General features: G+C 41.7%; 2 protein-coding genes across 6 annotated transcripts in view; both read right to left on the reverse strand.

Moving 5' to 3' along the window:
- Nucleotides 1–429: 429 nt before the first annotated feature.
- CHKA (choline kinase alpha) lies at nucleotides 430–22,381 on the reverse strand. 2 transcript variants are annotated; one of them, XM_068683366.1, is made up of 12 exons: nucleotides 21,949–22,381; nucleotides 18,420–18,531; nucleotides 11,403–11,456; nucleotides 7,669–7,782; nucleotides 6,961–7,094; nucleotides 6,629–6,733; nucleotides 6,230–6,288; nucleotides 4,525–4,612; nucleotides 3,522–3,630; nucleotides 2,940–3,046; nucleotides 2,599–2,680; nucleotides 430–1,850 (listed from the first exon to the last, which is right to left on the reverse strand). In XM_068683366.1, exons 1-12 carry the CDS (start codon nucleotides 22,266–22,268, stop codon nucleotides 1,791–1,793), a joined length of 1,344 nt encoding a protein of 447 aa, XP_068539467.1. In that variant the 5' UTR covers nucleotides 22,269–22,381; the 3' UTR covers nucleotides 430–1,790. The 2 variants fall into 2 exon arrangements, with proteins under 2 accessions (XP_068539467.1, XP_068539468.1); XM_068683367.1 differs by lacking the exon at nucleotides 11,403–11,456.
- A 29,076-nt stretch (nucleotides 22,382–51,457) lies between these two features.
- KMT5B (lysine methyltransferase 5B) overlaps nucleotides 51,458–72,089 on the reverse strand; it is a 28,775-nt gene continuing 8,143 nt past the window's right edge. For 2 of the 4 annotated variants that reach the window (XM_068683369.1, XM_068683368.1), the window contains exons 3-10: nucleotides 71,519–71,666; nucleotides 62,348–62,513; nucleotides 60,992–61,101; nucleotides 59,361–59,527; nucleotides 58,668–58,687; nucleotides 58,349–58,485; nucleotides 55,549–55,745; nucleotides 51,458–54,164 (exon numbers count right to left, since the gene is read on the reverse strand). In XM_068683369.1, coding sequence (XP_068539470.1) covers nucleotides 52,696–54,164; nucleotides 55,549–55,745; nucleotides 58,349–58,485; nucleotides 58,668–58,687; nucleotides 59,361–59,527; nucleotides 60,992–61,101; nucleotides 62,348–62,513; nucleotides 71,519–71,666 — 2,414 coding nt within the window. In that variant the 3' untranslated portion in view covers nucleotides 51,458–52,695. Of the gene's footprint in view, nucleotides 54,165–55,548; nucleotides 55,746–58,348; nucleotides 58,486–58,667; nucleotides 58,688–59,360; nucleotides 59,528–60,991; nucleotides 61,102–62,347; nucleotides 62,514–71,518; nucleotides 71,667–72,089 lie in introns of those variants that run through there. The other 2 variants (XM_068683371.1, XM_068683370.1) reach the window with 2 other exon arrangements.

Here is a 72,089-nt window from a genome sequence, read left to right on the forward strand (position 1 = left end):
CATGTGGAATGTCAGTAAAACAATACATGCTCACAGATTTCACCTTTGTTTTTAGCATGGTTAACAGGACAGTGTTCAAACTGACCCATTAGCCATTTAGTGTAGTTAATGGGACAGAAAACCATTGAAACTTAAACCTTTAAACTGAGCTTTAGAGGCAAGTGTATAGGTTTAATCTATCTTTCATTATTTGCTATAACTGCCTTTCTACCTCATTCTTTCTATTAGTAATCAGTTATACAATAAATGCTAAAGATAGATTTATGTAGAGCATTTAAGTAGAAGGGATATCCCACCACACTGAGCCTGAAGTTTAACTTAGTCTGCCTTTAAGATAATCAAGGAAGTACTTCCAAGCACAGATTAAGGCTAGAAACAGCAAGTGGTTTATCCTGCAAATACAATGAAGACTTAAGAATATCAACTATGGCATTTTTAAGTGCTTTATATTTATTATAAAGTATTAATAGTTGCATATGCAAAATGATTCTCTATACTAGAGAATAAAATGACAGCTTTTACAAGTTATGCTATACAGTACATGAAATGCTGCACGTTTTCTTCAACTGCTTGGAACAGTATTTGCTATACAAATGAAAAAGGGTAGACTTAAAAGTTTATTATATTTATAATACAGTGTTAGAAAGCACAAACAAATAACGTTCAAAATAAAACGAGTTCCCCCCAAAATCTAAAGAAATCTTTAGATGACATGTACACAGATTATACTCAAGTTTCAATATACACATTATTGTTCCCCACAAGACGCTCCACTTTACTGGATTGCTGGAACATGAAAATTGGAGGTACAAGAAAAGCACCTCCCAAGCCACGTAAGCATTGGATGGGCAGAACAGCAATTTCCTGAAGTGTTCTCCACAGTCTTTGGCTCTACTGTTCCTTATAGCCATATACTGTGGCAACAAGTCAAGAAGAGAGATGGGCTCCAATTACAAGTATTGTCAACATCAATCCAGTTGTCTGGGGAGTAGCTAGAGTAATTCAAGGCACTCTTCCCAGTGCTGCCAGCCCACAGAACCCCCTGTGCAGGAAGCAGCATTTTAAGAGACAACCAGGTCGGGTTAAAGCATGTTCTCAAAGGATATGGAATGAACAGTTCAAGACAAACTCCTTCAGAATGTCCAGTTCAAAGTTCATTCATACTTCACAGGCACACCAGCTTAAGAGAAACATTCATGTCTATGTAGATAACACCTTAAAGCACAACACTTCAAGGTGTTTAGCTGTTTTATGGTTAAAGTGGTGTAACATATCAGCAGCTTTGAAGATAGTGTTCACGGGGCATGTTGAATCTAATCTCACAGTAAGATTTGAAGCCTACTTCACAGTATAACAGTTGTCTCCTTTGCTTTTCCTTCTCATTAAGAGGCAGTGTCTACAATGCATCATTACAGCTGTTCTGCTTCCAACATTCACCCTAATGTCAGCACACCCCTAGAAAACATACTCAGAGTAACACTGTTTGCTCTAATGCACATGGTATTGACACTTAATTGTAAGCTTCTCCCACAATATAAAATACCTTCTAGATTAAAAGCATTTAAAGATATTGCACTGTTGTATTTTTACTTTTGCCTCCCCACCTCATTCCATGTATTTATGAAACTGTAAACAAGTCATTTCTATACAGCCTTCAGTATTGTACACCTGCCTTCCAAGGAACTGGAATTCAGTGACACCTTCGTTACAGATACAGTAGCCTAAGCACAGTGAAAGTTCTGTCCAGCTGCCCTCTTCATACAGTAACCACCAGGCCGCTCCTCTCACATTCACACCTTCAGCTTCTTCTTCTGATCAAAGTATGCATCAAATCTGGATAATGCATATTCCTGGGGAAATAAGGAATGTTCATACAGTGAACAGTTTTCTTTATTTGGTATGGGGAAACAGTGAAGATATCTGTGGTACTTTAATCCATCATCTCAAGTAATTAGATCTATTTGAGAAAGATCTCCAAAGGTGGTCTCACCTCTAGAATTTCCTACGGTCTTATTTCAACTCTAACACTGTTAGATGCTACCAGAACATCAGAAAGAATAGAAATTTTATAAGGACAGGATTTCACTAAAAAGAATGGCTTCTGCAGCAGTTCCCACAGGATTTTCTACATACATGAAAGTTATATCACTTTGCAGAACACTAAGCATCTTGTACCATGAATTACTGATTTGTAAGCAGAAGCTCCCTGCCATTGATACTGTTGCACAACAGATACGAACCTGTTACACATGCACTTGGATAGTGTTCACTTCACGAATTCACACCTACTGTATGGTAGCTTCCCTCTTGCATGAGACCTCTTACTGCAGAAGAATCGCTGCACTGCAAGACAGTCATGCCACTGCAGCATCTGCCACATAAGGCTAGTCTATGTAACAATGGCAATCATTTCTGAAATTTATAGAATCTTAAGTGTTATCACACTAAGGAAAGAGCACAAACTAGTACCAAGTTGATTTAAGTCTGTTACTCCACTTAGAAGTTTAGTTGTGTCAAAAATCCATTTCATTTAATCTGATGTGTCAGGTTCCTTAGAGCATACATTTTTAATTAAAACTTTATGATTAAAGATCTTACCAGGTAACCAAATTCAATGGATGAGATCTTTGCTTGTATAATAGACCACAGACCCCAGAAGAAGTGTGATGCAAGGGCAAACCTGAAATGACAAGACTGTATTTACCAATATACCCAGCTAGAGTCACAACACTTATTTCAATATCCCGTTACAAATAATTCCATTAGTTCCCCCACTGAGTAATATTTTATGTACTCCACTAAATGCATGTCACATGTCTAATATTTGACATTGACAGATTTTTCTTTACCATAAAGAAATAGCTTAGTTTCTCCACCCAATGAGGTATACATGCAGGCAGCAAGAAAGTTTCAAGGCAGAGCTGAGAACAGTAAGTTACCTGTTAACTTCTATCAACATTTCCTCTTCTAGCTTGAACTTCTCTTCATTGCTCAGATTTTCAAAGCCATCATGGAATGCAGACAGGTAACTGGAAATAAAGTGAAGCTAGAAGGCAAGGAATCAGGAAGTTACAAATTTGTCTCAAAATATATTTGACTTCTTTCAGAACTTAGCAGGCCTTTTCATGTGTTACTTACATTTTCCAAACATTGACACTGTTGAAGTTAGTTTTAAGGTTATCAGCAACTCCACTAGTTGCTTGGAAGTTTTGTTTACCAAAGGCATATTAAGACAACTGACATTTTGTTACTGCCAGCTTGTTTCAGTGCTGTACTCCCCAACTACAGGATTTTGGTTTTGTGGTGCATATCTACGTGGCAAATCATATTCTATCCTGAATGGCTGCTTGTAATGAAGTTTGTAAGGTTTTACAGCAAAGACAGTCAGGGTTGTATCAAGTATTATACATGAGGAAGTCATGGAAGAAAGGGTTTGTGACAAAGCAAGTCCAAACCAGAATCAGAGGGTTAAGATCTGAAAACTGTGAACTCTGGCTTTTTACTTATTTTAATGTGCCTACCTGTTGCTTCTTTGAAGGATATTTCAGAACGCTAGCTTTGAAGAATGGATACTTCTCATACGTGTAATCATACATCCATTCACAGAAGTGATTTCCAATGTCAAAACCTCTGAAAAAAAAAAAGAGCCTTTATTTACACACTACTCATCTGTTCTTGCTTAAGCAAGCCTAAAATCAAGTTTAATAGCGCAAGGCTACTCAGTAGAACTTGCTGCAGTTTTTGCAAAAGGAGGTAGAGATGAACTGCACCTTTTTTTTGCAAGTTAAGATCAATTAGTAAAAATGAGCAGTTACAAATCAGAACTCTACCATGAAAGTTTTACATCAACACAGTCACTTAAAATACCCAAGTATGCATTACTTCTTAGAGCTAAGTCGGATGCGTCTAACATCAGCATTCTTGCAGGCAAGATCATACTGATCAAGCTACTTAACACATCCCACTTTTATATTTTAGCATTCAGAGTTCTATTTATGTTTCAACTCTGCTAACATTTAAGCATGTTGAGTTGTTGGGATCATTAAGTCATCCATAAACACACAACTGAGATGACTGAGGTAAGAACAGAAAGCATTTTGGGTAACAAAAATCCTAGGATCACTGTTAGCATTGTTTGCACAGATGAGAAAAACATCTGAAAGAACTGCACAAAGTAGAAAAGGAAAGCTTTTCCTATATATATATATTAGGTACACACAATCCACTATTATCATCTTGCCACTAGAAAAAAGTTTTGATGGGCAGACAAGAAGCTATTTGTGTGTAAACAGGCTCTTTAGTCCAACAAGCTCCAGCAACCGCGACCATGCTGTTGCTGTTACGCCTATGCAAAGCCATCAGGACCAAAGCTATTTTGACTGGTTACATTTCTTGTCCACCACTAAGAACAGAACACATCTCATTAGAATGAAGAGATAATCAGCAGTGCAGCACTTGCTCTCACTGTGTCTTTTAAAAGGCAATACACCTGTTTGCTGATCAGAAAAGACTAAAATGGGTTACCGGTAATTATAGCTGCTGTATTCAAAGTCAATGAGCATCAGCTTTTGTTTTTCTGAATTCTCTCTGCCTTCCAGAAGCAAGACATTACCTAAAAATGGTAAGATAATATTAAGCAAGATAGTGTTAGGATGTACAGCATATTCAGTGAAGTCATATGAACATTACAGAAAAGCAACACCACTTTAAGAACCATTGTTCAGATCATCCCAGTTATCCTTTACATCCACACGGATGAGCAAAAGGAGTAGTCAAGTTGCACCAGCTCACTGGAAGCTGAGATAAATACTACAGACCTTGTGAAGCTGAAAGCAAGGTTTTCTTCTGTACAGGCAGGGAAGTAGTTTCCCCAAGGGTCCTGCTTCTCCAATACAATGTTTAGCTTGCAGCTAAATCAGGTGACACCATCAGCCTTGGCAGCCCTTGCTGAATTGCTTCTTTCCAATGCTTGAGGTCTAAATTATGCAGCACCTCTCATATGTGCACAGCACTATCACTGATCACACAACACTTGGGACAGGAATTGCTTTTTAGCAGCCTGAAAGCCACGGCCTTGATTGCTTCACTGCTCCATGTTGCACAACAGGTACCCACTGAAAAGCTCAGCCTTCTGCTGTGTAACATGGTTTAACCATCCTTTCAATTCACTGTCACTACAACTCATCTAAAAGTCACTGAGACTGCCTGTGCCAAGTGATAACTTTTTACTGCCAGTAAATCAATTTATACTAATTCTAATTTCTCCAATAGTTTGCCCCCTACCCATATGTACACCTGTCTTCTATGCCCTACCTTTGCACCAACAGAACAATCACAGTATTTTTCCCTGTGCCTTCAAATACTTTACTTCTGCCTTGGAAATTTAACTTGCAAAGCTCACCCCAGCCCTGTCATGCTCAACTCCTCTGGTATCACACCTTGCCCACACCAGCAACGAGAGCCTGAACTCCACCACTACTGAGCAGGCTCTTCAGAACTAAGACCAGTGACTTCCCCCATACCACCACCTCATGCTACTTATCCCTCAGGACAACCCTTTTCCAGGCCCATTCCTCAGCCTTAGCTACCAAGGCTGGGACCCACAAGAACATGACATGACAGCCCCACATATGGTCCTAGTACAGCATCCTTCCAGCTCAGCCCAGCTTACCCTCCATACAGGGTAAAGGAAGTCCCGGCACAGCATACTCAGCACCTTGAGCCCTGCCTCCTCTTTCCTCACCTCCTTGGAGAACTGGTTCAGAAAATGTATTATTCCCTCCATGACTCCCAGAGAAATTATTAAGAACCAGACAAAATCCCATTTTCATCAGTAAAAATTGACAACTGCTGACAATCTTTCCACATCTCCATTTTCACCATTCACTGTACTTTTCCATTATTTTTCTTTCAAAAGGGCTACGGGATATCCTACCCTACTCATATTTCAGACCACTTAAGAAAGGTATACAGTCTTGATAGGAATCACCCAAGGCTCCCAGCATCAGCTGACCTGCACTAACAGCAGGTGTTAGTACAGGTCACACGCTTGGTTTAACACAGTTATGACACTATAACCTGTCTCGGAGGGCTGTTAAAGTCAAAGCATTTTGCCTTGCCAGTGCTGCCAGGGCAGTACCAGGATAATGGGACTACCTCTCAGAGAGCAAACAAATAATCAGAAAGAGGCTGAACAATGCATCATTGATCACAGCCATTGGTAGCTTACCTTCCTGACAGTCATTGTGGCAAAATACAACCGGTGATGGAGTAGCTTCAAGCATAGCTCTGGAAAACAGCAATAGAGAATCTAGTCAGCAACAAATCCTTACATTCAGTTCAACTTCCAGGTAAAGGACAAGTTTTGTTGTGAGAATTTTAAGTACTATTCATTTCTATCAAGACCTTATTTCCTTGATTATGAGCACAAGATCAGGACTGAAGTTGGACAGTGATCAGCAAGTGATTATCAATTTGTAGTAACATTAGACTCAAGTTGGTCATAGAATCACAAAATCTCCAACTTGTCAAGTGAAATTAATAGGGTATTACGCTGTTCAATGTGTTAGAGCAAATATACACATTTGTAATAAAACTGTGTGAGGTGGAAGATAGTAGATAAGCTTACCTCAGATTTTTCATTTCCTGGGGTAGATTGTAACTGAGGAGTTTGTTCAGTTTCCTAGTTTTGGATTCCCTGGTAAATTTGATCCTCAGCACTTGATTTAGATACCTGTTAAAAATAGAGAAAACAGTACAGTGTTTACGTCAATAGACGCATCTTCCCATATTACAGTAAGATTTAAACTAAAAATAAGAAAGTTTAAAAGAGTGACTGAAGAAAATGCCCCTCCACCCCCAAAGTTATTTTAAATTCCATGGGTAACTACAGAACATTTTTTGGGTACTCTGCTTACAAGAAATCTTGTTTCATGTAGTTTAAAGTAACATATAACTTACTTTTCCATTGTCCCAAAAAGCCACTTCGGTTCTTTATTAAATGGCATTTTCATGCCATGAAATCTAGCCATCTTCTCAGCTATTTCAGCGGATATGTCAGGTAAGCTTAGTTCCTCAGTACTTAGTTTCCTGCTCTGTAATAAAATGCAGTATTCTTAAAACATGGTTGAGAAATACAAGTACTAGCATGAGATAGTACTCAAGCAATACACTTTTCTTCCATCCCAAATGAACTTTCAAAACTGCTGCCTTTGGAAAAGCCAAGTTAACCAGCCTACCTTACTTATAACGTAGTCAATTTCCTCCTAGATCAAGACCTGGGGAATATCAAATCTCACACCAAGAATATCCTCAAAGCAGACTGAGCATAAGCATTTAAGAACATCAGAAGTACCTGCTCTTGCTGCTGTTAGAGGAAAGTGTTACTCTATAGCTTCCAACGCTATGTTTGGTATCTAACAGCCTTTTTATCTTCATTTATTAGTCCCTGCTACAGCTGAAGAGGTTTTAGATATCTCTCCCTGGCAAGAGCTATAATTGGGCTCTCCAACACCCAGTATAACTGTATCAAATTACAGCCAGCAATTACTACAGACTGCCAAGTATTCCATTCCCACATCCCTGCTTTTCCGGGCAGTCCAGAGACCTTCTTGTCACAACCAATTAAAACAACTACCAGCCCAATAAATAATCATGAACAGGACTTACGGGAATAAATTCCTCCAGTCGCCCTTGTGGAAAGATTCCATACAGCTTTGGACCAAGAGCTCTCTCTGCAAGAATGGCAAACATAACACTTTCCAAAACCATGGCTTCTGCCCCCTTCATTAAAAAACAAAATAAAAAACCAAAACACAACATTAGCTGGTGCTTCCACAACAATAACTTAGGTATATGCTACAGCTAAACCGCTTCAGAGTAAGAAATTTTAGGGCTAGCTTCAAGAGGAGAACTTGGCATTTTACTAACTCAAGTTTCCTGACTAATAACAAGTGGTAATTAACATGGCAGCAATACAAATGTGTTACTTTCAAGTTTAAAACTGGGGAGGAAATAAGTATGACTTCGATACCAATGCATGGGCCAGGTCAAAGGAAGACTACGCAAAAAGCAGACTATTCTCTCCTCTCTAACCTGTGGGAACTCTGCAAATTTATTTCCTGAAGCAGCTTATCCTACTGAAGCACATCACAGAAACAATAAATATTATTCTTAGCAATTTTAACACAAACTTTGGAGCACTGCCTTACAAAAGGACATTTTAATTATGCAAGTGAATGAAGCAAGTGACTGAACTAACCAGTTTTTCATTCAGAAGAATGAATTAGGATTTGTGCCTATTAGGCATATTTTAGGTCTTTTTTTATTAAAGGGAGAGAATAGTTTAAACTCCTGCTAAGGAGAGGGTGAGTGGGTGTGAATAAGCATTATTCCTTTGTTATCTTCAAACATGCCTCAATCTTAAAGTTTTCCTTAAATTAATAAACTCGTTCTGTAACTATCACAGGCCAGACAGCTTTCTTCATACAAAGGCTTTAAAATTAATAGAAATATGGTGTATGTCTCAAACTACTGAAGTACAGCTTTCTTGACATGTAAGATTAGTTTTAAGTAAACAGAAGCCGCAAAATAATAAATCAATACATCTAGCCATTATATCAACAGGCATCCAGCCGTACTTAAATCCTAGAAGTTTGCTAATTCTTCCCACATTTGTGCAGCTTGCCTCAAAATCTGACCCACAATTCTTATTATAAGCAGTAAGAGCACAACACAAGGAAAGCTCTCAGGTATTCTGGACTACAGAGCATTTTGCATTACTATCTTCACTGCAGATAGTCATAGACAGTAAATAACTCAAGTTCCACTCCCAAGAGAACTTTGGGCAGTTCCATTGCTTTTTTATTGCTGTCCCCTATCTTGTTATTGCAGTATCTTCTAAAGAAAGTCTAGCATTTCATTACAAAGTACTGGCACAGCATTCTGAAGTTTTAACTCTAATAAAAAGTGAAAAGGCCATCAAGAATCAATTGAGAACGTAGGATGCCTTGCATATGGATGCATTACACCCATGTCCTCCACGGCTTTTCCATCTCCTTGAGGAGGAATGCACGCACCAAAATGTACTTTTAATCATTTCACATGCACTCACCACTATAGCTGTGAACTTTTCAGTTCACTTCTGAAGCCCAACACTAAAGACCAAAAAGCAAATTAGATGTAGGTTACTAAACGTCTACCCCAGTGCCAACAGACACTAAACCTGTGTTACCAGTACAGCTACAGGGAGTTTTAAAAATCTTGAGTAGAGCAATCCTGTTGGCTGTGTCCACTAAGATGTTAGTTCCTTGTTTCCACATCTTACTAGAAGAATCCATGTTTGGATAACAGCAAGTGCCAAAGAAAAGGAATAACCCGACATATGACCAGATTTCTCAATTACCCTTTATCTCTGAGAATATACTATGAGTTCCTGTCACTGCAATCCACTTTCTGCAGGGGAAATGTTTTTCTGTTCCGATTTCAAACTTATGTATTCCTTGAACCCACCTAGTTTGACACCTTAGCCCAAAGAAAATTCAAAGAAAATGTATGATTCATTAACAAAAAAACCTCTAGAATGGTTTATAATCCTAGTGTGTTTCTATAGTCCTTCACCTACAGAGTAGAACTTCAAGTCATATTTTAATAGCAGAGCTTAGAGGGGCCATGTTTTTCACAAGCCATGTGCCTGTTCCTTTTTAAGATGTTCCTTAATACATCAGGAATGACAACCAGAAAGGGTGAGATTTCCATTTACTTACAGTTCACTTCTGGGTTACTTCTGCCATGTGTCTGCCTAATCCTGTCATGTAAAACACTCTAGAATTTAGAACATTAAAATAATCCAAAACTATGTGCTTGCAAGTTTGTAAACTTCTGTTTCAGCAGTATTAATGACAGCCTCTCTCCATGAACAATCTGCTTCAAGATAGAAGTACAGGCAAACACTACCTAACAGCAGCAGAATGATGACATTTGAGTTCAAATGCTCTGGGGCCTGACTCTTAAGAGGAAAAAGGTTTAAACAAAGCTGCAAAAGAACTGACTGTTTTAAGACTGGTCACTTGAGAACAAGGACAGTGAGAGCTCTGGAGTAATATAATCTACACATCTCTGGTGCCAGGCTTCTTCCTTTATAATATGTGATGGACCTCCACTCCACACACTAATATCAAATATAGGTGTGGAAATAAACAGCTCTCTCCAGAGTATGCCATTGACTCCTCTGATCATATCTCACTGCAATTTTTACCTAGACTCAAGAAAATTATCAAGTGCCTCCTGAAAACAAATTCACCAATCCAACAGTGAAGTTCCAGCAACATGGAGTTCCTAGCAGAAAAGAGTCTACCAGCACTGATCACATCTTAGAATCACTATTTTCAGGCAACAAATGAAGACAGTTCTGAAGTTCAAAGCCTTGCTTCCTGTACTGCAAAACTTCCAAGTTGCTGGCACCAGGGTGGAGTTGGTTTTCTTTTACAAGTTCAGGAACATTTTTATTGGATTTTAGTGGTGGGTTGTAAAAAAAAAAAAATCACCTCCATAACTGAAAATTCAACAAAGCTTCAGAAGTAGTCCCACATGAACAACATTAAAGCCAGTTTAAGCTGAGTTGAGTTCCACTCACTAGAAAATAAATGCTTGAGCTGTTTTCAGATGGTATTCCCAGAAGGTAAATAGCAGAAAAGAAAAAAGCAGCACTTAAACTCAAATAAGATGTACTTCTCCCTCATCGCTATCAAAACCATTACAGAACGGAGAAGTGACAGCACATAACAAGGAAAGCATCTGGCTAACATGCCAAAATTATATTTCTTTGGAGAAATATCAGGGTAGAAATCTAAACTACCAAATTCTATTCAGATACCTGTGCAATATTACACTCAGACATTATGCTGGATGAGCAGAAATGGTTCCAAATGCAAGACAACCAAAGTTTGCAGAATGCAGATGATCCAAGCGAATTGCTAATCAAAACCACTTCGTGCTCAAAATGAAGTTCTCTCCAGCTCCATATCACTTTCCTCAGAAGAGCTGAATGATTATAAAGTATGGATTAGGTAAAGCAGAGTACCAGTATTCCTCTACCACATAAAGAGCCTAGTACCCAAAACAGCTGTAGTGGTATAAGGGTTGGAATCAGTAAAAAGCCATTTAGTGTTGAAATAGGGATGTTTAGTGCAAGTGTGGAATGCTTAAAACTTTCTAAACTATGTACAGATACTCACATTGTGTCTCTTCTGTGAGCAAATAGATTTGTTTTCTTCATTACTCTCTATGGTTTCTAGAAATCCAGCCCAGACACCAGGCTACTACTAACTACTGGTTCAGAATGAGTAGACTCGTAACATTTCTCTACTATTTATAAAATTCTGTCAAGTAAGCAAATTACTTACTTGCAAGTCATTTTCCTTCTGAGACTGTACAGACTCTCCTTTATTACAGGACCTCTATGAATGAGAAAAAACAAACACAATGAGAAGATGAAATTTAACATGATTAACCTGCAACCACCAGAACAAAGGGAGTAGAAGTGCCAGCTACAGTTAACTAGATGTCTCAACATTGTCTTGATCTGTGACAACTACAATACTAGTATCCATCTCATCTCTGACCACAATACTATTTCACCAATTCCAAAACCTTTCGAAAGGATGTGCCACTGAGACCACGCCACTCCTGTAAGTAGCCCAGGAGCTGGGTTTCAGCTTTTTTCTTGTTGTTCCCCAGTATTTCAGAACTGGAGTTCAATGTATCAGAAGCTTAGAGGAATGTTTTTAATTAAGAGAAAATTGAATTCCTCTGAATGACATCTAGGATGACATTCCTCTTGCAGCTAAAGCACTTGTGATAAATTACATAGATTACATAAAAGCTTTAGAAGGACTATTAGTAAAGGCATGTTTTGAGGCTTGCAAAGCACTTGCAGCTACCTTATTTTCCAAAATTCTCATGGCTAGGATTTCTTAATTGTAGACTCTCCAGGCTATATGTGCATGGACCATGATGCACTGGCCGTGCAAGTCCAGGATTTTTCTTTAGATGAAATGCCCACATAAGCATAAGTATACTGCAGCTCTTACTGCTGAATCAAGCAAAACTTTAACCAATTCCATGTATAATGAATTGTGTTAGGTTTGATAACGGTCATTACAAGGCAGTTTGAGTTATTACAACATACCCTCAGTACCCAAACCTTCAGTGGCACATGCTTTCAATGGAGCTGCACATTTAAAATTCAAGATGCAATAAAAAACCTTGTCCTTTAAAGGTCTGAAGGTAAGGAGAAGAGAAAGCAAGTATTTGCTTAGATTTAGTGACAGTTTGTGGCTGCTACTTATGTTGCAATTCCACCGTTGACTGTTTAAACCAGACTAGGTTCAGAGGCCCATAAAGGTAGCCTGCATCTCCACCTTCTGAACAAAAGCATTTCATTGCCAGAACCGGGTGCATACCTTTCTGTTCCAACCTTCTAACATGTCCAAAACAAGGGTGGAAGTAGGAACTTAATAGAATACAGTTAAGCAACACCAGCTGCCTTAAGTACAGTACAACGAGCTAATGATTTACACAAGCTATGCAGTTACAGTACTTCAGAAGCTATAGAAGAAGTATAGTTAACAGGAAACGATGGTCTTTCAGCAAGTACTTCCCATTCCACTAGGATAATAAGCTTAAAACAAGACAGTAGGAGAACTACTATTAGTTTATATTCCTTTCAGGGAAATTAATAAAGTCAAAACATTCACTAAAGCTAAATATGTAGCTACACAGTAATATTAAAGTAATTTACAGAGGGCTTCTCTGAACAAGCATGTCCTACATCAATACCACTATTGCATCTTACAGATTTTTCTTGAACAGTCAGAAAGTTACTCACCATCCAGGAGTCTTTCCTGATTAATGGTGCTCTCAGAATGGGTCAGTTCATCAGAAGGTAAGCAGATTAGGCTTTTCCCTAGAACCTGAACTGGCATTTGCTTTACAGAAGTCATACTGTGTAAAGAGCTAGCCAGTTCTACGAGTCCACCTCAAATTAGCGTTGGAGATATCCCAATGGCACCTACCGTGCCATTAGAAAGAGACAGGGATGTGCACCGCAGAGTCATCAGAAAAGGAGACTTCTGCAGCATCCCTTCCTCTTTTCTGTTCCCTCAGCATAGAGCATTATTGTCAAGATGAGAATGAATACCAAGTAATTTGTAAATAACTTGAAAATGTGAATGGGAGCTTGGAGAGGATCAGTCTTCACAAGTGGCCATGTACTCAGCCTAGAATTAGGAAAGCCTCTAGTACATGTGGTCAAGGAACACAAAGTAAAACAGGTTGCAATTTTATATAGCAGGAGTTTTAAGAATTAAACTCAAACATTTCATACCATGACATTTTTCATCTACATTTCTAGCTTGTGTTCTTGGCTGAAACTCCAATAGCACGCTAACTAAAAAATCTGGGAGCTATTTACATCTACAGCAATGAGGACATTTTATTTACCCCAGAGAACAATTAAGTAACTCCAGGTTTTTAATCATTCCCTCTAAACAGAAATATCAACTAGTAAGGGGCATGCTGTCTACATCTTTGGGAGCAAACTATTCAAAATAGTTCAGTGTTCTGTTGCTGCAATAAGGCTTATTCTCAAAGCACATTAATAAATCTCACTACAATCTTAGCAATTGAGGACAACTAGATGACAACAACATCAGAAGTTGTTTATAGTCTTTACAATTCACTGATCATGTACATTGATTTTAAGGCAGCACAATTCAGGTATGAGATTGAAGTCCTAGAAGGGGTGACACTCCACAGTACCTGATCTGACTAGAAAAAGATGACCAGACAGTGCTTACACATCTGGCAGTTTGAGAGAAAATGGAGTTCTTCCAGCATTTTCTCCTTTATTTTATTATTCTCACATTTATTTCTCTTGTAGCTAGATCAACGCTACATAAAAACACACCAAATGGTGTGTGACAGAAAAATTCTGTACAAAGGAGGGAGGAACTTCCACCTTTTTCTAAAATAATTGTTGGCTCTGCCTCCAAATTTAATTCTTAGGTTTTAACTCCACTTTTTTGAATATACTCAGCTGTATTTGTGTTCAAGTTGGTCTAAATCAAGGTAGTGCACTATTTTCAAATCCTAAGGAATTACAACACCAAAAGGAACTGCTTAAGAAGTTACAGAAGCAACCTATGCAGGGGAAGCTTTTTTTAATTTCAGAAGCTAGTGGAAGACATTTATTTGAACGGGATAGGAATGCAAACAGTTTTAGATTCAACAATACCTGTTTCTTCTCCTGAGGACCTGCCCTTGATCACTGATGGGAACTGAAACTAGCCTGCTGAACTCCTAGAGCATGAAATATTCACAGTTCAAGTCCTACAAAAGCCACAAAGACATCTCTAATCCTCTTCATTTCAAGTTACCATTCTCTTTTGAGGGAGCAGAGGAAAGGAAGGGGCAGTATTTTGGTATTTTGTTATTGCACTAAACATTCAGATGCACAGATAGTAGCTGGTGCTACGGAAGCCTTATTTTTAAACAAATGAAATCCAGTACTAAAGAAAATGAAAGCTGTAGAGAACGCTCCAACTTCAGAGATCTCATACTATACCGTGAATCGTGTCTGTCACCTGGAAACCAGAGTGCTCTAGGCACGATCGCATGGGCAAGCCTGCAGCAGAGAACACATGCATATACAACTAAAGTGGTACATTACCCCCAGAACACCCTTAACTCCACCCAACACAAATATATCCCCGTAAGAGGTGCTTGGTTTCTTTCAAGCCGTCTGCCAGTGCCAGGGATTTGTAGTTACTCCATGCTACAAACAGACATGGACACCAACAACCACAGAAGACGTTGATAATTACAGTTACACAGCAGTCTGCATTTTATTTAGTTAAAAAAAATAAAAGGCAGCAAGGCAGGTATGGGAAAAGATCTACCACAGAACAGTGGCAACCATTTATACTTATTGTGTCTGCTCACAGAGAAGTTGAGAGAGCAGAGATGAAAATTAGGTACACTGGTTTGGTATTCCTCATTTATATACAAGATTTTGGTTTGGCTATTGCAAAGTAACAGAGCCCCAGTGAATCGGAGTTCAAGGTTCTTTTGACATGTGTAGAAGACTGGGAATCAATTCCCATTTTATCTTTTGATAGGTGAACTTTGAAGAAATTCACCTTATTTTGTGCTTCTCTGTTGTTGACACTAGCACATGTTGCAATCCTATTGGCATTTCTAAGACTTGGGAATTTTTGATTGTTCTGAAATTAAGTAGAACCACTGCAGTGATCTGTACAAAATCCAATCTTCAAGTCTGAACATTAAATATCACTGTTGGAGAACCTTGTGTCAGTCGTTTTAACTGAACATAGCCAACAGTTATGCCATTTTGCAATGAGGAAGTTTTACTTTCAATGCTCCCCATTCAATTTAGCTACTAAGCTGGAGCAAGAATATAAGCAGCAGAGTAAGACATTTCCCTTTTTCCAATGTATGACATATCTGCATTGTGCCTCAAACATTTGAGTTTTAATGTGGTTAGTACTTTAACCTGTCACAAGCACAAATTCTTCTCTTAAAAAAAAAAAAGTTCTGCTCAAGGATATACTCAAGAGAAGTCCTTGATTTTGAAACATCCATGCCAGTGCGACCATTCATAGTAATGGCCAAGTCAGGTCAGTTCATGTCCCCCCAGCTCCCCCCAAAACATTCATGCACACAAAAAAATTGGCTTAAACATATCAGCTATGACAGAGGAAGGCACAGAGCCTTCCCTGTGTGGCAGCTTTAGCCAACTGGCATGGTTTATATTGGATGAGTTTCATGTACTGACATTTGTGTCTTCCAAGATTCATAATAAGCAAACTGGGGCTATTTTCAAACTGCAAAGAAAGGTTCTTTTAACAGGTGGCTTGGAGAAAATGATGGATTATTCACTCTTCAGCTAGTATCAGGTATCTATTTTTCATCTCTATGCTATTCGGTGTTTTAACTTAAACTCATCAACTGTACCTATATCAATTTGGTATGGATTGCTACAGATCTATAGTATTTACAGCAAGGAATAAGAGGAGCTGCTATCACTGTTTTGCACTCCAATTTCAACAGGAAATAAAATGGACAAGAGTTATAACATGCTACAAAGGCTCAAACAAGCAGTAACTACTAATACCCAGTGGCAGTTAAAGTTAAGTCATTGAGAACAAAGTTTCAATTTTAACATTAAGGTCTCAGAACTCAACTTGCTAAGCAGTGTCCCTTAATTTCTACAGGGCTTTAAGCTTCAGTGACATTAGTAAAAAAAAAATTGTCAAATCACTCCCTTATGACAACAGGCTTGTCATAAGATTCTGCTTATGCCACCTTGAAATTCATACAAATCCTAAATGAGGCTTTCAAAATACCCCAATAAAACAGTTTGCTTATATTTTAATTTGTACTTAAGGTATAGGGGCTGGAAGAGACAAATGTTTATTGACAAAAATTGTGAACCTCAATGCAATCTGAAAGTTTTACCTTGGGACTTTCTCTGCTTACTTAACCTTTAGTGAACTGCACCAACAAGAGCAGTCATTTCACTGCCACTATGGAAATAAAGGAAGTTAGACATCTCAAAAGATCCTTCAACACCAAGAGCAGAAAGGTTAGAAAGTTATGAACACACTTTCAATTTTCAAACCAAATTAGTTCTCTGATTTTAGAGACCAAAATTTTGTTTTGATTTCTTCAGTGAATAGGGGCACAGAAAAGACAAGTTAAGAAAAACCCCGAGGGAAGAGAAGGGCAACCAAACTCTGAAATCTACATTTCCTTTAAAAAAAAAAAAGGGGAGAAAAAGGAGAAAAGCTACATTTCTTCACAGCTCTTGGGCAACACAAGTTCTATCACTATGTAAGTTTTACAGCCCATGATCCTACTGAAGCCTTCTACATATCAAGTCAGCATTGCATTAAAGCCATTATTATGAAAAAAATGTTATCAACCCTAGTGACTTCAAAAAGTTTCCCAAAGTTTTTTTCCTCCACTTTGCTTTTGATTTCTCTTAAGCCAAAGGACAGACTATTTAAGCTGAAACTAATAAACTTCTACACACTTCTCTTGTTTATCAGTTTAACTTTCTCAACACACGTATGGTGTTGTAGCCAAGGGTTACTTGTTATTTCAAGCCACTAGGATCTTTTACATATTTCTGGTAGTTTGCTACCATGGCAAAGTTAGTATCTCACATTACATAATAAAATAATACTTTAAAGCAAGTTAAGTGACAATATCACTGGTATTTTTGATAGTATGCTTGATCAAGGCAGCAGATGCAGGAAGAATGGGCTGAAATTTCAAGAACAACCTCCTGCAGATATTGGATCAGTTACTCAAAGCAAGTAACTGATAAAGCAAGTAACTTTGATAGATACTGAGTATTGGAAAATATCACAAATTTATAATAGATAATGAAACCAGACCCTCAAAGTCAAATTGACAACATCCAAATGTAATTTTACAAAGCTGCAATTTTTTGTAAGGTTAAACACTTGTTATGATTTATTATGGAAGAATCAAATGTCTAGCAGAGATGGGTAAGAAAAGATCTGCTGTATAGTCCTATAGTAATAGCCTGTAAGCTTTAGAAGAGATCACCTTTACAAAATTGTCTTGATTTTAAACCTTGCAATTTGAAACTGATTTGCCAACCGTTTCTCCCAAGGCTTGACAAATTTCAATGTTATTTCCGTTTTGCTATTTTTACTGACCAGATAAAAGAAAAGGAACAGTAGATGATTTTGGTAAACGTCTTGTTAAGTTTCTACACCAACTACAGGGCACATCACACACTTAGGAAAGCGTATTTTGGAATGAGATAGTTATATGATATTGATGTTTGTGCTTGATTTTTATTCTAACACTACAGATCAAGTTTTCCAGTAACAGTTACTCATGTCCCTGAGAAAATGCTTGAGCATTGTATCAGTTAAGTTTGACAAAAACTTCAATCTCATATTCGTAAGTGCTACCAAGATTAAAATTAAGCGGTTTAGTCTCTTGCAATCTTGCTAGTTATGCCAGAGCCCTACAATACTGTACAGAAGCAGATTTTAATAACTTTTTTGAAACACCACAGTCCAAACTTAACACCACGAACAAAACATTACTGATCAAACGGACAGCAAATGAGCCTTCAGCTGATACACGCCAGTCAGGATCTGTGTAGAAAGGAGTGTAAGTTCTAGGCAATATCAAACTATAAAGAACTGCCTTAAGCTAACAACCTACCCCACTGCCACTAAAACATTCCCAAATGGATAAAGCAGCACACTTGCAGTGTGTCACAGATGAAGATCTCCAAACATAGCACAATTAAGCTACAGAAGCCCTCCCACTCCCAAAGCACTCTATGTACTCACCATCTGCAGGATTGCACCATATAAGCGCAGGAGAACTTTCCGTGGTTCATCTGCAACTGTCTCAATGGTATCGGGTAGAGAGCACTGAAACAGCATGTTGCTGAGGCCACCTCTGCAAAGAGAAGAGTGATTAGTGATTATCTAATTTGGATGAGCATGTATGGAGACATACTAACATACCTATCACTACACATGACAGATCTACTCTCATGAGAAACAATTTTCCAACACTACCAGTAACCCATAAGACTTCAGGAAAAAATGGGCAGCCCCATGCTTCCTAAAATACAGCTCACCATAATCCACATTACGGTTTGAGCTATGAACAAACTGTAGCGAAACACATTATACAGCTAAGATGTGGATGTCTGTTAATGTAAATATTTTCAAGACTCCTAACTAGAGTCTTGTCAGAAATACTTTTTTGCACAAATGATCGAGATGACAGGAGTTTCACATCATGCAGTGCATACAAAACTAGGTGTGAATTAAGAGCTGGGATCACTGAGCTGCCAACTACAAGAATTAGCTACAAAGATTTAAAAGCTGACTATCTGTGGTACTGATGCAAGTCATACTGTGCTATCACTCTGACTCATTTTAAAAGTAGAAATAAGTTTTAAATTTTAAAAAATTCTTTAAAATAAAGAAATCACCCAGTCTTATCAGATAGGATACAAACTGGGGAGGCCTGTGCTTCAGTCATTGGGGCTTACACAAGTACGCTGGCTTTTCATATCATCAGGGAAAAAGTGACAGCATCTTTGTATGCTAAGGATTCATCAAACAAAATAGATACTACATCAGAGGTGAATTTCCTTGGTTTCTGGTAGTCACATTACAGTCTAGTCAACTTTTTTTTTTACTACGTTGTCTAGCTGCATCACCATTTTTCTTAATATGTTCACAAAAACACTTTCTGCAGCAGATTTTTTCCTATTTCTACTTCCTCTTACAGTAGAAAGAGTACCACCAGAACGTCTGGTTTACTTGTAGAACAGAAATGCAAATCAGTTCTACTGAAACACTTGTCGCATCATTAAAAAAACCCTTCAAAATCAGATACCCTTCAAAACCAGATACAATCCAAACACAGAAGCTACCAGTAAAGGGATGAGGAAGCACAGATTTAAAAGCCAGGTAAAGAAGCATGCTACAAGTGATATTTATCCCCAACCCGATACTCATCTCAACATTTTTTAGGGATTTTCTGGATTCTCTTACAATCTTTGTGGAAGTAGTAAAGACTTTTAGGGGAAGGCTACCAATAAAGTGGCAGACAGTTATTTACTGGGAGATGACACAGAAAAGCTGACTTACAGACCCAAAGCCAATGACTGAGAAGGAAAAAAAAATCAGAAGAACAGGGTAAAACAGCAGCTGTGCAACACGCTCAAGAAAGCAGGCAGAGGAGAACCAGGTGGCTTGGCAGGCATTCAAAAACAGATGTTTAGAGAAGTAACATGGAGTAACTTTGAGCCATGAAGGTGAACAGGTACAAAAAACAGATGGAAAGGGTATCAAATGAAGATCAAAACCCTACTTTCAGAGGGGATCAACACTGGTTAGTTATACCAGCTACACTTTGCGGTTCACTGGAACCATTCTAAGACAGGTTTTGAAAATCATCTTCCACCTTTTCTAAGTCCATAAGGAAAAAATCAGTATTTAAGTAGGAGGGAAACACATTGGAGCTGACTTCATAAAAAACACCGGGCTAGAGCTAAACACAGTATGAACACTTAAATTACTTGAACACACACTACCTGCATTAGAAGTTACCTCTGATCAAGGAAATTAATACAGGAAGGTAATAAAAAGTATGCTCCTTCTAAAAAGTACTCAGCAGCTTAATACAGTTAAAAGACCCTTAGATAGATAAGCTACTAGTTAGTCTACTACCAATTAATGAAGGGCAAGCACTTCCAAAAGGGTCACCTTTTTTTCACAACTATTCATGACCTCCCCAAATAACCACAGCAATCAGGTGTACTTATGTTTGCATTCTGATTAGGCATGGATTTCTTTCCTCTGAAACAAAGAATATGGACTGCCTCATCCTATGATATCATGTACTTACTTAACTGGCGTTCATAAGTGTGATTTGTACTAACACAGCCAAAACAGCAGCAGCGACTGGAGAACACACTGCTCAACTGTTGTGAAACCAGAATCTGCAAACCAACGTGACTGTGTTCTCCTTACAGTGGTGAAAAGGCTTTTGCCAAAATAAATGCAACTGCCAGTTCCCGTGAGCTAACACATTCTTAAAGAACAGCCCATCTTCTCTTCCTCCCAATCAGAAGATACCAAGCAATTTCTCAAGTAGTATTTTAGAGGGGAAGTTTCCAAGAAGCACAGTAGTAACTGTGCTAAAACCTAAGGCTTTAGAAAGTATTAGAGTCACCAGCACAGACTACTAAGGATGAAAACAAAATCAGGCAAGTCAGATTACAGAAGTATCAGTGTGGTGGTTTCTGTAGCCTAGGAACACTGCCTAGGAACAGCGCCACTTTTTCTAAAGACTCTCTCCCTTTAACAACTTATTATGTCAGTAGCGTTGTCAAGTGAGCAAAAGTACTTTACAAATACATTTTCTGCACTGACTCTTAAGGAGTTAATCATGCTCACATATATATCTGAGATCTTCATCAGCAGTTTTATACTTTCTTTTATCATCACTGACCGGGGGGTATTTGCATGTATTTCATGAATACAGAGAAGGATAGATGTTAGGACGATTAGGAAAGCCACACATTTAGAAGCATAAATGACCAGAAAGGCAAACTCTGAGTGAGCCGAGGTGAATAATGGCCAAGTGTGTCCTTTAAAACCACAAATGTTTGATCAGGTGGGATGACTACGCACCGACACACCACACAGCCTGTAAGCGAAACCCTGAACTAGCGTTGGCTGGACGAGCATACAGGGCAGCCACACAGAAAGGCGATGCAATTCTGCAGGAAAAAAGGCGAGGATCCTGAACACATCCCTCGGGGCTGCCGCAACTCCCCCACCTCACGCCCAGGGGCTGCCAGAGCCCAGTCTCCCACAAGCTGTCAGCGCGCTGAGTCACGAGCGGTGCTCGGCACGGCCAGAGATGCTCCCCATCCCCGGCACACGGCATCCAGCCGCTCATTTCTGCGGCTCTGGGCATCCTCGGAGCCTCTTTTCCCCGGGGAAGCCCGGCTGGGGGCACCCAGCGGCTCCCCATCCATCCCCTCCCCTCACCCCCCGAGATGGCGGCGGAGGATGCAGCGAGGCTGGGGCTTTCCAAGTGTCCGCTCCCCCCCCTCCCCCCCCCCCGCGGCGCGATGGAAGAGGCCGGACCCCAGCGCTCCCTGCCCTACCCGGACCCCACCATTACCCGCCGCGGGGGGTGGGGGCGCACCACAACCGCAGGGAAATAGCGTGGGGGGGGTGGAGGGGCGTGCCCGCGGCGCCCCGGGGGAGCGCGGCGTGGGGCGCGGAGAGGCGAATTTAGGGAAACTGAAAGGAAATAAAGCCAAGAGGCGGCCCCGGCACTGACCTGATGGGGTCGATGCGCAGCTGCTCCTCCCGCAGCCCCCGCCAGGCGCCGGGCAGGAACTCCTTGCACCACAGATAGGCCCTGCGCCGCGTGCGGGGGTCGAGCGGCGGCTCCTCCTCGCGGGCCGGCGGGGGCAGCGGGGAGGAAGGCGGCGGGACGGGCTCCTTCCCCTCGGGCTCGGCGTGAGGGAGAGCCGAAGGGGGCTGCCCAGCGGCGGGGAGAACACCACCGCCCCCGCCGCCGGCAGAACCGGGGCTGCAGCCGAGGAGGAGCCCGAGCGGGGACGGGTCGGCGTCGCCGTTACAGAATTTGGTCTTCATGGTGCGGGGAAAAGGCGGTGAGGAGGCCGTTAGGGCGATGAGCTGACGGGCGCGGCTGGACTCCCCCTACTCCCACCACCCTTCCACCCCCGGTGCCAGCCGCGAATGAGCCGCGCGGCCGCTGCCGGCCGCTTTTTATAGGCGGCGCGGCGCGAGGCCCCGCCCACCTCGCGCTTTTTCTCTGCTTTCTGATTGGCTGAAAGGGAGAGTAGGGGGTGCGCGCCTTCTCCAGGCTTCCGGACGGCCAACCTTAGTGGGGAGGGGAAAGGGGCACGCTGATTGGCTGTTGTCATGGTGATGGGCGAGCCCACCTGAGGGCGTGTGGGGGGTGCAGAGCAAGGTGACTCCCCCCGCCCGCCGCCCCCCTCCCCACTCAATGGTCGCGGCCCCGGCCGCCTCAGGGAAGGGGGGGAGAAGCCCCCCGGGGGCCGGGGGGCTGCGGGCGGGGGGTTCCCGTCATGTGCGGCTCCGGGGTCTGCTTCTGCTCTAATCGTGGCCCTGGGGAGCCCCCGCTGCCGTTGGGGGGGGGGAAGCGTTGCCCTGTGTGATGTGTGAAATCCTCTCGTCGTGTTGCTGTGAAGCAATAAATCACCTTTAAACTCCGAGCTGCCTCTGCGTTTCCTTCATTTTCTTGTCCCCTCTCGGTTATCCTCCCTCCTTTGATGGCCTTCTGCTGTGGGGAAGAGGAGCTTGTGGGCTCTTCTGATAATAATTGCCGCTGTTTTGTAGGTGGTTGATGAAATGGGATTTGGGGGTTGTGGGGGAGGCTGTGGTGTGCTCCTTCCCTCATCCCTCCCTGAACTATTTCTCATTTTGTCTCCGTGCGTCACTGTGGCACTCCAGTGCTGGAAAGCCCCCAAATAGCCCAGGGTTTGGGTTTGTTTTGAGAAGTGGAAGGGCAGCTCCAGAACTGGCTTCAGAACTGCTTTGCGCTTGCAAAGTGGCTTCAGCACCGCTGACGCTGCCACGGCTGAGGCATACCAGGCCCTAGTTTACGGGAAGAGTGAGGTATGGGTCAGGGATGCCAAACTGGAACAGAAGATTCCTTTTTCTTCCTTTTATGCCTCAGCTTTTCATGTGGAAATAAAATCCCATAATCAGAGCGTGGACTAGGGTGCTGGAGAGAGAAGATGCAGTGGCTGCTGGAGATGGCAACTCAGGGCTGGGGGGAAACCCCTGCTTTTGCAGCCCCCTGTTGAAGTAGCTGAAGACACTTTGAATAGTTAAATATCAAAAAACAAAACCAAAGACCAGTTCTACAGATGGAAAGCTCATTCTGCAACAACCACCACTGATTTCTGCACGTGCAGGAAGAAGCAGAAAATAAGAGAAAACTTCGCCTTTCAAACTGTCCTTTCTGTTTCCACATGCTTGACCTTCACACTACTTTCTTGCAGCATTGGAAACAGGACTTTTAGGTTTGTTTTCTTTCTAATTAAAGTTATTTGACTGATTTTTTTTGAGATTGCTTTTAATGTGGAAAGAGAAGGCAGAAAAGTCAGAGAGTGAAATGGCTTGTTTTTCCTCAGTAGAGAGTATTCTATCCACTTTAACTCCGAAAACTCCTGCTTGTTGATATTGGCCATTTCATTGACATTTGTTCTTACCAAGGCATGAGCTTTGCTTTAATACTCAAATAATCTCTTTCAAACCTCAGAGAACTTGGAAGGAGATACGAAAATCATGGCTCTGTTTGTTTTATATCCTTCTGATTACAACACACTCACCTTTTCGTAACGTCAGTAACTTAGGCTCCAGTCGTGTAACGACTTCCGTTTGGATACGTAGTCTGGATCCGTATGAAGTCTACGCACATATTTCCTAAAGGAAGCAGCTAAAGCCATTTGTTTTGCTCATTACATCATTTATTATTTTAACACTGTGTTAGTAATTAGTAACTCATTGTGATTTCTTGTTGTATGTACGAAAAGGGTGTAGCTCACTTGAATATCGTTCAGAATGTTTTACAACAAACACAGTCTATCTTCTGGAGAGCCACACACGTGTACAGTGCAATAAAGGCAAAGAACAAACCAGCAGAGGAACACGTGATAGGAAGAGAGGTGAGTAATAACAAGGGCTTGCAGGCTTAGTTCATATAAAGGCAAATCAATATGTTACTTCTAAAAAAAAGTCTTTCTTTCATTATTCCCAGAAAGTGAATGTGGGTTAGGGAATTCACTGAATTGTTGGTTAAATTTCACAAAACATGAAATATGTCCCCCACAACATAACTAACTTTCTGCTCTTACCTAAGATCTCTCCTCGTTGGGCTTAAGGCACACAGGAGAATCAATGAATGAGAAATTCACACTGCTCTTCTTCATGCAGTATATTTTAAATGGATGAAAAGAGAAAGGTTTTCATTCCACAGCTACTAAGGTGGTGTTTTCCATAAGTTTAAAGTGCATTCAAATAAAACAATCAGAAAAAATAAATAAAACAAACATCTTCCTTCTACTGGGATACGTGTGTGTTTTTTTTTTTTCTGCTCCTAAGGAAAAATTTCTTAAATAACACATATAGTCAAATTCAACAAAATTAAGGCTTCTGCTAACATCAGAATATACTGAAAACTAAGGCATCAGAACCCCCCCCCCCCCCCCCCCACAAAAAAAAAACAAAACCAAACCAAAACAAAAAAACACAACTCAAAAAAGGGAATTAAGTACCGAATTATGAGCTCAAACACTCCAAGACTGAAAATAACTAGAATCAGAATTGAGAAACCTGATTATGTTCTCAGCAGCAACTGATCCCTCTCCCTGTTTCCATTTCTTGTGTGCTAGAAGCACCTTGTTGTTAAGTAACACTGCACTATTCTACCCACTGGATTAGTCAATCGACCTGCCATCTTCTTAAGTAATGGAAAAAGGCAAATGCATCTTCATGTTCCTGATGTCAGATTTTATACCATAGCAACCAAGCTGCATTAGCACACTATTTTTGGAGATAGCAAACACAGGTTCTGTATTTATGTTCAATTTTCGATTCCATCTAATAGGTTAATCTACAGTAGTGTCTAATAAATGAGACTTATTAAGAGAATAACTCTTCAGCTGCCTGAATCCCCTGGATAACCTACCTTGTCCTGTGAAGGAAGTAATGCTGAGATAAGTAGAGTTAGGGCACAGACAAAACATGAGCAACTAATTATGCTGTAAGTAAGGAATGATCTGAACTAAGGTTCCCTGGGGCGCAAAGAGACTTGAGAGTTTGTATGACCTTGGCTATCAGCATGGAGTGACACAAAACATCTTGTCACAGAAGCCTCCTTTTCCCCAAACAGGAGCTCACTTCTTTTTTCACTGTAATTTACTTTTTCCTCAACGCCCATACCATGACCACATAATCTATTCTTTCAATAGCTGAACAGAATGCAGTGGTCAGTGAGTCTACTATGTCCTGTGAAATAATGAAGACGCTTCTTCACCAAGTCTGGATGGAAATTTCTACTTTTCACCCATTATCAATGCAGTCAGTCAAATATTCAGTCACGAGAGAGCATGTCTTCTTTCTTTCTATGACAGCATAACACGAAACATTGGTCTTTATTAATTTGTGTGATATTCTAAAGCTTTGAAGGTTTTTTTTTCTTTTTCTTTTTCTTTTCTTTCTTTTTTTTTTTTTTTCCCGGTTTTCTGTAATACTTGTATATCTTCAGCAAAGGGAATTGCAGTTGGATTGACGCATGACTTTATTCACCCCAATTGCATTAGTGTGGTAGAAATTGCTTATTGCTCACAAAAGAGCTAAGTCTAGAATTCTGACTCATTGCTGCTCTATTTTCTTTCACAAGTCTATCTCATTATTATACAGAGAAGCAGCAGATTTTACTGGCAAGATCAAATGCCAGCTAAGCCCAGAACTGCCACATGACACGGGGAATGACACTTGTGCAGAAGGATGCGGATACTTATATCAGCTGAAAAGCTTGCAGACGTCTTAGCAGTTGTCAATAAACATTCTTTACGTACCAGGAGCGGGTTGCTACTGAGATTCTGGATCCCATTTCTGAAACTAGGCTGAGGCCAGAGACTTTGGCACGGGAGCTGTGCAGTCGTTGCGAGTGTGGGTGAGAGTTCAAGGCTGTCCCTGCGTCTCTCTGCCTGGCAGCTCACCTCCTCAGGAGGGGAGCATTTTGCTGTGGCCTAATTCTGTGTTCAAATTACTCTTGGAGCAGAGAGCCTGCTTCAATGGCATGAAGCTGCAACAGGGGAGGTTCGGGCTCGGTTTTCGGAAAATGTTCTTGACTGAGAAGGTGGTTGGCACTGGAACAGGCTCCCCAGCGAAGTGGTCATGGCATCGAGCCTGCCAGAGTTCAAGAAGTGTTTGGACAACGCTCTCAGACATATGGTTTGATTTTTGGGTGGTCCTGTGTGGAGCCAGGAGTTGGACTCGATGATCCTTGTGGGTCCCTTCCAACTCGGGATATTCTCTGATTCTATGCTTTCATTTTTCAGCTCCTTGGTTCTATGTCTGGTAAGATCCTTGTTGAATTTTAAACAGATATTAAGGGTGCTGTTTCTTATTTCTTGCATCAACAGCCAAAAAGTGCTAATCTGAAAGCCAGGGATTAGGAGGGTTGGAAGTTGCATTAGCCACCTAGGCAAGATGCAGCTGCAAGAGAGAGGCTGTACTGCTGTCCTGGCTTCATCTTCCTCGGTGACAGGAAAGCTACTGGGGTCATGGAGGACAACATCCCTTTAGGTCCAGCAACAATACTACATGGAAAATAGACAATGAACAGCCCGGGCAGAACAGAGTATTCATCCAAAGCCCTCTTTGCTCATTCCTTATCAGGGGAATTTGCAACAACATCTATGCTTTGACGCTTAGAGAGAATTTTGGGACGAAATTTGAGATGATCCATAAAGACAGGTTGTTTTATGTTCCTTCTGTGTTTGCTTAGCTTCCAGCACAAAATGCAGGCCAAAACCAAGCTGCAACTTGGGACTTGAAGTGTAACTGCTAGAGCATGTACGGGCCAAAGACGGGGGGTTATCCTAGGAACTGGCTTGGTACATATGCCTCCCACGACTGTAAGGGAAGTGTTACAGCAGAAAGCAGCCCTACCAGAAAGATAATATGCTCATTCATTTGCTATGTTGGTCTAAGATAACTACAGAGACCTAGAGCTTGTACAGTGCCAGGTACTCCAAGCAGCATGCTGAGATAACATTACCCGGCTCAGGTTCCAGATAATGACTTTTCCTGGAGTCAGACTGAGCACACCTTTATTATATTAGAAGTTACTTAATTTGTACCAATTTTGTCTCATTGAATAACCTGGCTGAGGAACTCAGGACCTCAAAGGTTTCAAAAATCCAGTAGGAATTAGCTAAATGTTCTTTTCTGTTAAAAATCCCAGCTTTGAAACTCCTGCTTGTGCAGGGCATGGCGTGCAGTAACAGCTTCAGCCCGCAGAACAATGCACCATCAGCCGAGTTTTGCTTCTAACAGCCCCAGTTTAGTAATCTCTCCCATGAATCCAGGCACTTCAACATCTGTTTTACTTTTGGATGAGAGTCAAACTTCTACAAACCTACCTCAGCCTCCCCCCAAACCCCAGCGAGTTCAAGAGTGCAGCCTTTGCCAAAGGAGATGTGCGGAGCAGCCTCCCCTCCTGGCCCGGGGACTGCGCAGAAATCCCCTCACAGGGGAATCCTCCCAGCCTATGCTCAAAGAAGAAAAGAGTTGCTATAGCAACTGGGCCCCTACCTGCATTGATCTGGCTTCCTCCTCCTTATTCATCATCTCTGGGTTTATCAGGCCAGGTTTTGGGGCCAGAGGAGAAGCCTGAGGTGCCCTGCAGGCAAAGGGGCACCATCCTGCGCACCCCGCGCTCTGCTGACAGTGACGCTGCTGCCGTGCCCTGTAACCACCCAGCCTGCAGAGGAACAGCCTCTTTTCTTCCCTTCTTGCCTCGTGGGATCACTTGCACATCCTTCGTGACCTCTCTGGGATGGATGTCAGCCCAACAGCTGAAAAGGGATGCAGTCTCTGTTCTGCAACAGCGCCTCTTTGCAACTCTTCCTGTGGTTAAAAACGACTGTACTAATTACTGAAAACACTTAAAAGGTTCTAAACAGCACAAAATTGTTTTTCCAATATGCCTCCTCTAGTCAGATCTCAGACTAACAGACTAATGACTTATAATACATTACAAATCCCATGGCCAGGAGCCAAAGAAACCTGCTGTAAGAACGTGCCAGTGCCACCTCCAGCCATCCCAAGCGTGTGACTGCACGCACCGGGACGTGTTCCCCTGGCACAAGGGGCCTCGTGTGAGGCCGATGTGATGTGACTGGGGAGAAAAAAAATGTTAGATGCTCTCAGCCTGGATGGCCATAAGGAACTCAAGAGCCTTCACCGGACACTTCTATGGACAGAGCAAGTGCAAAGCCAATTAAAGGAGTTCCTCTTCCTGTTCAGGTTCATGTTCATGTCACTGTCATTAACACGATATTGAATGCTCTATATTTAAGTGCCATGCAATAAAAAGATCCTGGAGCACGCTCACATCAGAACAGTGCTGTACTCATGAGCAACAGCCAGCAGTAAAATAAAAATGTGCCTGCATTTCTAACAAATTTCAAAACCTATTTTTTACCCAGACAATGAGGTAGGTCACAGACTAATCTTAAAATGGCTTGGACTTCTGAGTGGTCATTTTTTCCTCCCTTTCGCTCATTATGCAACAAAGTGCTATGCTAAGTATGCATAGCAATGGACTAATACCAAGCTGAAATAACTGATTTGTGATGGAACTTGCAGCTCCAGTACTGCTGGTTATTCAGGCATGCTGCAGTTCTTTCCTGTATTAGGTTTTAAAACGGGTGGATTCCAGATATGGATGCCAGACACTACGGTTTTGACTTGGGCGCTGTTTGTATTTAAGTAACTATAATGACATAGCTGTTATGGCATCCTTGCATAGTTTATTGTTTAAGCCAAAGAATGGTTTCTAGCTGGCTGTCTCCTCGTGGGCTGTCACACCTCTGCCATTCACAGTGGGCACAGCTGGGGCAAGGAGGTAGCAGGGTGAAGTTTCTGAATCTTCTGGGAGCCAAGTCTGCAGATGGGGCTCCACCAGAGGCAAGGTACAGGATCTAGCTTTAGCAATCCATGTCACTCAGACACATTTATTCCTTTCCAGTGATAACAACTAGCAACCCGAGGTTAAAGAAAGGTCATCAAGTCAGAAAACGTTTCCAAATATGCAACAGTAGGATTAATTGGGGAGCCGCCTGACAGGGAAGTGATCGCCGGACTTCAAGTATATGCGTGCTGAAGAGCAGAGTGTGTAAATACAGGAGTATCTGCAGAGCAAAGACATTAAAACATCTCAGAGTGCTGCCTGTGTTCTTCCTGAGAGACTGACTGACTTCAAGTGTGCTAGACTGAAACCTAGAAAATAATAGGTCTTGGCTGTTTTACACAGACACTGAGGATTTCTTAGCTTCTCTGAAGAGTGTTAACATTTCCATTTAGAAGGGGAAATACATCCCCCTAAATTTCCTGTGATGATTTATTAATTAAAAAATTGCTTTTTTTATGGGTAACTTTATACACAGCCAAAGTAATTTTGTGATGTACCTCAACTTCGCCTCAGTTCTCAGCTCGCTGATTCCAGTTTTACTGGAATCATATCGCACACCACAGAGTTTTGGCTGTGGCATTTTGTAATTATCTAATTATATCCTACTTTTTTTCCATCTTGACTCGGGAGAATAACACAATTACACGTGACAATGAGAAAATTGTCATCAAGTAATTAATCCAAATTAGGATCCCCCTGAAAACAAACCAAAACCCACTGTTGGTTTAACTGGGACATGTGGTACTCCGTTACAGGCATTTGAGAGTTTCAGGAATTGAACACAATGTGCTATCAAGAATTTCCCCTCTCCACTCTGATGATAATTTGCACCAACTGAATTTATAAACCTGGCTTGTTATGTATTAACCAGTCATCTGGGAATCCTATTGAGTAACAGGGCAGTTGTTGCGACACCAGGACTCCCATATAAATCATGCCCAACTCTTAAGCAAATATTGGTTCGCATGAGAGATATGACTGCAGTTTAAGAGGTTACAGGTGCCGGCTGAACTGCTTTAGAGAGAACCGCTCCCTCCATTTGAGATCCGCATCAAAGTCATCACTTTAGCTGGAGTTCAGGGGAACAGAGCCTTGCCCTTCACTTTGGGTATCAACACTCTACATCAGAACCTAGTTTTGATGCTCAAAACTGAAAGATGCCATACCCTGTATAAGCTCTAGGTTATTTAGCTAGTTACACTGCATATAGATGCAACTTGTGGGAAGAGGAGAGTGAGAGAAGTTATTTTTAGGGGGCACTGAGAACAGGGGGAGAGAGGAACCTGTATTTTTTTCCATCATACAGATGGTGTAACAACTGCTACCCAAAAAAAAAATACAGAAGAAGGAATTTGAGGTGAAAGAAATATATGATGATAAAATGGAAGAGTATCTTCCATACTTTGGAAAACAGGAGCCCCTCCTCAGTCAGAGGAAGACTGAAGGGAAAAGAATTGCTCGTTTGTTTTCACACTAACACAAGGTTTTGTGAGCCACAGCCACAGTGGCAATCTGCTCTTCTGTTGTGATACAGGTATCTCTATCGCTTAGCCTTGAATCCCAATCGTTCTTCTGAGTAGGAGGAATACATCTCCTTTTGGAGGCATTTCACAGTTACGTATCTGAACCAGAATGAGTTTCCCAAAGGCTCCTGGGCACTTATGTCTCAGCAAGTCCTAAGCCAGCAACCTAGAGACAAGAGCACATATGCTGCCCTCCAACCAGTACACATAAGTGGATTGTGAATAATACAAGCCAGCTGCTCTAAATTTCCAGTTCATGTGAATATTCACTTGTAAGAGTAGCTCTGTAATTGCTATATTCACTAAGCAAATTATTCAGAAAAAGAAATATACATCTATGCTTTGTCTTAGCTTTCAGAGTAACACTGTTTTCTTAACAAAACTACTTGTAAAAGGAGTGGTTGGAATCAAAGCTTAGGTCATCATACCATCTGAGACATTATGTAAATCATAAAATTTGGGAAATAAATACCTCAAGGAGGGAACCTTCTGGGCCTTAATTGTTATTCTTATCCAATACCATCTAGTCACTAAATTCAGAGTAATTAGCCCAAGAAAATATTCTCCAGTAACAATTTGACTATGGTATGCTTTTCACAATGCCATGGCACATGCAGAAAATTGCTGTTCTTCAAACAGTGTCTCCACACAGACTCTGCTCACCACGTGCACGTCCCACACAAGCACAACAGAGCAGTTTTGGCCTGCAGTATCTGCTGGGGTTGACACCACCACGACCTCCCTGTACCCTGTGGGATGAAGGACAGAATGAATTCAGTTATCCCTCCGTTCTTTCTAATTGCCCATAGCTGTAAGACAAAATCCTCACTTATATCATTCTCCAGCATGTTGTGCAATTTTAAATCCTTTCCTTACGTTAGCTAGCGTACCGCTCTAAATTGTGCAAGAAATTCTTTTGTCCGCTGCTTGACAAACTAGTTAAGGAGCTTTATGCTATTGCAGTCTGGCTGCTGTGACTAAAAAAAAGTCGTCTTGGTTCCCGGCTGGTCACTAGCCACAAGTTTTTGACCTCTCAAGTGACTTTCAGGGATCTCAGCTCTGCACCTCACCAAAGCGTGGCATCCCTCACAGCATTCATCAGATAATGCACACAGAGATGTGCTCCCACATCTGGGCAGGAGGATGAGAGCGGTCACGATAAGTTGTTACTCTCCATATATATATTTCTGTGGGATGTGCACCCCAGCTGCCCAGGACAGCTTGTGCTGTCCTTCATGGAAAGAGCCCTGCTGTGGCAGCGAACAGCGGCCCGGGGAACTGGGGCTGTGAAGTACTCAGACGAATGACAGCCACCTCAGACACACACTGAACTGACCAATTTGGGAACTAAATTCCAGCACTGCTGCTCTGTACCAGCTGCAGACCATCCCTGCTCAGTAAAAAAAGATCCCTTCAGCCACTTCGTGGCTCTCAGGGCAATGCTGGAGCAGAGAAAGTATTTCAGCATGGGCTGGTCAATTGTTGTGTAATTCCCTCTCAGCACCTCTCCTGTGCTGAGTTCAGGGAAAAGGAGAAATTTTGTACTGTTGTCACTACAGTTATAATATTTAGAGGATTTTCTCCCTGAGGATGAGAGTTTCTGTACCTGAGTTAGCACCTGTGTGTTCTGGGCATGCTTGAGATGGAAAAGGAGCAAAATATATTTCTTATCTCAGCAATTGGTGCTGCTAAGAGAAATAGTTCCAGCTCATCAGTCATGCAATCAAACACTTGTGATTACAGGCCTCCACACTAACAGAGAAAAACCCACCTGAATTCAGACTCCAAGCACAACATCTGTTAGAGCAGTGTTATCCTGAGGTTTTCAGGGGACTGTCTGAAAGAGATCCCAGACGAGAATAAGCCCTTCCAAGCATGAATAATTAATTTGCCTTAGCCCTGTATGGGGCCATGGTAGGTTTTGCCACACATCATTTTGCAAGGGGTTTTGAAGCCAAGCGAGCTGTTAGTGGACAAGAAATCTCCCTGGGCGCATTTAAGCCTTTGTAAAAGCTCTCCTTCTTCCACACGTGCCTGCCAAAGCTATGGCTCTTGCTGAAGAGGCTGTGGTTCAAGAACGGAGAACTGGCTTGTCCTGTGACATTCCCCTCCACCTGGGGAGGTCAAGGACCTGACACTGAGCCGCTGACCGTGTCAACAGGCGAGCAGAGCCAGGACGCTCCTTCCTGCTGTTGGCCCATTTGGCTCGGGACTTTGTGTATTTGTCCTTAGGGGACACCAGCGTCCCCGTACCCGCCTGCCAGCTATCATCCCCTGGCACAGCCCCAGCAGCCCCAGTGCACCGGGGAAGTGAGAGGCAGAGGTTCAGCGGTGACAGCCCCAGCTGGGTCAGGCCATTCTGGCACTCGTGCATGACCGTGATGTCTGCATGGCCTGGGTGACGCCACCAGCGCTGCCGTTCGGAAATGCTCCTCGTGGCCGCATGGCTCCCAGCCACAGCCAGGGGCTGCTCAGTTAAAGTTCAAACCCCATCCAGAGTCACAGGAATGGCTCCTGCTCCCTCCCTGCCCTGAATTAGAATGACCTCAGAACAAACAGAGTGATCTCAAAAAAACAAAAATAGAAGTGCTATTCAAACACCACCTGCCTTCCTAGAAAATCCAATTGCCATCCTTTTCACCTACCGGGAAGCCCCACGGGGGCTTTCAATCGGCACCCTAAGGCCTTGCTGTCCAGCAAGCTAGGCCTGACATGGGGGACTTGCTGCCTTCCTCTATATTGAATTCTACGTTTTTCCCCATTCAAAACATCCATCTCTGTGTAACCTCAGTAGGGTTACAACCTTAACAGGACTTTCTTGTTCTTAGTAGATTGTTCATTTACAGTCTTCCTGTGCCCCTTATCTTCCTCTCATGGTGAAAAACAACTCAGCCCCCAAGACCTCCTCAGGTTTGTGTGAGACTTTATTGCGCCATGGGTGGGATTTCACCACAGACATCGGCCTCTCAGCTCAGCTCAGGCTCTGTGTACGGTCAACAGCATCAAGGCCAAGGCTCACATCTTCCTGAAAATTCTTCAGACAAGCACCGATTTCTTTTGTTTGGCTATTAAAGGAAGCCAGACCAGGCAGCTTGGGTACACATCCGCTTTGTAGATGCCTGAAATGAATACCACCCCAAGTGACTCTGAATTCTGCCTGAATCAACATTTACCTCTTGACTGTTTCCCCACAAACGAAGCTGAGCCATGCACCCTCAGCATGCCAGGCGCATGTTCGTTTTTCCAGTAGGAGGGCCAGGTCTGCTCTTGCCCCACAGCCTTTGCAGCAAGGTCTCTTTCCTAAAAATGATGCCATAAATGAATGAGATTAGATCCACCTAAATTCAGTGTAGTCCTCTACATCTTGGGAGAGACAGCCTCTTATTTCCTTAAAGAACATCTGCACTGCAGAAAAGTTCCCACACAATGATCAGTACCCACATTTTCCCAGTTCTGGCCCTTATAGGGGCTTTTTGGTCAGCCATGAGTCCTTTCCCTTCCTTGATTTGAAACTTGGCAACTTGTCTGCAACAGGGGGAACCTAAGGATCCCCTGTAAAAGGCAGAAGACTGATGAACACATGGAGGAAGAAGGAAGACAAGGGAGCAACTGATAGAGGCAGATACAGGCAGCTCAAAAAAAACTACTGGCCCTTAATAGCAAAAGCAAGACAGAAGAGAAGGAACTTGTTACAGGTTTGCATGAGGAGGGCAGGAGACTGTCAGCCTGCTGGGAAGAGGGCAAGAGGCTTGTTCTGAGGTGGTGGCCAAGCTTAGGTAGCCCAGGTTGTCTGGGGCAGGATGGAGGTCTCTGTGTCCCCTCGTCTACTCAGGAAAGATCCGGAGAGGTGTCAGTGTGTTGGCATGAAGATTCGGCACATGTGCTGCAGAAGTAGAAGGAGTGATACTTTCTGTTCTAGCCTGGCTGTTGCTGTTGGCTGCTAACCAGTAAAAACAAAGCTTTCCTGTTGTTATTACCACGTTTGAGGGATCAATGTGAAGGACAACCCTGCCATCAGGCAGAGTAACACAGTTGAGAATCTAATAGCTCTCTCCTATCCTTTTCTTTTAGACTGTGTTAAAATGATAACACTTACCTTATCTGCAGACTAACAATAGCTCCACTGCAGCATAGGAAAGTTAAACAAGCCTTAAGTCAAGGGGATGTAGCCATCACCCCCAAGCACTGACTGATGCTACAGACCACATACTCTTCTAGGGGAAAAAATGCAAAAGGAAGAGTTTTTGAGCTGGTACTGATCTCAAACTACAGTCACAGAGTCCACTGTGTTCCCTCCTATAAAGAACCCCCCCAGGTACTGAGTACAGGCTATCAAAACCAGAGACTTTCTTTAAATCAGAACGTAGCCACATCAACAGTAAATGTTATAATGTTCTAATGTGGGTTGTGAAAAACAAATATAGTTTAAAAAAAAAAAAAAAAAAGGCAAACCAAAACAACAACAATAAAACCTGACATCAAGCCAGTCATTGACAGACAGACACCACAAGGTGACTGAATTAATGTGTCCCCGGGGACTGCACTGCTACAGTGCAGTGCAATAACTCAGCTGCATCACACCAAGCAGAGCAGGATCCCTGTGCATCTGGAAAGTTTTTGTGCTATGAGTTACTGAAGTCCTGGTCAATACACTTCCCATGGAGCGTGCAGTACTCGTATGATTATCCTCCCATGTTACACCAATTTAATTAAAATATTACAGACTCCTGGGCAGGGCTTTGTTCGTTCCAAGCTGTATTTTTTTCATGTGCTTAGCTTTTCTTTCAGTAAGGTGTGTTCTCCCACACCCACCCTCTGGCCTTGAGAAGGCCAGTCCCTTAAGAAACCACTCCACGCTCTGTTTGTTTTAGTAATTCTTACCCAAGGTCTTTATCTCAGAATCCTGTTTGTGCAGCTTTGGACAAGATTCAGCACTCACTGGGGAGGGTGCGCGAGGGGGGAAGGATTTCTTAGTGCCTTTAGTATTTAATATGTTATCTTCCCCGGGACTGTTAAGTAGATGATTTACAAGCTTGTTGGCCCTGAGATGGTGTGAATCTCTACCCCTTACAGTAGGAATAAACACAGCTCGACACAGCAGCTATGGGGAGCTGCAGATTTTGGAGCACGCACAAGGCACCCAGGAAACCTGAGATGAAAACACTGCAGTAACTATCCCACTGCAAATCCTCCCACCTGCTTCTGGCAGGTCTGTTCATGACGGCAACAAACCAAAAACCACCTCCAAATCCTCCTGCAGTTAGTTGTACCTGCAAATTCACAGCTTATGGCACTAGTCCAGGTAGCAAATTTGCTAATTAGAGCAATGGATCTAAGAACCAGCCAGCGTTAACAACATGCACGTGGCTGAATGAGAGCCACTGGCCAAGGCCAGGCTGCCGTAGCCCAAGCAGTATCTGGAGCTGTGTGAGCTTAGCAGCACGGTGCAGGAATGCCAGGAATGCTTCGGCCAGCAGGTACTCAGGAGATTCCTCTCTAGGAAATGTCTGTGCTGCTCATAGAAATAGACCTCCTGCCCCTGGCCTCCTGGAGACAGCAACAGCAGCCTCCCTCTTCTCCCCTCTAAGCTCCACACGAAGAAAAACCTCTCCAGCTCAGCTTAACCTCAGCTCCCCTTTCCAAGGCAAAAATCATCATGGGAAATAGAAATTCCACAAGTCAGCAACGTCCTGGTGCCTTTCCAAACATGCTCAGGGGCTGGGTAGGGCCTTGGAAGGCAAGCTTGTTTTTAGAGGATGGTCTCCTCCACAGCAATGAGTCCAAATATCTGCAGTCCGTCAATTTAACAGCTTCCAACAGCTGGAAAAATGTTGCTGATCTGCCTGTTTGAGATAGGTGGAGCTACCATAGCTTTAGAGAAGACCAATTCTGCCTTTGCAATAACCTTCCCTGCTCTGTCCTCATCTTCCACCACCTCCCCAACACTGAAATACCTTGGAGACATCAGAAAAGTGCTTAGTCAATTTGCCAGATCTTCTGATTTTTCTGGCTCTGCAAAGCAATGGCTGGTAAAAGAGGGTTGTCCCTACCACATAACCACCAGCCCTGCGCTCACCACCAGGAAGAGCAGGAACACCCGGGATTGCACTGCCATGTCTGGGGCTGTTCTTGGGAAGAGAGCAGAGCCCTTCTCTCTGCCATGTCCTAAAGATGCATATTTTCATAGAAAACAATGTTTTAAGGGTGAAACACCTCTGCCTATCAAATTATTTCCTATCACTCCTGGACAGATAACGTGACTGGCAAGAAACGTCTTCTGCTCTTTTATAATTGGCCAAGAAACTTCACTTCTGCAAGGGAAGGTTGTGAATCACTGTAGCTGGCACTGAAAATGACATGAAGTGCAGATGTGTTAAGCTGGGGATAGACAGAAGCAGAGCTTGTTGCCAACTGAGCAGTGTAAACCTCTTGTGTTAAGGAACACACCTGCAGGGACAAACGAACCGAACAAAAGACTGGCTATTCCAAAACACACCACAGTCACTGCATGCAAGCAGAGGTCTCCTAAGCAAGCTGTATGTCTTATATATAGGCAGGATAAGCAGAATTTTCTGAAAGGAGAGTTAAAGCAAGCTCCATCATTGCTTGCACAGTGGTAGGCACAGCTCATTGACTAGCTGAATAGAAAATATTCATTCAGCGCATAAATAGGAGAGGAAGAAAGGAAGAAATTCACTTAACACAAGTTTTCTCTGGGTTCAAAGGAGTCAACAGATTCCTCCAAGGTTCATCCCATTCATCTTCACCACCAACTTCTAGTAATGCCAGAGGCGGCAGCTCAACCCATCCCGGGTGTGCAGGACACAGAAAGACTGAGTAGGATGCTTCATCATTTCGGTATGATGAAACCCATCTGAAGACAAGTTGCTTCTGCTCAGTGTTCAGGAGGAAAGGGGCTCTGGCAAAGGACTTAGACCAAGGATCCTTAAGAGACAAAGCTCCAGCCCTCAGTTGAGGAGCCTGTGCCCTGAAGTTTCAGTCCCAGCAGCAGCAAGAGGTGGGGTGCTGCTTCCAGCTGGAACATCGAGGACTGCAGCTTATGCAGCTTTAGCATCATATCTAAGTGATAAGGGCTGGCTGCCATTGAAGAAATCACACAAGGAAAGGGGAGCACCCAAGAGAAGCAATGGGCAGCTCTAGCACTTTGTATTCAGGAAATGTCCACTTCTGTAAACGGCTTTTAAGGACTCAAGAAGAAGAGGTAAGGGAATGGGAAATAAGATTCAAAACAAAAGCAGGGTGAAAAGCAGGTTATCCTCCTGATGAGAGCTGTTCGGTTCTGATTACACACTACCCTACATCCTTTGATCCTCCAGCACTGCCGTGCAGTAATTCGCTTGCTTCCCTATTTCTTTTCTCCCCGCCTCCTGTTCTCTACTTAACTCCTGCAGTTTTTCTTCCAGGGTCTCAGCTGAGATTGGTAAAGCAACCCCACTCACCCAAAGCACACGCAACTTATTACTGTCGGCACACACCTTGGTGCTTACTGATCCCTTTGTGCCTTCCCTTCCTATTTTGTATCCTCTTCGGACACCATTTAATTCCTGCCTTTCCTTCCCTGGCCCTCTTTCCCGTGCTATTTCCACAAATATCCCAAGGATCTTATATCAGTACAAAGGAACAAACTCACTCCTCTCGTGCAACTCACCCTAACAAAGGGAGAGCTCTAAGCATCTCTAAGTAATCCACTTACTACTTTAGAAGCAGCCAATGCTGTGGAGTAGTAAGGAACCCAAGTCCAGCACGTCTCTAACATAATTCAGTTTATTATTTAGCAGATAAGGCCAACGATTTTCTTTTGTGCTCACAGCTTGTGTAAAACCTGTGATAATTAATAGCCAAGTTCTGTTAGAGCCTGCGGTGATCGGTAACTCCTGGGCACCAGCTCTTCAGCCCTCGTGGAACAGGGCCTTGCTCCACCAGAGGGTCTCTTTCCATAGACCAGGATCTAGGGAGCCTTTTTACAGCAAGAGGCCAGAGATGGAAATGATTCGGATTAACAGAAGCTTTTCTATCGACTTCCAAGGCTTGAAGTAATTGCAAAAGCTCAGCAAAGAGGATATAAAAAGTAAAGGGGTAGTCCTCCACGATTTAGTGAAAATGAGCGTCTTAATAAGGGAAAAGCAATCTGTGCCAAAACTCACAAACAAACAAACAAAAAAACAACCCACCTCATCTAGAGTGACAGGTTTTTAAGCCTTGTTTTAAGCACCCCCTCTTATGCAAAGTAAGTAAAAGGAGCATCTGCCAAAGCTGTTAAGCCAGGAGAACCGTCTGTTCTGAACGAGAACAGGCCCTCACTGAGGTCACTCAGGTCCAAGCAAACCTCCTGATCTTGCTTTTAAGAAGCACCTGGCCTAAGGCAGCCCCAAAGTTGCAGAACCTGGCTGGAGTTCATGCCAGCTGTCATGCAGACCAGGGCAGGCTGAGAGCTGCAACCACGTCCACACGGGACACATCCTGCAGGAAGGCATGAAGGCAGAGCTGCAGGACACTGATTTCACTCGGTCCCACCATTGCCTGAAACTTCAAAGCAGATGAGAAATGTCACCTGCTCGGACCCGCTGCCCTGCTTGCATGGACAGTGACCCAAAGCTGCAGGGGAGGGGTAAATGTGCCATGCCTTGGCTTGCATGGAGGGGAATTGCCTTTAAATCATTACTGCTCCACCAGCTGTAAAAACTCAGATTTCTATTTCTGCCCAACAGTTCTCCAAACAAAGGCATTATATTGACATGTTTAATTCAAATCCACATGCCGGGGAACTGCAAAATTGCTCACTCCCTCTGAAGCAGTAGCTCTTGGAAAAGTTGGCAAGCCCAGAGAAAGGGCGAACTCAGCAATTTGGGAGAGAAAACAGAAAACTTTTACTCATAGATTTCTGCTTTCCACTACATACTGCATGTGTTTACCTGCTTCACTGCATGAGAAAATGGCTGCACAGGTGCCTGGAAATCACAGTCCCTCCTCCTCGGTACAGTTTAGTCCCTTCATCTTTCCAACGCCTTCCCTCTCCTATTGCATTTCCATCTCCTGGGCCACCGCTGCCTATTTTTCCTCCCCTGCCAAGGTCACTCAGCTTCGTTCTTGCCCCAAAGCCTTCAAACCCAGCTGCTGGAGCAATGTTCCTGCTGTACCTCTAGGCATAAATGTTGCTGTCCTTCTGCTCTGGGTGAAGGCACATACTGCAGGTACCGGCACGGAGAAGTGATGCTAATTCACCGACCAGGATCTGGCTGTTGGTATTTGCAGCTTTCCCCCTGCATGCCAGGTTTAGCACCTTAAAGCACCACCCCACACCCCTCTGGGTACACATTTTGCTCTCGGAGTAGGGGTGATGCAGGGCATCCTCTCAGTGCCCCAAAAGGAGGACGATAGCCCAGGGTTTACAGAGCCCGAGGGGACGATTTGCTGGAGCATGTAATGTTGGCCTGGAGCTGCTGCCGAGCTGCTGCTGGAGGTCAAGGACGAATCTGGTTTATGTGGCAGCAGTTACACCAGTTGGTAATATAAAAACAAATAAATAAATAAAAAATGCTGCCCTTGGGCTGCTTTCTCTGTCCCCTAGTGCAATTGAAAGCTTCTTTCAACTCCAGCCCTGCAGAGCAGGCAGTCAGTAGGGAAGAGCCCTCCAGACAAACTCCGTCCTGTCCCTAACAGCACTTCCAACATCCCTTAACCAGGTTCCTCTACAAAAGGAGAGGATCACAACCCACCTGAGGCCTCATCCTAAATGTCAGCTGAGCTTAGCTTCTTGCAACAGCTTATCCTGTTTGGTAGTTTTTCCTCTTTGTTTGAATAGGCCCCCAGACTCAAGCGAAAAAGCTGGTTGGAAGGCCATCTGAGAAGAACTTAAGGCATGAAAGTGAAGCAGCACAAAGCACTAAATGAAACATCCACGAGTTAGAGAGGTGCTGAGATGGAGCCTGAGAAGCTTGCCAATGTCAACAAACAAAACCTGCTGCACACCCAGCCCTAGGAGGAAGCAGGAATTCCTTGCCCAGAGAAGAAACTCCTGGAGATAAGCTCCGTGAGAACGTTGTCCCTAGGAAGATACCTGCCAACGGGGCTGTGGTGAGATGGCAAAACGGGTTCCTCTGAGCTGAGCTGGCACGTGCGGTTATCTCAGAGCATTTACAGCTTGCAGCCCAGGCAGGCAGGGTGCTTATATCAAAGTTCAAGCCATCTGTGTTTTGGTGGACATGTCATTCCACAGTCCTTCTGTGATCTTTCAAGCCTGGGGAGGTCCAGAGTCTAAGGTCAGGCCCTCATAAATGGGAATTTACTCATGCTCAGCTGACTCTGATGTTGCCCTTTGAATGGACACATCAACAACACTGGCTGAGCTGTCTCACCCACTTCCACCTCCCCTCCTTTTCTGATGCCTTTTTGTCAATGCAAACTGGAAGAGGACAACTCAGACCTGCTGTTGTGAACTTTGGCTGCAGTGTGAGCTGTTTGCCTTGACCACCCGGCAGTATCGCCCACCAGGCTCCAAAACCAACATGAACTACACGATCTGATGGGCTTAGATAACACCCGCTAACAGCAGGCAGGGCAACACCAGAGAAGTAAACCATCCAACGACTCTGCCTTGTGAATTACAACACAGCGCAGGGGTAATAAATACACTACCCTATCCAAAAAAAAGGCACACACAGTTTCGCAACCAAAATCCCCAAAAAAGCGTGGGCCTAGATGTGTTTAAGTCAGAGTGCTTTCTGTACTGGGGCTGCTCAGAACACAGCATTTCTGCACGCACTGGATCATGCCTACTTGTACGAGCCTAAAAGAAACTCTGTGCTCCTATGTTTTCCCCTCTTCCTGGCTATGCCTCCAGCAAAGTCATCTCCTCGCATTGCTGCTGGCACAGATGCCCTGTCCTGTCCTCCTCATCCCGTCCTTCAGAATTGTGCCCATTGGAAAATTTCCCTGAGTGGGAAATTTCCACTCTTGGAAAATTTCCCGGAGTGGTTCAGCTGACAGTAGCACTAAAAGTCACAGCGTGTGCCTGCAGATGTCTTTGTATCAAACATTCAGAGATATAACAGCAGAGATTTAATTGCCACAACCCTGCTCTTAAATGACTGCTGCTATCTCGGGCTATGTCCTTGCCAGAGACGACGTGGTGCAGATCTCACTCCCCCAACAACTGCAGAAGTCTGAGTTCGTGCTGAAAAATCCACTACTCGAGTTTTTCCCTTCATTTCAGGGTCATCCACACACACACACACCAAAAAGAAACCCAACTCTTAAATCTTTCTCCAGGCACACCGAGATAAGGAGTAACTCTCTCCCGAGTGCCAGTCACTGGGAAGACACCGGCTGTTGGAGCAGATACCTTGCTTTGTCCTCCTCGCCTCGTCCTTGAGAACTCTGCCCATTATTCCTTGGAAAATTTCCCAGAGCAGTTCAGCTTACAGCAGCACTGAGAGCCTCAGCATGTGTCAGGAGATGTTTTTGTATCAGATGTACTGGGATATAATGCGGCAGATGCTTAATTATCACAAGGTTTTTGCTCCCTTGTATCCTCTGTCGCTTATTACTCAGGGAAAGAATGAAAGAATGAACAAAAGGGCCAGCAAGAAGCCACAAACCCTTCCTTAAGCAGTAACCAGTCTACTGATTTTTGGAACTTTTCCTGATGCTACAAAAGACAGTGTAAAGACAGGAACTTTGGCGGTGGCAGTTTTGAACTCCACAACCCCTCACTTTCCCTTGGTTTTCTATGCGTGCATTACTGGAAATGCAATCGACTGCCGGGCAGTCAGGCTCCAAACAGGTATTTAAGAAGTAGCAAGCCTCCGGGAGCTGCTATTGCTAGTATCGAAAGGAGATTTTCACTGAAGCAGCCCCAAATTCCTGAGTGAAGTGACGTCCTGTTCTGTCCGATCACTGCCACCGCAGCGACTGCAGGAGCTGCCCCCGAGCAGCCCCGCTCCCAGGGGAGAGACGGGCAGGGAAGTGGCACTGGGATGGGGATGGCTTCAGCTGGGGGAGCAGTGGCACAATAACGGGCACTGGGTCGGGGGCTGGAAGCCCCCTTAGGGCACACGGTTGTTGGAAAGGCAGTTTGGAGCAGGAAGGAGGCGAAGGCAGCTGGTGCACGTGCTGCCAGCACAGCGGCCTCAAATGGCTGTCACAGACCAAGGCACGAGAGTGGCATGAGCCAGGAGGCTCATGTCAGGAGGTCAGGAGGTGATGGAAGAGCAGCTGAAGATGAGGAGGGTGACGAAAGGAGGCATCCACAACATCCCAGCAAAGGCCTTTCAGCTAGAGCTGCAACAAGCTGATTCATCCCCCAGCCGTCGCTTGCGTGGCCTGCTCCCTCTCCTGGGGAAAATGGGCAGAAAAAAGCCCAACACAAGTGCTCACAAGCACTCCTCAGAGTGAATGTCGGGGTGAAAATGCCTCTTTTCTGGGAAGAGGACAGAGATCAGCAGTTCCAGGCGTGAGTGGCTTGGTATTTGTAGCCACAAAGATAAATGTGAGCGTCTGTGAGCGAGGAGAAGGAAGAATCTTGAAACTTACTCTTGTGGTGAGAAATACTCACCACTTACCTACCCTTTACTCATTTGGGATTCCAAGGACCAGTTAAAATCTTGGCAGTGAAGCTGGCTCGGGAGATCTTGCAGTAAGATCAGAAACAGCTGGCCCAGCATGGGCCAGTAAATGGTACTGGCAGCCGCCAGTAAATGTCCACATCACGCAGCACTGGTCTGACTGGGAGAGAGCGAGAGGTGAAGGGCTCTGCTGAACTTTATAGTGCAGGGGCATAAACCCTACTGGGTGGTACTGGTGCCAAAACAGTGCTCCTTTAGCCTCTTCCTTCTCAATCCCAGTCAAAGAACTTTGCTGTAGGAAACGTATGACAAATAGACACAATTAAAACTGAGAGGACAACTCCCTCAGTTTTACAGAGGGAAAAGGGGGGACGGGTTTGACTGTGAGAAGGAAGAAGTGGCAGGGCTGTGAAAAACAAACAAAAAAAAACAACTAAGGCTTTTCATATTCCTGGAATTTTACCAAAGTCATTCACCTTGCTTAGGTGCACAGCCTGTGCCAGCTTTTTTATCCTGGGGATGCAAGGAGGGAAAAAAAAAAAAAAAAGAAAAAAGTCTTGCTTGATTCTTACTAGTCTATGAGAGTCATCAAGTGATATCACACTGGGCAACCACGCAATCAGAAAATGTCACAAGGCCTACAGCTGTTCCCCTGTGGCTTTACAGCTGCTTTCTGAAGCCAAAACTCCTCCTTCTTACCCCGTTTTGCAGCCATGCCTGTCAGCTGCTGAGAAGCCCTCCCATAACAGTTGGGTCTGCAAAAGGCAGCCTAGCTTTGGGGAAAATCCACTTTGCCTAAACACATTCCTACTGAATGCAGCTGCATCTGTATGCCAACATAAAAGGGGTGTAAGACTCGCTTTTTACAGATATTCTAGATCTGAATAGAGGGAAAAAAAAAAAAAAAAAAAAAAAAAAGGTTTTCCAAGAGAGAAAAAGGAAAAGAAAGTTACTATCACCCACCCTATGGCTTCTACAAGCCATAAAAGAGGCCTTTAATTATTTTAGTTTTCACTCTAGCAATAGGAGCATTCTAACAACAGGACTTATGCCTACATAATTCAAGACTGATAATACATACAGAAAACTTTGCAGGATAAGAGGTCCTTGTCCTGAGGAGCCATGGCTCTGTTAGGCTGGTGACAGGCAGTATCATCCCTGTCATACAGACAGAGCACAGATCAGGAGCCAAACTTCAAATTCTTTATCGATGTGTAAGGCAAGCCCAATGAAGGACAGGAACAGGAGAAGTAATAAATATAAGGTGGAGGAGTTCAAGACTATAAAACAATGACGCCTATTGCAGCCTTTCTGACTGAGGCCAGCAAGCGTTGCGATTGCCAGGCAACGTCAGGCGACGCTTGAGCCTGCACAGAAGGTGGTGCATGGGTATGGAGCCTTTTCCTCTGCACTATAAGCAGTACTTAGGAGACCAGAGTCTGGCACTGCTATGCCATGCACCCTTAGGGAGGCCAGTTCCCATTTCGGTGCCTTGGGGCCTCCAGCAGAACGACTGGCACCTGATCTCCTTCAGCAACCACTGTGATATGTGGTAGGTTCCTGCTGTGTTGTTCTTGGTATTTCTTGATCCACACAAATTCAGGAGCAAAAGTAACAGCTGAGACTTAACTCTGTGGCCTTGGTGAGAGTAACAAGCCTGGAGAGCCATAACAAAGAGCAAGGGTCACGTAGGCCAGCCGGAAGGAAGGGCAGGCAGTGCTGGCTGCATCTTCACAGTTTGAGTTCTCCCAGAGCCTTCATTCAGATTTCATATAAACGAATCTCCTAATCGCTTTAGGTAATCAATCCCTTGCAGTGTGGGAGAGAACATGAAGCAAACCAAGGATGAGAGATCAGCCTTCCAGAAAGAGATGCTGTCAGGACAGCCAGGCTCTTCCCACTGCCGACAGCGCTGCGAGGAGGTGCAGCCCCCAAGCAAACGGCGATTTAAGAGCAATATAGCAGCAGGAAGGGGCAGCAGCCAGCTTGTTCTCACTTGATTTTGGGAGGTGTAAGACCAGCCAGCAGCCCTTCCCCCCCAAGAATGCATGCAGCATTCCTGAAGCAAGTGTTAATGCTGGATGGGGACCAAGCGAGGATTCCTATAGACTTAGTGGACGAGAGGAGAGCGTTACGTTGCTTGCTTCTTTCCACCAGCCCGCTCACCCTGCACATCCCCTCATCTGAGGATCTGTGGCACAGGGGCTGCTGGCTGGAGGGGAGGCACAGCAACACACAGCTTGGCAGGAATTATTCTGACTAATGGAAACAGCAGAAACTCGAGAGAGAGGGGCATGAATAAGGAGGCTAGGCAGGGCTAAAGGAGGAGCCACCTCCTGGTGGAATGGGGACGTTTCAAGTTAGCACAACTGCATTCAGCATCCCGTTAGCTCCAGTTCCCCCTTGCCAAGCACTGCTCAGTAACCTGGATTATTCCCTCCCTGCAGATAGCTGCTGGCTTTCTGCCCCGGCTGTCATTCAGGTGCACCCTTGGGATAGCACAGGAAAAGCAGTAAGCGGACAAACAGCTCGTAGCAAACCCTTACCAACTGGGAAAGGGAGCTGGGCTGAGAGATCCTTCTCTCGGAAGGCGACTGCCACCTTGTGCTGGGAGTGGTAACACCAAAGAGATGAAAATTGGTAAATCCAGAGCGGGGCAAGAAGCGGAGCAAAGCTGCATTAGGAGCTCTGGCTTTTGGAGCTCTCTCCTCCTGGTACCAGCCAAAACCCCTCCCAGCCCAACACCTGCTGCAGGTGGTTTGATCTTTTCGAAGGGACGGCTGGGCTGCAGCGAGCAGCTCCCTCCAGGCATGCCCTGACCCCATATATCAGCACGGGCCTACCCACACGAGTCAGGCCTCAGCTGTAACCGTGCATGGGCCACGGATGGCTCTGTCCTCAGCACAGACAGCCTGGGACAAACACAGCACAGTGTCAGAAAGCAAAGGTGTGCTCAGTGTTATTGACTTCCACGCTGGAGCCTGGTTCGCAACACGTAAGCTGCTAAGTAACACCACTGCGAAAGCCAAAAGCTTTTTAGGCAGCAATTTCCAAATGTAAAACACTGCTACAGTGGCTGTCCTGAGCCAGCATATGCCTGGACACGCCTGGCTGAGAGCTTCACCATGGTCATGGACATGTTTATTTTGTTTAAAAACAGGAGGCTGTTACTGTGTGAAAACACAAGCTCCCTATGGATACAGAGACAGTATTGGTTTGAGGCTTATTTGCTTTGTTTTATTATTATTATTATTTTTTAAACAAGCTTGAGAAGGAAAAAAGCACTTTCTCATAAATATTTCTGGGGCAAAGGAGGAATTCCTTTGCAAACACCTTGGAAATGACCAGGGCACGAGTATCCTGCTCGTGAAAACTGTGCACAAACAGAATCCAGCAGTTAAGGATTAAAACACCACGTGGACAATACTGTGTTCCCCCAGAGCAAAAGCAGAAAGATGATAATGTTTGGAATGCGGTTATATTCAGAAGAAAGCTGGATGTGCCACTGAAACACAATTAAAGCATATTGCTGTCACCTCAAAGGGTCTTATGAAGTTTAATCCTAATGCCACGTGTCCAAGCAAGTCCTCCTGTCTCCAGCAAGACCAGGGAAGCATATAAAGTTATCCTCTATGCACATACCCAGAAAGCTGAATCAAACTAAGAGCTGTATGGATCATTTTCCCCATTACTAATTAACCCCTGTGACTGTGTGGGCAGGGGGAGTGCGTCCCAGCTTTTTGACATACAGTATCGTAACATCCCAAGGGAGGAGCACCACCAAAGCTGGATTTTGCCTTCCATTTCCCTCTCCCAGGTCCCTGCCTCCTTTGGTATGTGCAGCATACAAGCCCTGGCATAGCAGGATGGATCATTTATGCTGTCACACAGTTCAGCAGCTGCGGTGACAAAGAGATGCCCATGCTGGCAGCCAGTGCCAGTCACTGTTGATTGCTCCAGCAGTGCCTGTATGTGACTGAGAGATGTGACCCCACTGCACCTGCACAGGGATGGAGGCAGGTCTGAGTATGACTGCAGCAGTAGTCCTGGAGGTGATGCTGAACTGTCCACGTCAGCAGAAGGGCAAAGAACAGCTCTCACTGGGAGCATCCTTCGGGGTTCTGGCTGACTGCTAGCTCTGCAGTCCTAGACCCAACTGCTAGATATTCAGAGATTGAGAAAAAAATAATAAAGACCAAAAAACTCTTCCTTCCCTCTATAGATGAGCCATTTCTAGCACAGCAGCTGCATCTTGTGCGCCCATCAGCTGCACAAACCGAAGCATGACATTGGAAAAGCCTTAAAGAAAAGAGAGGGAAAAAAAAAAAAAAAAAGAGTAAACCAGCATAAACTGGTGCTGTTCACACCTGATGCTCTTTGTGTCCGCTGAAAATAACTGGAATAACCAAAACACACAAACATGGTTAGTTTCACCAGAAATTACATTTGCCATCCTGTGCTGGAAACTAAAAGTAGACATACCGAGAGCTTCTTTTTTTTTTTTTTTTTTTTTTTTTTTTTTTTTAATATTAATCCAGAGAAGATTTTCATTCAATTACATGGTGTATTCCCCAAGCTGGAACTGTTCCCTGTTGGTCATCGCCGACAGATGCATCATCTCTGACACTAAATGCCTGCTCCACAATTCCCAGCTTCACCCTGGAGAAGGGGTCTCACCCTAGACCTGTTCATACGCATGCAGCTCGTAGTAAGACCAGTGTGGATTTGGGAGGGAGTTGAAACTGTTTTTCCCACTTGATTTTACAACATTCAATATAAAAGTTAACAGAAAGTTGAGAGAAGACAGCGGAAAAAAATGTACTGCTTCAAAAATACGCCTTCCTCCTCCTCAACAGAAGAATACAAAAGTATTTTTTCATTTCAAAATATTTTTAAATGAAAGTATGCAGAAAAGGCATCTACAGATACTTTAACATTAAAAAAATATGTATCTTGTGATATTTGGCTATCAACAGATAACTTTGAAAAAATAAAACCAAATGATCATTATGGTCCCTTCCAACCCAAGCCATTCTAGAATTCTATGATTTTCATTCTCTACTTTAGTTCTACCAGTTTCCAAGCAATTCTGTTGTAAAAGGTTGCAGCCGACATAGTAATTGGAGCAGAAAAACCCTGTAAATCTAATTATAGAACTGACTTCTGATGCGCATCATAAAGCACCAGTGGAAAAATCCATGTTTTGTCGGACCCATTGGTAGTTCCACAGCAGCCCACCACCAAAACCACGAGTCCGTCTGTTGGGTCAAACCAATTCCAGAGCAACCTAGACTAGCTGGTCCCATCCACACTTGTTTCAGAGCCGACCTCCCTGTACCTACAGCAAGCAGGCCTCCAACATCACCTCTCAAACTGCTCTTGGCTATTCTGCTCACATTTTATGTATGGATGAAGTGAAATTAGTTAAATCATATGCAGCTGCCTAGTTCAGAGAAGCTGCAGATTTCCTTTCCCTGTGGAGAGAAGGAATAGTGTTGAAATAACCACCTGTGCCTTGCAATTGTCAACACATTTCATGGGATCCGCGTAAACACGGTATTATGACTAGAACAGAAGTCACATGGAGGCAAAAAGGAGTAGCTGTAACAGGCAATAAAGAGCAGATATGTACTTAGTGTTACAGCCATGAAATGACGCTAAAGAGAACTTAACGTGGTAACTTGTGAAACCAGGAGTTCAGAAAGGGGCAGTGGATTATGTGAGGCTATAGGTTTCTTTGTGACCCAACCCAAAGAAGAGAAGAGGATTTAGTAAAACACATACCGGAGGAGATAGGGCAAACTTAAGCGACTTTGCTTTTTGTTTTCAGTAAGTCTTACTCCACACAGATCCCCAACCTTCAAACCAGACCAACATGGGGAGCAGAGGCATTATGTTCCTGAGTTTATTTTAAAGAGTGCGCACTGGCAGCTCTAAGCAAAACTGACCAAGCAAACCAAAAAGGTGAGCCAAAAGCAGACCTCGATCCATGCTTTGGGGAGCTCCTGGGATGCATTTATCACATACTGGCAGGTAAGGTAACTGGAACAACACTGAGTGACAGTAATCTGCAAGAAACAAATACCCGAGCACTCAAAGCAGACACAGGAACACCCCATTGCCAGCAAATACGGTGGGGAAAAAACAACAACAACAACAACTACTTTGCAACACCCCCAGTAACAGGACGTTCATAAAAGTCTTGCAGAAAATCTGGAACAATTTTATGAGAAATAATTTTTGAAGTCCAAACCCTGCTGGTAGGCTGCTGCAGCTACAGATGAGGTAGACATGAAGATGCTTGATTAGCTCAGATGCATTTCAGACAACGTGACAAGAGGATTTCACAATTGCAAGCTTCTGCTGCTTGCAGAAACCAGAAGGCTGCTTCTTTGCACAAGCAACTTTCCACAAATTCCCTGATGTCCAGGGCAACTTTCCTGAACATCTGAAAAGGTGAGGGCTTGATTCCTATTTGGTTATTTCTAGCCAAATTGCTCTGGAAATGACTATGAAATTATAATACTTATAAAATTATAAATTATGAATTTTATATGCCAAAGAGACACGGGAAATAGAATCATCTGCTTTTGCCTTACTGTTGTTCCCTATTCACTCTCCACGCCAAAGACACAAGCCAGCCAAGTTACAGAGCTATCCTTCCTACCACCCACATCCAAAAGCTCTTGCTAACCCTGCCCTCACCTGTAAGGGCCCTCAGCACGCACCACTTGTGCAAGGACACTTGTAAAGCAGCAGCTGACCCGCTGCCTCTGTGGTGCTCGGAGCATTTCTTTAGCCTTGCAGCCTGTTATACCTGACAGCCAAAACCAGCCCACATTGAAATATGAGTTGGTAGGAACAGCTATCCCAGGGAAGTTTTCTACTTGCAATGGAAGTAGAATGGAAGAAAGAATAACTGCGGAGCCAAAAAGGGGAACTGGAGGGCTGGTGCCCCTGCGCACTCTACACTGAGCATCATGTTGGACACGTCCCGTCCTTTGCTCATACAGCCACCTGGATTTTCACCCACTGAAAACAGGAGTGAGGGCTTGGGGAAAGAGCCATATTTGTCATTAACTGTTTGCTGGTGAATTTCCTACCACAAGGGAATTCTTTAATAATTCAATTCTCTTCTCCTTGTAACCTACTTTTTCAGTGACTCACTTTCACACGATGCACTCCAACTACAAAGCCCACAAGACGATCCCCCACAGCTGACTCAGGACTCAGAAACGTCAGCATACTTACCCAGGCCTTTTGCATTCAGCCTTCCATCAACCACGTCTGACGAAAAAAGCCCTCATATATATATATATACACACACACACACAGAGTACGAGACACAGCTGGCCTTTAACAAAGACTGGACATTGTGAAAATGGAGTTACAAGTGTTGTGTTTAATTCTACACTTAATTCTCTGCTCAGAATACAGACGCGAGGGTCAGAGCTGGCCAGACCCCTCTGCTCAGCTCATACGCAAATCTACTCACACGTTACTCAGTGCTTTCAAACCTGGGTAGGACAGCTGTCACATAACTCAATTTCTTGCTCCTCTGGGCAGAGAGGGTTGGACTTGACATGAAAATACTATGCAATTAAGAGGGGATTAAACTAATACAACAGTACGTGGTTTTTGATGTGACTTCTGTTTCTACACCCTTCGATACAAGAACTCTAAACCTTAACCCATGGTTGAGTAAGAACACAAATACCAAACTGCTACACAGTTATGACAACTATGAAATATGGTAACTTTAAAGTTTCCTTGAAACAGGTCTGCAAAGTAGCTGATTTATACATAAGAACAAGTTCATTGTGCCCACAAGTGGTAAGTTTTCCTAACATTCTTTTATTTAAAAAAAAAAAAAAAAAAAAAAAAAAAGGAGCCAAACATTGCCCTGGTGCTCTTCATTGTTATAAAGTAGACTCTGACGTATCAAGTGAACTACATAAAGGCAAAGAACTCCAACTGATGCAGAGTTTAAAACTAGGTTTACAAGTTCCTATTTTATTGGCATGGATGTATTTCTAAACTTAAAAACCCTTCTGGCAAGTTATCTCAATTTCTTATGACAAAATTTCTCACAACACACAAATATTTACAACATATACATATTTTTTCAGTCTTTTACAACTGGTTCTTAAAAGACAAACATTTTATAGGTTACCACAGAACAAAAGCTGTGACTTAGTTGTTTTTAATTTCATAAAACTATCATAAGTTAAAGTGAATAGATTTTCTTTAAATTCCTTGTAGCATTTTACAAGTGCAACAGAAAAAATATGAAGAACCAATTCAGGATAGCTGCAGTTCATTGGATAAATGTTGCCCGTTGTAATCACATTATTTCACAGCAAATTCTTGAAAAAATAAGCACCAATCATTCTTGCAAAGAACAATTTTATCTAAAAGTATTGAAAAGTGTTAAATACAAGGTGTTTAATTTACATAACAAGCAATAAATACACCATATCCAAACTTTTATTCTGCATACTGCTACCCTTGTACATATAATGTACTAAAAAGTCAGCAAATTGTCAACACCTTTTAATTTTTTTTTCTTTTTTTTAAAGAAATCAATTTGACTTCCAACCAACGGTTTGCTACTATAACAAAGGCCACAAACAGTACGTCTGGGACAGCATACAGTGTTAAAACTGACAAACTCCAAGGGGAAAAAAACATCTAGCAAATAAATTGAAAAGCTGTAGTTCATTGCTGGTGATATTAACATATACTAGAAAACCTTAAATACGCTGCTACTATGATTTTTTTTTTTTAATTGTTTAGTCAAATATTGTAAGAGCAAACTAATGCTCTTACAGATCAAAAATAATTGTGTAGCCACACTGTATTCTCATTGTCCTGCATGGAAAAGATTTGATGCAATTTCATTACTTTGCTTGAGCCTTTATTTTACAACAGAGCATTACCTCTTACTCTAACTTAGAATTGCACATAAGAAGGCTATTAAAAAGTACAATAAAAATCTGCACAAATCAGACTTAAGAAGAGTCAGTATGCTGTACACTTTCTACAATATTATGTTGATAGGTGAATAAACAATAAAGAAGTGCTGCCACTAAGTCTTTCAGAAAGTTCTTCAGTTGAGGAATAATCAAATGGAATTTTTATTGTTTTTTTTTTTTTTTTAAATTTTTAAATTTTTATTTTTTAAAAATGACATCCAGGTCAGTTTAAGACCTATAAGCTTATGCATTGAGCCTTAAAGACTGATCTTCTCTCCTCCTGGAAGAAATATCAATATCTATTGAATCCTTGCCAACAATGAGCCTTAATCTCTTTGCTGGAGGAAGAGGAATAAAGTCATCAAATTCATCATCATAATCATCTTCCTCTTCATCATCTTCTTCTGATGAAGATTCATCTGCTGTTTCCTCCTCATACTGAGCATAATCATCTACTTCCATTCTCGACTCCAAAAGGGAGAGAGTTTCACTACAACACACACCATTTTCATGAAGGTCCTCAGGGTACGTTCCTCGGTTTTCTTCCTCTCGTTTTAGCTGTATTTTTAATTTTGTTGAACTATTGCCTGATCCTGAGTTAAACCCATTATTTAGCTTTGCTACATATAAATTATTATCTTTTTCATGGTCTTTACTTAATTTGATGCTTATTTTTGAAGAATTCATTCCATCATTTTCTTGGTCATTTGCCTTGCTACTGCTATCGTGGCGTCTACGAAGAGTCAGTTTAGGGATCCCAGAGCTATTTTCAAGGATTAGTTGTGCATCATACCTCGTGATTCGTCTTTTCTTTTTACTTTTTGCAGTTCTAAAGCTGTCCTTTGCTTTAAAATTGTCAGATGTTACAACAGAGCAGCCACCAGATCCAGGGACGCAGTCTTTATAGCCAACAGGTGTCTCTACCACATTATTCCTCTCTCCGTGTTCTGAATGAGAACTGATCAAATCTGGTACTTCATCGGTCACGGGTGTATTGTGCGTACTATCAGTTTCATCTGTTTTTGCAGGTGGTTTCGCCACTTTTCCTTGTCGAGATTTCTTTTTTGACATGCCTGCATCGTTTTTCTGGCACCTAACCTCCCCTTTATGTGATGCTCCATGAGCCAGATCATTTTCATTCGTCACATGAGACTGCTGCTCTAAAACGTCCGATCGCGTTCCAGTCAAGTTATTCTTATAGCTATCCAATGTATTTGGTTCAAGCTTTATGTCAGAGGTCTCCTTCAAACTCATCCTTGTTCTCATTGACCTCCTTGTTATGTATGTGCAGGGTGGTATATCACCATGCTCATGAGCACCTTTCACAGAATTCAGTTTATACTCCCTTGCTGCATGCCTTGTTAAGCATCCACTAGAGACTGCAACTTTGACTGGTCCCTCTAATTCTTTATCTTTTTTAATGGGCAAGTTTTTATATAAAACTACTTTAGGCTCTTTGAGAACTAAATTTCCCATTTCGAGCTTTCTAGAAGCATTCTTCTGCTCTGGCCTTTTGCACTGATTTCTCAGCTTAATCTTCGAAAGTAAAGGCTTTGCAGGCTTTTTCAGTCTCTTTGGTACCCTGGAATTATTTAGATGAGTTAGTTTAGATGAGGTAGAATTTGATGATGCTGGAATTCTTGATATAGACTGTCTGGTTAATGTTCTATTTTTGCCGTTCTTTTTTACACCAATTGAAGATTTTCTGTTAGCTGCAAAAGAAAGAGGTGTTAATGACACTGATTTAACCCAAGGTTCCCACTCCCCAAACACTGTAGTTATGTTATTTATTTTTAATCAAAACTTTAACTAACTAAGGCTTTAGCAATCACTTTAATCAGAATATGTCAAACAGCCTATAGAATATGCAGTAAGGAGACAAACTGACTAATGTGCAACTCAGAGATGAAAAGTTTGTCAAAAAAGTCAAAAGTACTTCTACATTCCAGGTACACTTCCCTTACTACCTCTAACATATGCAGTTTGGTGGATTTTTGTTCGTTTCGTTTTATTTTTATTCAGTTTCTTCTTCTACTGAATTTTCCACAAATTGATCCTGCATGATCCTCAGCATTTACTGAGCATTATTCCAGCAAAAGCAGAGGATCAGCAAGCTCTTGTTTTAATCCCAGGATTTTTTCTTTTGGGGAGACAAACCCAAAACTTAACTACTGTAATGATTTCATTTTCAAGTATCCAGTTGTCTGTTACTTACAGCGATAAACAACAGAGCATAGCCTGCCCAAGCAAAGCTGCAACTCCAAAGCTTTATAACTAGAGATCATATAATTGGGAAAAGGTTGTGTTTGTTTTTTTTTTTTGTTTTGTTTTGTTTTGTTTTTCAGCTTCAGAGCAGCAAAAAGGAGACATATGGAACCAAAATATTTGAAGTGACTCAATACCTGTTAGTTAAGTCAAAGTTGAAATTACTTATATCTTGCCTATATTCTGTGAGGAAAAAATGAGACTCCTCTTCATCAAGTAGTGAGTGTCAAGAGCATCAGAAACAAAAAAAACCTCCCATTTCTTCTGAGATTACTAACTGTACACTGTCACTTCAGAAAAGGTATTTGAACTATCAGTCCTGGATGTGGAAAGGGAATAGGTGCTCAGTTTAAAGCATCTCTACAGGAAGTGACTATTTTGCTTGGTAATCTCTATGAGGAGTATTTATATAAAAACTGTTTTCCTATGGAACATAGATACCTCAAGCTCTATGAGCTTTCTTTCCTAAGCAATAGTACTGCATGTGATTATTTCCCATATTTCTAAAGTATGTAACTTACCAACAGAGCTCTTCAGCTGACAAATTTAGAAATATGTCACTAGCTATTAGCTACTGGTGTACATAAAAAACGAAAATGAGAACATACAAACAAAACAAGAATGTACTACCTTTCATCACAGAAAGGCTTAAGGAAATCTGTTAAACTGCTATATAAATTACCTTCGGATTCCTGAATCAATTAGTTCTAAAAAGCAGTATTTGAGATGCATCTCAACGTTAAGACAGCAATTCTATCACAGTGAAAGTTTTTCTTTTTTTTTTTTTTATGAATCCTTTAGTCCTGCACTCCAAGTTTTTCCCATACTTACTTGCATTAGCTTTTTCCTGAGTGGTATCTGCATCAGTGTTAGAGCTGACAGACTGGCTGTCTGAATTTTTGCTGCTGTCACCCAACTTTTTGAGTCTATTCAATCGTTTATCTGTTTCTCTCAGTCCATATTTACTATTAATCACAGGAGTAGGTGCAGGCAATCCCACTCTTGATTTAAAAGCACCAGTTCCGCGTCTGTAAAGAAGAGGATGACAATATATTAATAGCTGTTAGTATAAACTTACATCTTTGTTTCATATGTTAGTCTGAATCTTGTTATATTTGCATAAACAATATCAAGAACCATTGAATTTATTAGCATTTTATTAAAACAGCCCACAAATATCTACATAGATATCTCATTTCAGCAAGATGTTCAGAAATACCTTCCATATATTTATTGGAAGAAGAACAAACCTAATTTGCAATTTTGCTTTTTGTCTATTTTAGTACGTTTTCATAATGAAGTTATACAGGTGAAAATGAAAAACAGTAGTTCAAAACACTACTTGAAATCAACTGAGGTAACAGTTTAAATTAATTATTTTTCTTACTCACAGCAGCCTAATTAAAAAAAAGCTAGCTCCAGTTACAATGCTTGTTACTGCATCAGCAAGAGTTGTAAAGTGCATAAAATTGAATAAGATTATCTCATATTTCTGTTTACTTTTGGAACTGACATACTTTTAGTCTTTGTTTACCACAAAAACATCTGAGTGAACTTGAAACTTTTTTAAAAAAAATAATCACAGAAAAGGGTGGAGATTAAGAATTCCATCACTTGTATTTCAACCACTACTACCATGTTCACTTTGGTACTTGTCATCCAGTAAGCTTGCACTTTGTAGAATTATCGAAGACAACTTCAGTTTGGATTCCAGTGTGCTGCACTGGAAGAAAATCCACAAAGCGTAACCAAATGTACGCCGGAAAGAGATTGGAGAGGATCTCAAGTGTCACAGGGTTAAATATTATTATGCATATACAATAATTGTTCTCAAATTAACTGATATTTCTTTGATACGGAACATTATTTCAGTATTATCTTCAAGTCCACAAATTACAGGCAGCTAAAATAAGATACTAGGCTGAACCCAGCACAAGCAGCAGTCGCTTCAGATCAATGCCATAAATAACCACAACTGCCTTCTGACACATCTTCGGTGCCCAGTTATCCCAGTTAGACATCATGAACAGCATGCTCGCTCACCTAACAGTGTGAATGCACACATGCCCATTTTCTTGGTGATGGTTTTTGGAGGCTTAAAAATATTTGTACAGTGCTAATCTTCCCTCCGCTCCCAAGTATATGCCCTAGGCTCTTACAAGTCTAGCATTTTAACATTACAAAATTAACAATCTTTGCAGAATAGCCAAAATGTCATCACTTAAAAATTATGTTTCCTGGTGTTCAGTGAGATGACTGACTTCACTACACATCCCCTTTTTCATAACATAGTCATCCATTAGGTTGGCTTATCTGTGCTGTTAAAGACTCATTTTCCCTTGCTCAACTTCCTTAAACTCAAACTTCCCATATTTGACTTCTGTAACATAATTTTGTGACTGAAAAGTAGATTCTTGAAATGAGAATTACCGAAGTCTTAGCTTTAAGCTACAACATTTTCATGGACTTAAAATCCAAAGATGACTAGTTTGAGAAAATATTCTGACACATGATCTTGGTCTGTCCTGCAAGGAAGTATGTCCATATTACATCAAAAGCAACGAAGAAACTTGAGCAAAAAGAAAAAGAAACATCTCTCTCCAAGCAGCAAGGAAAAATATTAATGGTACCCATTTATTCAACACTTAACAGCTCCCAGGACTGAAGTACATTTTTACTAATAACTCTTTAGATAAACCCTAAGACTGTAGCCTTCACTTGGAATGATCTACCAACACAGCAGCAGGTCTTCCCTTGAATTGCAAGAATTGTTAGTGACCATAGTAGCTAGTAAAAATGAAGGTAGGTAATGAAACTATTTACATGTGTATGCATTAAGCTATTTCTCAATATTATTTTGACCTTCACAGGTTTCTTCTCTCTACAATTAGCTCAAACTAACAGAATTGTTATGGGTTCTGCATAGTTCCTCTTGGAACCAGGCGAGGCTGGCACAGATCGTGTTGAACCACCATGCTCAAGGTAAGAGGTTGTTTCGCCATGGCAGGAAACAACTATGAAATTCTTTCAACTGATTTTGTGAAGAAGCTAGGTTGTGATAACCTGGGTAAAAAACAAATAGAAACAAGTTTGCTGTTATGGTGCAATGGACGGATACAGTCAAGTACTGTCCAAACTTGTAGACCTTCAATAAGTACTTAAACTATGAAGTTTTCGTAATATAAGGTGAAAACTACTTTGCCTATTTCCATCAGAACAGGACTTCAGATTAACAGAGAAATTAGCCTTCTCTAGTGGAAAAAAAAAAAGCTGCCATTAGGAGCCAGATGCTAACGAGCTCATAGCAGCTACAACTGTTTTTCCTTCCAATTCTACCTTACTCAGAAAAATATTTTAAAGAATCTAGACTACTTTTTGTCATTCTTGCTATTTCTAAGACAGAAAACTAAAAGAAAAACAGAATGCAGGAGTTATCAGGAAACAAGATAATTCAGTAACAATTAAAAAAAATCATTATGATGAATAATTAGAAGGCAATAATAATATATCAAAGATTGGAGTACTCATAACCAGGTGCCTTCAGTTTCACAAAATATATCACGAATATGCCCAATTGGGAAACTTATTTATAACAACATTCAATTGGAAACTTATTTATATCAACACATACCTTTCACAGGTGTAACATTCGCAGTATTCATTATTTTCCCCAAAAAATCCATCTCCGTAGTAACAAGAGATTTCTTCTCCAGGCTCGATATCTCTTAGAGCTTTCACACATGCTGTATCTCTTCCAGTTGACACAAACTTGGGAAGAAGATGACAGGAAGGGGAGGAAAAAAAAAAAGTAAAAGAAAGGCTAGTCATTAAGGTTGAACAGTATCTAAGTGAGAAAACAAGAAGTAAAACAGCTGGGGAGGAAGAGGTGCAGGGACAAAGAAAAAAAAGAGTGGGGTGCTTTATTTATTTATTTTTAATGTCTTGCTTACCTTACAGTTAGGTCTGCAATCTGAAAAAGGTCCAAAAGATAAAGTCAATTAACTGTTGATAAGACCTGAAACATGAATAGTTGTAGATATCTAAAGTAAGGATTCACTCTGACTTCAGTAACTCTAGAATCTCAACTAAATACTGGGAGTCATATTAGTATTGCATGAAGGTATGTACCAGGAGATATTCAGTTTGATATCATTTGGTTCCTGAGCTCTTCTTATGCTACCTACAAGTTTTCAAATTCCCTCATTTTTAAGGTAACAGGGTTTATAGTAAATCCTACTCACTTCTCCTTCAGCAAACAAATGCAACACAATAAGCAAAGGGTCTGTGTACAAGATTGAAAGAGGCACAAGGAGTTCACCTAAAAAATACATTACAGCTGACTACATTCACAAACTTTGCTACAGCAAGACATCAGAGTAGACCCCAATGTGCTCCACTAATTCAACTGCCAGTTCCAAAACCTCTGTGAAGGAAGAAGGCATCACTTTCCAGAGCCTCCTTTGACTTTCCCAGTTCACAGCTCGTTAGCTGTAGTTTGTTAAGCTCCCAACAGAGTTTTGTCCTGCACTACTCCAGATTCAGGTATTTTCTCTAAATTCCCATGTCATTTATCTTACATACAATAACACCTCTGAACAGAATTGCTTGTGTCATTCAACATAGTTCCTATATTCGTTACTCACCATGATTGATAAATGCAGCAGGACCAAGCCACAGCTGTGCACAGTTTTTCCGTGTGGAATACATTACACTGAAGTCGTTTTCCCCATGTCTCAGCAGCATGTTTTCTTCCATTTCTGATAATTCGGCAATACATCCAACGAGTAATTCTATTTTATCATTCCGTTTCCTTTATTGTAAGAAGTAGTAAAAGTAAGAATATGTATCAAAAATTATGAAGTATAATAGCATGGCATTTCTTCACAAAAACAAAAGCTGTCAATAGTTAGGGTAAGTATTTTCATCTATATGAAATAAATGTATTTGGTACTGTATAGTACTATATACAGTATTGTATAGTACTATATAGCACTGTATATATATATACACAGTGTATATATGTATGTGTGCGTGTGTGTATATATATATATATATAGTACTATACAGTACCAAATGCATCACTTCTGACAGACATCACCATCATTGTTTCTATGGTCTCTGAAGAAACAAGCAAGAGACTGAGAGTTGATTACTTCATCTACTACAGTTGTTAAAACTAAAATTTTTTCGTTTTTACTTACTCCCTCAAACCAAGCATTATAAGTGCAAAATTATCCTTTTATAGGGACTGCTCAACATTCCTTATTAGCATTATGTTTGAACAGTAGTTTTCAAACTACTGACTATTTTCCAACTATTTTGGAGCATGACTTTTGTTTGTCTCGCTCAGGTGGTCAGGCAAGATTTTGAGCACAAGAAGTTGATTCATTTTCAACACACCTAAATATACAAAGCTTCTACCCCAAAGAATCAGGCAAGGGAGAATTAAAAACAAAGTCACACACACACAAAAAAAAAACAACAAACCACACACACACACAAAAAGATTATACCATGATTGTGGAACTTCCAGCTATAGTCATGATATAGAAACTGGCCTCAGCCTTCTTGAAGCTTGGTCTCCCACATGTTGAGGCCCCAGCCCCACAGTAACAGCATGGTTATTTGGTATGCTGCCAGTGTAACGCCTAGCCACTCAATCCTACCCAGCACAGAATAGCATATCATCATCCCGGACGTGCTGTTACGAGCATCCAAAGACACACAGCAAAACAAATAGAAATGTCTGGGGGAGGGAGGAGGTGAGGAAAGGGAAAATTAATTTTAAAATCTGGGTTAATTTGGCTATCTTGTAGTGCTGCCACTGACAGGTCTATCTTGAAACTCAAACAGGAAAAAAGGAGAAGGGAAAAATACACCAGGGTTCCAGCTTTGTGCTTCCAAGAGATATTTATCTTGCACAATCAAAATATGCAAATAACATCCTTCAGTTACACAATGGTAGAAAACTCATTCCCCCCCTGAATTACCTGTTTTGTAACAAATCTGACATCATCCGAGTCTTGACATGGGTTTGTTTCTCATAGCAAACCAATGACTAATGATTTGAGGAAAATAATTATCCGACAGAAAACAAGATAACAGATTTGTATATTGAAAACTCTGTGACTAAGTCCAGCTATACAAGGGAATACCTCACGGATGCATGTAGCATGTATTAACTAGTCAAGGAAAAATTCCCAAATTTGATTTATAAGTAGAAACAATAAATAACAGGCAGAAACAGAATGCAACAGTAAGCTGTACGACTTACCATTCTTTCGTTGCAACTATTTTGGCTCCGTTTTGCTCAGAAGAATACCGATTACAAGGCAGTATCTCAAACCCACTGTCAGTTGCAAACATCCGTAAATAAATAAATACCTGCAACGAAATAAAAAAATACTATTCTGTTAAAAGCAAAACAAAAGCAGCAAGAAAAGCTGTATATAAAATGACGTAAGAAAGACACAAGAAATACATTGCAAAGGAATGTTTTGTTCTGAAATGCATATATTTATGTTTTTAAATAATGCGTATAGTTAAGATGTTAACCTTATTTCTTCAAAGTGACTTGCAAAAATTCTCACATGGATAACGTAACCATCCAAAAAATTTAAAGCAATTGAAGATGCCTTGAATGGAACGAAATTGGCCCAGCTAGTGAAAATGGATAATTTCTTCTTTAAGTCGCTGAATACTTGTGTTCAAGAATTCTTCTCGGGTCTTTAAGAACCATTCGGACCTAACAATCTCATCGAGTCCAATTTTATTATTTCTCCATGAGAAGTCTAGCTACTGAATTCAGGGACTGCTGGATCAGTTCAAGTTTTCAATTTATTCCTTTTGGTGGTTTTAGTTAAGAGCAAGGTTTTATTACTCAAAAAAACATTTTTAGAAGGCAGTATTTGCTGTTACTTTATTCTGTGCTACTACATTTGATCCATTTTAGACTAGGAAAAGGCCAATTCCTTTTGGATGTCTGTGCAAACAATATACTCTTTCTAGAAGGAGCTCTTTTTTAAAAAAAAGTAAAACAATACTTTAATTTCTTTGCAAATTTGTGTCTATGACCTTCGTGCTATACACAGAATTCACTTTGGGATGTTAGAAGTGGAGGAAGCAGAATGATGTTTCTACGTAAATGCCCTATACCCAAAACAGCTGAGGTATATTGCGGTACCAGGGCTTCTCCCTTTTCCTTCATCTTTGACCCACAATTTGATTTACAGTAGCTGTACATTAGAACAAAACCCAAAATCCATAATGAAAACAAACAAACCCAAACCAACAGAGTAACAACAAAAAAGTCCTCCAAACTCTTTACTCCCAGCAGTAGGACTTCTCTTCTGCTGAGGTCTTAAGCCAATAGCAGAAGAAGGAACTTTGTTTTTTCTACATGTCTATTAAATAAAAGGCAATGGAAAGTTAGCCTTCTCCCAAACCCCCTTCTGAAGTTCTCTGGGTTTTGAAAAACAAAGGAAGTTCAGGTTAAAAAGCAATCAAACAAGTAATATATAACAGAGCAGCAGATTACTTCCCTTTACTACTGCTACAATCCTAAGAAACTTGTACATTTTCTTAGCCTTTCAACCATCTGAAAAAGCACATTAATTACAAATACACCTACATGTTCCTTGAACAACCTTTCCTGCATTTTGTTCTTGTTAAGAAAATAGTGCCGGGCCCAGTCACCTGACGTCAAGGACTTGAAGGCTTTTTCTAAGTGCTCATCTTTCTTAAAACGTTCAATCACCTCTTTTAGTTCTTCTTGCCTTCCTTTTATAGGTCGAAATCTGAAATAAAGAATAAAGCTATTCCAGTCCACTGTTATTCATTCACAGTTCTTCCTCACAGTAACTCACAGCACATAGATCTTCTGCTAGCCAGATGAACGCATAAAGAAATTGACTCCTAGCATAAAGAAATTGACCATTATGCAATCAAATCACAGCCCCTCATTTCCTGAGATAAGGAGAAAGGTAAGGTAAAGCCAAGCGTGCTGCTTGGAACTTTGAAGCCCTCTATTCTGCTGAGAGGCACATTTTATTTATAAAACAAATTGCTAAGATTGACCAACACAGAGTAACGTTTCAATATTTTCAACACCTCTCATTTGGAAAAAAAAAAAAAAAACAAACAACAGCTAAAGAACTAGTATAATAGAAGTGTCAGTGGTTAGGAGATTTAGGACAATTTAATATCACTAGAAACACGTGTACAAGAAAATCCAGAAAATTAATTGGATGCTGCAAGTTTCCCAATAAAGGGATCTATGCACAGTTCTGGCTTTTGTAGTTGGGCTGGGAGATAGAAGTGTCATTTGAAATTTAAGCTCTTTACAACTTCACGTTACACTTGGGATTTTTTAAATAGCAAACAAACAATTAGATGATGCAACTGAAAAGTCCGAGTCAGAAGAAAAAAAAATAAATCTCAAAATAGAAAATAAGGAACTATTTTCATGAGGGATTCCAGATCAGCTCTTGCCCTACCAAACTTACTATTTGCATTCATAGAAAATACACCCATTAGTGACTTCACAAAAAAGTTTTGATAATAAGTAACATATAGTACAGGTAACAAACTGTAGGAGTGATCTTCCACATATCCATAGAGTTTTAAGATCTTTTCCCCAAAAATACTTGCTACAGAGAATTTACATAACTAAAAATCACTGGTAGACAAAAATCTGGAAATAAACCCCTGTATATTAGCAGAGAATTCTAGCTTCTTCCCAAAGCTTGAGATTTAAGACGAACTGTCCTTCATACATGTATTTTCAACAGAAAAAAAATGGTTATGGAAAAAACAATGCCCTATATCAATGTAAGAAGGAGCAGCCCCATTTCTGAGCTACAAAACCATCAAAAGAAAGTAGAATTTTGAGATTATGTCAAATCTCTACAAATTATCTTTAAGCATATACCCACACATAGTTTTGAGGCAGAGGGAGGGCGTGGAGTTGTGTGCTTTTAATTGGATAGCATGCCCCAGGGGAGACATCAGAAAGATAGAGAATTCCTAGGGCCACAAGAAACAATTTTCTGTAGCTCCTTCTACAGCTTACACTGCATATGACAGAACAGTTAAACAAGTTAATCTTATGGATTTAATCAAAAGCTGTTAAGACCTATTATTTGCTTCTTTAAGTGTATACCAGCTTCCTTATCTTTAGTGGGGATTTACCATATGGATTTTACTTCCCTCTTACTTACCAAATGAAGCCTGGATTTGACGACAAAAGCAAAAAAATGGGAAACACATTCTTTAGTTGTTTAAGTTTGTGGAAGGAACTTCATCAGCTCCTTGGCTGATAACCCTAAGTGCTGCACATCCCAATTTTAGTTTAATTAGAAATAGCTAATAATGGAGGGGATTCATTAGGAAGAAAAATGCTGTATTTATGCTCCTGATACAATAAAGAAAGGCCTCCTAACAGTACTATCACTTTTAGGGGCAGTGCAGGTTAATCAGCTTTCCGTGCTTTTACACAGAACTATCTTCTCTGCAGTCTCCATCTGAAAAGGCTTCCGTGTAAGATAACGACTCTGCAAGTCTTCAGATCTTTTCGAATATTGCAAAAAAAATATCAGCATAACCCTGTGAGCTTTCAGAGCAGAAGATACAGTACGTAGTTCTGAGGGATTTCAGGTAAGTATTCTTCTGGCTGGGATAAGGGCTAACAAAATTACAGTATTTCTGTCAAGAAACAGATGATGCGCTTCTAAAACATACCCACTTAAAAATGAAGCAAATATTACACCAAAGTTTCAAATTAAGTTCTTTAATAAAAAAAGAACATACTTATCCTCTCTCCCTCAGAGCAAATTGCCTAACAAGCTGGTGAGACCTTATTGTGGAAGAAAATTCCCTTCAGATGACACACTTGGCATTTTAATCTTTAATTTACAAAATCCTCCTCAACTCCCAGTCAGATACAAGCTGGAGAAAATCTCCCAGTTAGCCTAACACTACAAAGGAGCTCTCCCAGGTTTGATAGTCCTAACTCATCAAGCATCCTCAGGTATCACAGGAATTCAAAATGATATCACCTGAACTGAAGCTGACTAGTTTCAGAAGATGACACTTGTTTTCAGTTGGAATCGTTGACACCTCTCAGAACACAGACCCTCTGTACTGCAGCACAAGTACAGAGCACACTGCCATGCACAAACCTGACAGGTCAGCAGTTTGTTTACACCTGTAACTACAAGCGTTACACGAGGAAAAGGAATAGGATTTGCTGCTAAAAACTGGTCTTCAGCCATTCTTTCTGGGCTAAATGCATGACTGCCCTCTCCTTTTCATTTTTTGTGTTAAAATTGATCTCTTTTTCCCTAGAAGAGCGATCTGCAGGAACAAAGGTAGATGGAAAAACCATCACATTCAATATTGCATTAGCATCTGAAAGATGTTTTGTGCTGATAGACACAATAATACATTAAGCAGCATTTTGGTTCAAGCTGGCTAAAGAAAGAAGCATCTTAACTCCCAGGAAGAAAAAAAAAATAAAAGCAGATGCAAAGCTTAAACAGTGTCTCTCAACACACCTACAGAAAAATAATCTACAGCCGATGTTTTCTAGGGATTAGAAGCACATCTAATAGTCCCAAAGTGGCTCTCTTATTTCCTTTCTTCCACAACATATTGTTCTCAGAGGCTGACTAGACACCTCGCCTGAACTACTTACCATAAGTAGCTCAGAACCAGGCACCAATCCTGCATACCTCTACCAATCACATTCAGCACGTGTTTCTGCAGGTTTTTTTTTTTTTTTTTGGTCATTCCACACCACTAGGAGAATTCCTTTACTAGACTAGCCTTAACTCATGCATTATCATTCCTGGCAAGCAGGAACAGTGAAGTCAAAATTGAAGACAAAAAGGTGTCCAAGCAAGCAACAGAAGTGTCCAAAGGTACGTGGAAAGAGACTGGAAACCAGCAACATGATGTAGAGCATCTCACTTCAAGGGTTCCCAAAACTCAGTGCAACAGGATGCCGTTTTGTACCTTGAGGTAGCGAGCTTTTCACTGCTCACCAGCACATGTAACTGCACTGAAAGCACAAAGTCTGAGCTAGTGGAGAACACTGCGAGGCTGATTCCACACGAAAGCCCCGGTACTTTCAAGTGGCTATCGCCATATAGACTGGAAAAGGGACCTGCCGATTTGAGACACTACGGAAGCCGACGTGCCAAGAAAGCCTAAAACCTTTATCTTCCTTAAGAACCCGAGGGCCTGCTGTATTTAATAGAGAGACTTGACTTCTCCAAGGAGCATTATGAAATAGCAGTTTATTCATTAGTCTTTCCCAGCACTACCTACAAGGAAGCCAACTAGTTATGAGAAACTATTTTAAGTGCTACAATTTTGGTGTAACAGGGCTTCCTCATGCACACATGACATTAACAATCTATTTATCTACTGGAAGCATCTACATGACTGTTTACCAACACCACAAAGAGATCCTAAAGAGACACTGCAGCTAAATGTATATAAAAAAAACATACCTAAAAAGGCTTTTGTGTGTCAGTAAAATGGGAGAGTACTTCAAAGAGAAAGAGAGACATAGAACACAAAAAAGCACAAACGACAATCCCAAAACTCCCAACAAAACAAGACACCCCTGTCTCTGAACAGAGAGCCAACTGAAGCCTGAATTATGCTGATCCGAACTTCTGGCTTGCTCCCATGAATAGCACCTGTATAAGATTCCATCGTGGAAACTGGACAAGATGCTCTTTGAACCTGACCACTCCTTGAGCTATCCTACAAACAGCTTCAGGGACCAAGTCTCACAGACCATGGATGGAGTCTGCTGCAAAACAGTCTGGCTGTTAGAAGTAAGCTAGGAACGACAAACTCAGCTATCCCAGGATCCTTACAAGCTGCAGAATAGAAAACTTTAAATTTCCATAGGAAATATTTATTTTTCTCTAGTCACCAAGATCAAAAAAATACCCTTAGGCTACTGCAATTTTCAAACCAGCTAGAGGATGATCTTATCCCAGTTAAGGGCCAAACCGAGGCTGTCTCAACAAGCAAGACATAGGAAAATGGCTTGGTGAAGCAAAGCTCTTTCTCTCTCTTAAGTTTCTCTTACCTCGGGAATACTTAAAAGAATCTTGAAACTCCAAGGTATAAAGCCAAAGGTCAGTGAGATGCTTGCCTATAAAGGAAGTTAAAGGAGAGGTTCTGGTAAGTTCAGAAGCACAGTACCTTCCTCAGTCACTGACAGCAGTGAGTCTGAACAAAAAGGATAACAGGACCTGAGAGGGTTCCGCAATAGAATCCCATGTAATGTGTGTATCTGACAGCACCACCGCATGGCAAAGAGTTTTACTGCTAGGCCTAACTCTTAAATGCTGACTGGGAACGCCAGGAAGAGTGAATTTATCAAAACACAGCATCCCACTGGCCTCTCTCATCAACAAGCCCCTGATAGGTATTTTACTTCAGTGGCTGTAGAAAGACAGCAAATTACTGTTTAGCTAATTCCAGAGATTCAGCAAAAAGCTAGCACTGCAGGGCTGTTGAACATTTCAAGACAGTATAACAAGAGCTGAAAAGAATCTGTTTATAATCCAAGTGGAAACAGTTTTTTAGTTAACATTCCCCCCCGAGTTGTTCCACGTTTAACTGCCAGTGCTGTTATCAGAAAAAAAAAATGCCATATTCTTTCAAGGCCAAAGTTCAAGATCACATTTTTTAATGATAATCTGCTTTACTTAAAATTTCTTGCACATACCACTGTGGTCAAAGCCCAAATACAGCCTAGACAGAAGTAACAAAAATTCCAGCAGCCACAAAAACCCATTCTTCTTAATATAGCTGGCAAATAAAAGCATTTTTCAATAAATGCTGGGGACACAACACAGCAGGGAGAGCCCACGTCCCGTCATTCTTACCCTGCCACTCCACACAGCAAATTTAACTTAACAGTCAGCTTGACTACTGTGTGTAAGCCTCTCCATCCTCTGGAAACAGAGCACTTCTTAATGCAGTGCAGCTAAAGGTGCAACTAGAAAAAACACGCAAGAGTAGCTTTGTTTGTTTTTTTAGGTCCAAAACAGTCAGCAGCAGCAGAGCAGCTAATTCCAACGTGTCACTGTCTTTGGAAGGGAGGAGAGAGGAGGAAGAGAACCAGGAGCAAGTTAGACAACTTTACTGAATTCAGTAAAGTACAAAATAGAAATAGGGAAGACGGAATTTACACCGAAGTCAAAATCATTTTTGGCAGTAAGTATACAGACAACGGTGTCTGAAGAATGTACAAACTTCAGAATGAAAAAGCGTATCACTGCATAAAGGAGCCGTGTGCCTCTAACACAACATCTCCACAGTGCCACAACGCCAAAAACAAACTACAAATGGCCGTGCCACCTCCCTCAGCAGGTGCCAAATAACTTTTTCTACCTCTAAACTCCATTCAGTCAAGATGACTCTTGACTCCTTTAATTATTAGCTTGCCGTAAGCTGAAGAGAAGAGATTCAGCACAGACCTGTGGTGTAAGCGATATGGATCTGCTCTGCCCTTCTTGCCTTTATTGCCACAGGGACTCCAAGGGGCAGAGTGGCACATCCTGTCGAGCTCAGGAATGACCAACTGCTTACACTGCGCTCTGGAGAGAAAGCAGCTTCCACTACACCATCCCCAAACACGCCTTCTCACCTTTGCTCAGGAAAACAATTGTTCTTAAAGCTTGCTCCTTCGTCAGACAAAACCACCAGTTTGTAACTTCACTCAAAGCAGCAGCACAGAGCTCAGAAACACCCCTAACTTCTCCTGAAACAGGCTGTGATGGGTTTGACTTCCTCAATTGCCAGGAAACTTAAGACGCTGGAATTGCTTTCAGTGATCCCCAGCACGATGCTGAAGTTTGAGGGTACCAGGAAAGAACAGGGACAAGTAAGAGCAGCAGTATGATCAAGAGACTTGCTTAAGATTTTAATACTGACACTAGGCAATCTGTTACAAGGTGGATTAGCAATCGACGCATGCAACTTCGGGACCCAGCCTCAGCCTGGGGAAAAGCAACTGAGTACAGCACTGGTAAGATAAGCAACAAGTCACTTTTTCCAATTGTCAGTTTTAATCCCTAGTGTTTGACAATCTTAAAACCAGAAAAGAATAGTTTGCAAAACAACAAATGGGTTTTGTTTTTTCAAACAGAACACGCATACAAACCGTATTAATGATACACACAGGATAGCCTTTGTCTGCTTTCACATGAGTTGTACAAGAAACGACAAAATCTCTTGGAATATCTACATTTGACAAGGTAATTCTTACTATATTTTTTAAAAAAACAAACAAACAAACAAACAAAAAACTACTAACCTGCACTTTTGCTGAGATATGAGCTACCAATATGAGGAAGATGAGCAGATGGCCTGTAAAGAGGGCCAGAAGCTCTAGAAACAGATCTGCTTTTCTCTTGGAAATCCAAGATGATGAAAAAAAAAATAATAAAGTAACTTTTAGGTAAAGCTTCTAAAGACATTTCCAGATACCTTTTATGCAGTCTGTCAAATCCTTGGTGGCAAGAAAAGATTTCAGTGAAACACTGGACAAATTCAGGTGGGGATCCAACCTAAATCTTTTGAGAACTAGCTTTCAGCTCTTCCAGACATTACTGACTTGACAGCTTACAAAGCTAACAGCCCAATTCCCAAGACGGAATTGGGGACCTTCATTTTATTGCCTCGGGGGAAAAAAACAAAACAAACAAACAAACAAAAAAATGCGGTCAGGTTCTCGTCACCACTCTACTACTGCATCAGTATAAAGAAGATGGTAAACCAGAAGAGAAGAAAGAGTTTCCAGTAATCATCTAGATATTTTCCTAGAATTGTATACGTTTCTTCTCTGACCAACATACTCCTGGCAAAACCAGAGAACTTTACAAACTCAGTATTCGGGTACAGATATTTTGCAGTTGGTCTAGACTTTTCATATTCTTTCCCCAACCTCCCCTCAGAGTTATATGGCAACAAGCAATCTCCACAGTTGTAGAAAGACTGCAGCTTATTAGACAGAACAAAGATAATCCAAGATACGTAGCTATAATAAGCAGAAGTCATCGCTGCACCAAAAGGCAAACGAGAACTATGCTGATATCTTTATTTTAATTCACTGCAATAACAATAACAGAAACCCTCTCAACTGGACATTAAGAAAGAGTTGAGAAGATGAGTTTCTGATGGAAGTTGTAAGCCTCACCTAAGCATTTCCCACAGCACTCCAAGATTATTAATTACTGGCTTTGACGACTGCCTGTAACTGTTCTCCAGGTCTGAGAAAGAAGAAATACATGGTGATAGCCTTTGTGTAGTCTTTTCTTTCAAATTAATAATTCAAAAAGTATTCTTTGTGTTGAAAACATCTGTAGAAACAATAATATTTTAAAAAGCAGCCTCTCCAGCTATTGAACAATACAGAATTCCCTTTTTTAGGGAAAAGCAAAAGTATGAACTACTTCTATAAAGTTTTAGACTACCACTCATGCAACAAAGACAAACAAAAATGTGGTTTTGAGCATATATATTTAGCTCAATTAACTGCTGGAAACACAAAGATACGACAACAACTGAGCATCTACCAAATGTGGACATCTATTGTGACCAACAGCACGGAAAGACCAGGGAGACTGCCAGGATTCCTCTTAAAGATGAATGTTGCACACTCCATGGAAAAAGAAAAATCTCTCTGTAGCAAGTCTTTACAGTTACTAGACCCACACAGACGCAATTTCATGTAGAATTTGCGAGGTCGGTTTATACCAGCGACCATTTACGTTATGTGAGAACGCCAGTTAATCTAGCATTCATTTGTCGAACGATCACCTTGTTACATACACACAAAATCTACGCAACTGATACTCTGGTTATGCACAGGTTCTTCTTTAAAAACATCCACAGCAACAGTTGTGAGGGTTGAGAAGCCTGCTTTTCATGGTGTGCTGCCTGGAAACCCCAGCTCAGACCAAGGTTCCCCCATTTATTTGTACAGTTAGAAGCACATAGTTCCTGTCCTTAGAAACTTATTTGTATACAGCTTCTTCATTAAGCTGCCAATACAAATCTTTTGTGCAAACAAAAGCTTAATGGGTATCTACAGAGCACACTTCTAATTGGTGGTACGTCTGCAGAACAGGAAGAAGCATGCAACAACTAAACTACAGGTCCACACTGAATTTAGGCAGGAGTATTCATACAGGTGCATGACAATGCAAAAGCATTTGCAATTCTGATAAACAGGCTCCCAGTGTGCACGATAATTTGTCTTCCATATACAGACATATCTGAGCAGCATTTCTTCAGCATGGATCTGCAACAACTTGAGATCAAGTGGCACCAACACTGGAGTGCTCAGAAGTAAATCTTGAGATCTTGGACAAGTTAAAAACAAACAAACAAAAACTAACCCATGAAATAAATAGAAAATACACTCCCCAAACAATAACTCTGATCTCTGAAGTGTTTTTTGAAATGACAAAAGGTTTAAAACTTAGGATTAGTTAACTGTTTAAGCCAGAAAACAATGTCTATTAACATTCTGTTCCACAGCAGAAGCTGTTTTTAAGGCTGATAGGACGACCTACATCAGCGGTACAAACCCACACCGCTACAGAGCTCTGAGTTCCAGTCTCAAAGGCAGCACCACTTCAAAGGCTGAAGCCACTTGCACATTATCATTTTTCAGACTTTTGTAAACATGCAGGAAATTCCACAGTTATCATCTTAATTGATGTAATCAGAGCACCATTTCTCTTCTAGGAAAATAAAGACAAGTTACCTAGTATTCATTTTGTGTGTCTGAAAACCTAAATAGGGATCAAGAACCAAGCTAGTTGCTAGGTCATCGTTTTCACACAGTTCCTTGGCAGACATTCCAGAGGAAGGCACATAACGACTTTGACCCTCAAATCCTGAAGCACCGCTACCTGCAAACAAGAAAGCATAAAGCAGATATCATTTATGGAACGTTCTAAAACTCAGCTACAGGGGGGTGAGTGAGGAGCAACTGCAGGTTGCAGGTTAAAAAAACAAAATAAAACAGAAACAACAACAGAAACCACCCTGAAGATAATAGAATTTCTGAAGAAACAGGAGCACAGTTAAATTTCTCACTCTTGCTTTTGCTGGTTAATATAGCTGACAGCAAGGAGAGTATTTTAGAATACATTTTATGTGTCTTTTATTTTGGTTTCCTGCTCTCTCCACCTCCCCAATTGCAAGCAACTCTCCAGAGTAAGCAACCCAATCATACCCAACTCTATTCAGGTCTATAGGTGTGACAAAGCCATGAAAGTTTAAACTAGATTGTCCTAAAACCCGAATCAAGGGTTTAGTCCAACTTCGTATTT

Source organism: Anas acuta, chromosome 5, assembly GCF_963932015.1.
Source record: "Anas acuta chromosome 5, bAnaAcu1.1, whole genome shotgun sequence".
NCBI classification, from domain to species: domain Eukaryota; kingdom Metazoa; phylum Chordata; class Aves; order Anseriformes; family Anatidae; genus Anas; species Anas acuta.

Coding starts and splice junctions, on each gene's coding strand:
- CHKA (XM_068683366.1), bottom strand. CDS start 22,268: ATGAAGACCAAATTCTGTAACGGCGACGCCGACCCGTCCCCGCTCGGG. Junction 4,613..6,229: donor CCACAATGACTGTCAGGAAG/GTAAGCTACCAA, acceptor TACCATTTTTAG/GTAATGTCTTGCTTCTGGAA. Junction 3,631..4,524: donor TACAGCAGCTATAATTACCG/GTAACCCATTTT, acceptor TTTTTTTTTCAG/AGGTTTTGACATTGGAAATC.